Here is a 72,089-nt window from a genome sequence, read left to right as displayed (position 1 = left end):
AGTCGAGACACCATTTGCGTACTTTATAATAAGACAAAATTTTAAAAATATCAAATTTATCATATCATGATTGTTTTTACAAAGTAAAAAAAATCTTAAATATGTAACTAAGACAATGTCACAAAAACAACTCTAATTGTGACATTTTATTTAAAAAGTGTCATCCTCCAAACGTTCTTAGAAATAAAATCATTACATTTTTTCAAAGTATAGGCCCCCAAATTTTGGGGCCATGTGACATGTCACCTGCCACACTTGTGGATGGACCAACCTAGGTTCGAGCAACTGCGCCTGCATGGTATGTTGCATTGTCAATAGTAAAAAAAGATTACGAAAATATACTATCTTGTAATTACTACAGAGTAGTCATAAACAATTTAGGGGCTTCTTTGTGTATAAGAATAAGATTAAGAGCCGAGATCTATTAATTGATAGAATGACCAAAGAGATATTATCCATTTGTGTATATTCGAATTCTAATATTTACCTTAAGAATGTAATTACTTCTTCACTTGATAACAAAAGAAAATAAGGTTAAGATCTATTAATTTGATTGTTTTATGATTTGGTATCTGATCTTCTTATTTCTTTTAATTCCTCCTCTATTATAAGTTTATTTTGACCAAATTTAAATCACATGCATCTCAACCACTGTATAACACACGTATAACTTCAATTAATTTTTTACAATAAATTCCTTTTTTCATAATTCTCAATTTTATTTTATTTACTTTAATCCTTCAACTGCAACTCCTTGTAAATTCTTTATTTTAATTTATTCTTTCACTCCTAGAACTCTCATCATATTTTTTTTCCTTAAAATCCATTCTTTAAAACAATAACACAATAATTATATCATAAAACTTTAGACGACGACATTATAAATAATTACAATTAAATTTGAACATAAACTCTAACATATATATTTGATTCGATTCCACTCGATTTTCATATATTTAACTAAAATATTAAATAAAATTTGAATAACAAAATAACACTCATCAACTTGACTAACTCAAATATTTTCACTTAATTTCAAATGTGTAGAAAGTGCAAGTGGTTATACAAATAAAGGGTCCAATATTGTGAGCTTTCGACGGATTTAATCTCTCTTATAATTTAATCATAATTCGTATTCAATCTTTTTATTGCTTGAAATATTTAGTTTTAGTCCCGAACATAACACTTCCAATTAATTTTAATTAATAATTTGATGTAATTTATTTAAAAAAACACGTGGTGATGAATATGATCAATAATAAACCTAATTTTATAAGATTTTTAAAAAACAAATATTTACATATTACATAAATTTAATTACAAAATATTTTTAACCACTAAATTATAATAAAATCTAACTTAATTATCGGTTAGAATTTAAATCAATATCTAATCGGATTAAATCTATAAAAAATAATATAAATAAAGAGATTAATTCCATAAAAAACAAATGATATGTTCGACGGGATTGGTTCAAGTGGTAAGCAGTTTGATATCGCTTAAGCAATATCTCATGTTCGAGTTTTGTGTATGAAGAAAATCCTTGCTGGGAGACACCCCAACAAAACCAAGTGTGCGACCCCAGTCTATTCAAATTAGTTAGGACGAAGCCTTAGAACTAGAGGAGAGAAAAAAAAACATATGGTATGATAACCTTATATTTATTTGACCTAAATAAAATGGAAAAGTCGTCGAGGAATCTTTGGATTCAATGACAAGATTAAATTATAGTTTTAAAAAAAGTTTAAAATTTAGTATCATTTATCTAATTATTATACTAACTATCATAATTCAAAAAAAATTAAAAATCTGTGACAAAATCATAATATACTGAACTTAATATATGATTTCATAAGGATTTCACTTTGCTGACATTATTTTTAAGTGGAATGACATAAGATTTGCATTATTTTCTTTTTTACTACAGAAATAAAATGGATGGATAAATCACATTTTTAACCCTTTCATTTATTTACTTTATTCACATTAGTATCCCATTTTTTCGTCCACGTTGGTACATAAATTTATGTACTTTAGTTTTTATTCAAATTGGTACTCGTTTCTGTCTATTTTCCTCGCATAATATTTTTCAAACATATTAAAGGAGGTTCTATAACGTTTTGAAATTGTATCAAATCATTAAAAATAATATAAAAACATAAAATATAATATATTATAGAGTATATAAAAAATATGATAATTAAAATTTTTAAATTTATAAAAATTATGAAGATGTAGAAATTAAAATCGATAGAGAAAAAGGTACTGAATGAAAGTGGTTTTTAATTCAGTTGATATTCAAAGAATTTCAAGATTGAAAATTTAATTCAATGCTCACTACCTTTAAAGTAACATAAATTCATTTAAATATCCTATAAAAAAACTGGGAAAGTACAAAAAAACAAATTCAAACAAGATGTTGCAAATGGAATAAAGCTCCATGACGGATGAAATGATCTCTTCCTAATTAGGATACCCCATTACTCATCTAATGTAGTAATACCTGACTTGATCAAATGCTACATATTGTGCTTTGATGCCCCACTTGAGTTCGTCATCCACTGTTTCACCAATTCTTGTGTCAACGTCCCATTTCAATAAGCATCTCTATTTCCTTAACAACCTACAATTCCCGTAGAATGCCAGATACCCCCAAGTGGAAATCACATACATATTTGATCGTAGTGGGAAGAATGGTTGGTGGCACTTTCGTCGACCTCAATACGAGGTATTGAGATTTAATCAAATGGGGGAACAGATCTGAGATAGGAGTTTGGAACACATTCAAAGTATTCTCTATCGTGAGACTTTCTTTAGTCGGTCAGAATAACTAGTTGCTTCTTTTCTTTTGCGATTGTGAGGATTCTGGATGTGACATTTATTTACATTATCAGCTTTATCTTTTTGATCGGTTGGGCTTTTGGAATTGTCTTTTTAGTTTCTTTTGCTGATTGCATTTTCAAGTAACTCTCCATCTGTCACAAGGTCTTCGAAGTCCTTTGTTGAGTTTGCCGACATCGACTCAAAGAAAGGGGTCGGAAGAGAATTGTGAAACATGTATAATATTTCTTCTTCTAACATAGAAGGCTGAACTTGCGTTGCCACCCCTCTTCATCTTATGGCATATCCTTAAAGCTTTCAACAGCTTTCATCTGTGTTCTCTGAAGGTCTTGACGCTTTGGGGCTAAGCCTTTAATATAACGATATTGTCCTAAAAGGCATCAACTAAATCGACTTATCTCTTGATTTCTCTCTGTTCAAATGGCTACCATACTACAGTTGGCCCATCAAAACTATCATGGAAGTAATGAATCAACAAATTATCATAATTTAAGTATCATTCCATCTTTCTGCAAAATATTTTTAAATGAATTAGGGGACAACTGTGCCATCAAAATTTTCGAAGTCTAGAATCTTAAACTTGGGTGGTAGCACTAAATCAGAAACCAGACTTAGCTCATTGGCATCGATCCCATACATGTTAATGTCTTCTTTCATTTCTCTAATTTCATCTTTCAGTTGTTCCCATTTCTCCTTGAATCGTTTATTATGCTCTTTTTTGCCCTCCTCATCAAAATCTGGGACATCTTCAACAGGGTATGAATTTATAGAAGTATCAGGCAATTTTACGTGTATTCTTCTCAACTAAACAGTTGTTGCTTGTTGTGCCCTAACATGTGGTGGTGTAAAGCCAGGGTGACATAAGGGTTCTTCAGAGGAACCAACAGTGGGAGCCTTTTAACAATCAACCCGTGGTTTGAAGCCCGTGGAAAACACATGTTATTTAGTAGTATCGATAATTGGGGTCTCTTCACGACTTATACTCTTTCCCTGTATCAAGCTTGCCAGTTTTTCCATCATATCATTCTAAGCTTTCATCATTTGCTCACGCATATCCTCTTGAGCTTTCTTAAAACTCTCTTGGATCTTGAGTTGAGTCTTCTCAATTTGGGCAATTCTCTCATACATTGCCCTTTTTCAAGTATGGTGCGGATGCTTAGAAGTGTACAATATTCTGCCGTACAACCTTTTAGTATATTGAATATGAAGATATGACTATTAATGAATAAAACACAAATGCGAAAAGTAAATGCAATATTGATGCAATGTAAAATGCAATGCAATGTGTTGATTCTGGAACGATTCCTTAGAACAACTTTTTATATTAGAAACGAAGTTCAGTTATAAGACTTAAACATATCACAGATGAATTTAAGCTATCTTCTCCAATTTCTGGACATGCCCCAATAACTCTGAAATCCTACGAGTTTCTTCAGTCTCGAGCTCTAATCCTTCGCTTACAACATTAGCTTCATCTGATAAGTCAACCAAGTACTGAGCCACTCCTTGAGCATGTTGCAGGTAACTGGCGATGAGATCATCCCTTTTTTTAGCTCTCCACTGATCTTGTTCCCAACGATGGTGCCATTGTATAACTCATTTATAGGGGACTATCGATAGTTCACTTGCTCTTGTTTGAAAATCTTGAACCATGGCCTCGAGTTTATTCACATGTTTCTTCAAGTTTCAACTTTCGTACGATTTGAACTGCTTTCTCGACTTCGGTACCATCACAAGGTTGTCTCTACACTCAAGATCGCCCGATGTTGCTTTACTTAAGCTCTTCATTGCTTTCCCTAACTTCTTTTTTTAAACTCTCGCCACCTCCTATATCCATTCAGCTAAAGACTTACTCGAGCTAGTGGCCACCTGAGCTTTGACCATCCGTTGGTAAGACAATTGGAGGTCATCAAAGTTCAATATGAATTGTTTTTCTACTTTTTTGATCCGCTCAGCTCGACCCTTTTGGATATCGATTTCTAAACTTTTCTAGTATGACTCATCCTCCAATCTCTGTAATGTCTTCTTCCACTATTTCCTCTCGGTCTCAAAATCAAGTATGGCTTGTTCTAGCGGAGATGGTACCACTCTGAGATGTTCTTCCATAGACTAAATATTTTCAGGATTGACCATCGTGATATTATAATTAAATATGTTGCTTCTCTACTCATCGTACTCTTGTGACAACCTTAAGTCGAAGGTAGAGAGATTTACCCTATGAGTATGCTTTCAAGCATCGGCAACCCTTTTAAATTTATTCTTGTACTGCTCTTCTCTGAATGTGAACTTATACCCAAATAAATTTCAAGTTACCGGAATGAACTGTCTCGACTCATACTGCCTGAAAATTAGTAACATAGATTATCCCACTGAACCCCATATACTTGGTAACATGACCTAATCTCTTTCTCCACATCTATACAGTATATCTCAGGGAGACATTCCATGAAGAACACCATAAAGTATCATTGTCTTGGATGTCTTTGAAAATAACCATCCACTTCTCCTCAGTGAAACCCCCAGGCCACTCTCGAGAAAGGAAATCCTTTAAAGGCAAAAATCCTTCTAAGAAGACTCATCTGGATGCCTTCTCGACGTGTTTGAAGTGACTGAGGATCCAACCTAGCAATAGCGGTACGTACCCTATTAAACGTCCTTTTCCTTCTCGTCTGCAAGAGTTCAGGGAACAGAAGGTTTATGCCAAGATAGACGGAACGGATCCACATGCCTATCCAGTATTTTGAACATGTTTACCACTGATACATCAATGTGCCCCAGAACCTTCGGGAATATGACTAGCCCATAAATAACCATAGCAAACATGTCAATTTTCTTTTGTTTGTCGGGATGATAGTCGATCACTTCTCTCAGAGCGGTCCAGGTAATGCACTCACTGTCTCCCTTCTTTTTGATGCCTCTTCCAACCTACTCTTCACTCATTCCAATTATCAGAAGTAGTTTCTTCTTGAAGGAATGAGTATTTGGCAGCTTGGTGCACACCTTGTTTGCTTGGAATCTAAGATAATGAATCAAAGCGTGGTACTCCTATATGGTAGGTGTCATGTCGACTCGGCCAAAAGAGAAATAACTATAGGCGGGGTTCCATAACTCTGCCAGAACTCTAAACATATTTTGGTCAATCAGAACGTCTAGGAGATACGAGATGCCACCATAAAGTTGATAAAACAACTGCTAATCAGATGCTTCTCGCTTTCCCCAAATCTCTTTCAGCTCGGATAAATCATTTTGACGGACGTTGATGTGAGTGTTACCAATCAGATCTGACACATACTCAGGCTGTAAACTGTCTCCATTCGTTATCTAGGACTGCTCGGACCATCTCAAAATGTCTGCATTATCCTCTACCTCTTTTTGAATCATTCGTTCCATAATACTAGCCTTCTATACGGACATCAATCATGGATCAACACCAATGGGATGAATAGTACAATGCAAGATGAGAACAAAATAAAACAAAATGATAAGGGAAAATTGGTCAGTAGTCATAAATGAATTAATTGGGCATAATATAATTTATCGATAAAACCTACCACACATGTTGGCTACCTAATCATGCTTTAGTATATCCTACCCAAACATGATTTCTACCCACATGATTTGTTTATAGAAAATCTTCACCTCATGCCATCTAGTTCTCATTCTTATTCGAAAAATTAAACCTAACCGCATGATCTCTAGTTCACATACATTTATTCGGGAATCAAAATTACACTACAAAAATTAAAAGGCTCAAGCAAGCTTTTCCTTGTGTACTTTCCTCACGAGTGTAACCCCCTAGACCCGGCCTATGCGTTTCGACTAAGTCTAGTGGATCACAAAGACATTTTCCAAAACCGTTATCCAATCAATGTAAAACCACATTATTCATGACATGAAATTATAATAAATTATACTATTTAAAACTCAACTCTTAAATATAAAACCAATCAGTAATAAATTAATTTAAAACATATCTAAAAAAAATCAAAACCACGATAAACTGAATAGTAATAGCAAAAGTATCATCATTATAAAATCCAATACTTTAAAATAGGTCCATGTCACCAGAATAAAGTCAACTTGCAATTTTAAAATATTACAATCAAATATACTTCAAGAGATATGTTGATCCTCCAAATGCTCGAACCGAAGTATCTAACCAACAATATCTGAAAGGGGAAAAACATTTTCGAAAGGTGAGCTAGGCTCAGTGTGTCCCAACATTACCATAAAATCACAATAGGTACATTAAACAAATCATAGTCCAGTAAATCTCACAAATTCGTAAAAGAGTTTAACTTTTGAAAATCATAGTTTAAACCCTTTTCTGGTACACCATCAGTAGTTCCCAAAATTATTTTCCATATAGCTTACTTTATGCACATAGCAAAAAGAAAGCTTACTTAAGGATAAGCTATGAAGCATGTATCCTTAAGCCAAAGTCAATAAGTCCATATAGCTTACCCTAAGCACACAGCAAAGAAAAGCTGACCTAATGAAACATCTTGGGGCCCTCAAGAGTCACATTAGGCCCGTTTATTAGCTTGATCAGAGCTATATAATTGTAGTTCAATCATCCCAAAATCAATATCCATATACCAGTCATCAAAGTCCATAAATCATCAATAATAAATCGGTGTACCAACAATAATAAACCATAGATTTCAATGTACCATATTTCAAAACATATAAAACCATTATTAGTAAACAGGAACACACCTCGATAATGAGTTCAGATAGTAGATCTACTGATTGCTGGTTTCACCACGCTCTGTTACAGTTTTCGAACGGGTGAATACTGGTATACATGGTTTAACTGATCTAGAAGAGCTGGGTCGAGCTGTCGAACGATCCGGAGAGTCTCTTGTACCTTCAAACAATAATAATTAATCAACCCAAAGCTTACTTAATTGTTCAAAGCTAAAATTCTTAAGTATATAAGCATTTTTCAGGTTTGACTATCATTTTGGGGTATTTCAAGTCTGAATTTGGCCAAACGGATTGCGGAATCGGAATCAGGATGTCAAAAAACATAAAGTATGAATTTTCAAAAATTCAGATTCTTGGTCAAAGTCAACCACTTTGACCATCAATTTGGAGTCCTTCGATTTTGAATTTGACGAAACGGACTTCAGAAACGGATTCGGGACGTCGAAAACTATCAGAATAGGTATACTCGGAAAAGATTTACGGTCGTTTAAGGGTCGTTCAAAGCCATTTTAAGTTTTGGTTAAAGGAAGTCAACGGTCGGGTCGGGTCAGTCGGGTCGGGTCAGACCGGTCAAATCGGTTCGAACTGATCGAAACTGGTCAAATCGGTCAGAACCGATTGAAAACCGGTCAAACCGGTTTCCAGCCCTCCACTCTCCCTGCGGCGGCGCGTGCGGCCTCCTCCGGGGGTCTAAAAATTCCGGAAAAATTTCTAAAAATTATTTTAAGCGATTTCGAGATACTTACAAAGATCGGTTCAAATTTTTGAACGGCAGAGAGCTCGATTTCAACTCGGTCGAATCTTTGGCTGCTCCACCTCCTCACGCGCCGCCGTCGACGGCGAACAAGGTTGACACCGGCGGGCTCGAAACGACACAAGGAACACGATGGTGCAGGAGGTGTCGAAAACCGATCAACGATCGGAGTTGAATTTAAGATTTTCCTGGCGGTGGTGCTAAAAAAAGTCAATACTTTGACTCGAAATTCACGGCGTTTGGCAGCGTTTCACTAAAATTGGTTTAATGGGCTTTGTTCACGAGTCGAAGATGAACACGATGGTGGTTTCAATTTGACGATCGGATGTCGAACGGCGTCGGGATCAGACTTGCAAGAAGGGTGCGAGAGGAGGAATTTTGTTTACAAAAGTTTCTGATTTTAAAATCAGAAACGCAGTGCATGTATAAAACCACATAACCTGCCGACACTCTTTGGCTAAATTCAGGGCTTAGTCCCTAAATTTCCTTTAACTTCTAAAATGGCCTAAAATTTTGAAAACTTCCGATTAAATCCTCAAATTTTGCCAAATTACTTAATTAATAATTTTTTTTTCCAATTTTTATTCCGGGTTGTTACAACGAGACTCTTATAAACTGGGTAAGGCTCTATCTGGGTTCTAAATTTACTACATGTTGGGTTTATTTCTAAAGTAAGAGGTCCTCCAATTGTCATTGTCGGTGCCGGTGCCCCCTTGGGCTACTGAACCCTCAATCTTGACCCATCACAGGCTTTCAGACCGAGTTCAATTCGAGGAGACACACCTCATTATGTTCATACGGAGGTGAAAACCATCACAAGAACCATAAGGCGTGAGCCCTAGGAGCGATCCACTACCCCGTACGGAGGTGAAAACCACACGAGGGAGTAGCTTCTCGCTCTTACTTAAATAGGGTAGAGTGGGGTTTTAGCTCATGTTATGCAAATGCAGCTGTGCAGTGTGTGAGGAAAATCGAAAACAAAACAAACAACACCAACAGAAAACTCAAAACCTTGAACAATTATTTACTCTAAAAACATTAGCAAACAGATCAATACAACTATTTAGTGGTAAATTAAATTACAAGTAAAAAATTTATTCAAACCACACAAGGGATCAAAAATCAAATTAGAGCGAACTCATAATTTTTATTGCAAAGATAATTAATTAATCGACTAATGACCCAACTCTCTAAAAAAAGTCTTTAGACGTCGAAACGATTTTTTCGAAAAGGGGGGAAAGAGGTGGTCTCGTTTCGAAATAATTTTTGGTGATCGGTTAATGATAAAATGTGGTTCGAGGAGTCACCACCAATCCTTGATTAGGGGTGTGATTGGTCACCCAAAATGTATTTTCCATTTAATAAAATGTTAATTTTAATTAAAATGACAAACTTGATGTTTGCGTTGCCAAAATTTGAGTTCGGGAGTCGGTTACGTATGGGGAAGGATTAGCACCCCCACAACGCCCTAAATCGGTACCTAGTCGATTATTTAATTGTCTTTACAATGAAATTTACAAGTTCGAGTCTAATTTAATTTAAGATCCCCTAAAAATAACATTCTTTGAATTTTGGACGAAATATAATAATATTTAATTATTTCCTATCGAGAAGAATCAATCTCTCTCATACCTTGAAGCAATCAATTCTTACTCTGATCGAAATAAAGAAATATTAAAATTTCATTCTTAAGTTCACTATTAATTCAAAATAACAACACCCAAAATAATTTTAAGAGTGAACGATAATATCTAATTATTTCCAATCGAGAATAAATGACCTTTCGTGCAATAAAACAATCATTTATTACCCCAATTGAAATAAAGAGATATTACTATTTCGTCTTAAAATTCAATATTGATTCAAGTGAAAATGATAATATCTAATTATTTTCAATCGAGAATAAATGACCTCTCATACCTTAAAGCAGTCATTTATTGCTCCAATCGAAATAAAGAGTTATCATTATTCCATCTTAAAAATAGATATTAATTCTAGAGAAAACAACAATATCAAATTATTTCCAATCGAGAATAAATGACCTCTCATGCCTTAAAGCAGTCATTTATTACTCCGACCAAAATGAAAATATATTACTATTCTCAATATCGATTCGAATGTTTTTATTTTGAAAACCTATCGGGAAAACACATGCAAAAATAAAGCGAATTAAAAGCATATATTAAGCAAGTATAATTAATTATTTATTTTACCAATATTTAATGAGAATAAGGATGTTCAATTATTTAAATATCTCGAGACGATACCTTAGATTCGATCTAACAATATTTTCTCGACGAATTTAATTAAAAGAACATGATCTTTTTCTCAATCCCCGAATTTTAAAATGAATTCAATTTAATTTGTATCACTAAATGAGATAGACTTTCATTTTAAAATTATCGAAAGTAACTTTCTTATACGTTAAGACAATCACTTTACGACAATATTAAAATGACCGAATATTACCCTTAGTCAATTTATTTCAATTCGAGTCAAGTGATGCTTATGAGGGTATCATGCAAAATTAATTAGGACTAAAACGAACTAAAATGCAAGCAACATTCAAAAATTAAAACAAAATCAAAATAGGGCTAAAACATAAACAATCAAATCATCATGCCAAAATTAAAACAAAATAAAGTATGCAAGTGACTAAAATGAGATTTTCAATATTAAGTGCTAAAATTACTAATAATAAAAATAAATAAAACATGGACACTAAATTAAAATAAATTAAAATTGCATGGCCAAATTAAAATAAATAAAAACATATTTAGGGTTCAAAATATACACATGCATAAACTTTAGGGACTATTTCCTAAATATTCCATTTATTTTATCCTAAAATATTCATTCAAAAAAAGGGGAAATTACTAAATCAGCCTGTAAACATTTAAAAAAATAAAACAATCACTTCACATGACCAAAATGCAAAATATGCATAAACATATAGGGACTAAAAGGCAAATAACCTTAAAAATAAATATCACGCACAAAAGTGGGTAAATTACGAAAAGAAACCCTATAGGTGACTAACATGCAAAAACACGGCTAAACTAGGGGGACTAAACAACAATTAAACCAAAAATTACAAATCATAAACATAAATGGGTAAATTATGAAGTAGGTCCCTACACATTCGAAATACAAGTGACATGCATGACTTTGAACTGGGCCTTGCGGCTTCTGACAAATTTTCTCTATTTTCTGCTGTTTGACCTTAATTTGCCTTCTCATTTTCAACTATGTTTGCTTTCCTCTGATTTTTCTCCCATCTGTTTGCATTCGAGGCTGGGCTTTTTGTCTATGATATTTCCCGGGTCTTTTTCACTCCTGTTATGGTTAGCGTTGCAAAGTCTTTTGATGCTCCTACAAAGGTCAGTTCTTCCATTTGGAATACTTATCCTGGTTAGCTCTTTATTCGACATATGTACTTTAAACTTGTCATCATGGTAATCTTATTCCTTTGATACTTTCCTGCAGCTTTTGTTCCCTACAGCTGACTCTGCGCGACCATTTTCCATGCTTGGACTCGGTGACATTGTCATTCCTGGTATGTTTGAAATCCATTTTAGTTGGTAGGTCTAATGCATGCTTCTGCTATGATATGAGTTGTTATTTTGGGTTTTGGGTTTAGGGTTTTAATCACATTAATGATTGTTTCGTTTTCTCTTGTTTCAACATTCAAAATCATGAAATACTTCTTTTAGTTTGAATAGGAGGTATCGTTAAAAAAAACCTTCATAATTATAAAAAAAATGGATAAAACGGGATGAGGAGAAGAGTACCTCAAAGATCTATTAATGAAAGGGATTTAAATACCCCATATTACAATCATAACCCAAATAAACAAACAACACCCATACCAAAACATATATTACCCAATCCCCTTTTTAGCTAGTTCATCTGCTTCCCAGTTTGCACTTCTATTAATAGTCCTTAACAAAATTCCATTGATGTTAACAATCTCCTTGACTAAGGGTTCATATACCGAAGGGCACACCGACATATCCTTAATCCAATCCACAATATTCCTACAATCACATTCCAATATCAGCCGACCCTTTTCCCACCATTGGAAGTTAAACAGAGAAGAATCCCAACTCTGACAGCCATTAGTTCAGCTAAAATCGGAGGACCAGGACCAGTAGGTTCCGAAAATGAACCAAAAATATGTCCACTACAGTCTCTGACTAAACCTCCAATATCACCCTTATTCCAATCACAATTTACAGCCCCATCTACATTTATCTTTATGAAACCTAAAGGAGGGGTAGACCAAGCTGCAAGAGAAGACGAACCTGACTTCTGAGGAGACCAAGAATCTGCAAGAGAAGGATCACCTATCAAAATGTCAAGAGGAATCTTGAACTCTGAATCCTTAGCTAAGAACCATGAGGCCAAGCGAAATCTCACTATAAAAAGAATTGATTGGATGTCAACAGAATCATTATCAAACACAATAGAATTCCTTAACATCCAAATAGACCATACTATCGCACCCGGAATGGAAGGCCAAATATGGGATTCAGTACCTCACCTACAAGATTGAACAATGAAGGTTAGACTGAGCAGCCTTGATGAAGACATCGAACCATTGGGAACTCATCTGTAGGAGATCCATTAACCATAACTGAAATGGATGCTGAGGAGATGCACTTATCAATCTACGAAATCCAACGGTCTCCAAATCCCATTTCCTTCATGGTCCGAATCAGCATAGGTCATTCAATAGAATTGTAAGCCATCTTGAAGTCCACTTTTAATACTAAACCTTGTAACCCTTTCTTCCTCCAATACTCAATTCCTTCGTTCGCAATGAAAGCACAATCGAGAATTTGTCTACTCCGAATAAAGCCAAACTGCTTTGGGCTAATGACAGAATTGATACAAGATCTCAACCTCCTGGACAAGACCTTAGATAGAATTTTGTATAGCCCCCTGCCAAGCTGATTGGTCCTTAGTCCTCCACCCGTTCCGGATTTGATTTCTTTGAAATAAGGGTAACAAAGGCATGATTAACTCCATTCTCCCATCTCTTGCCCAGTAAGAAATCATTAAAAAATTTCAGTATGAGATCTTTCATATATTCGGTTAGAACTTCATGAAAAAATCTATATTCAACCCATCCGGCCCTGGAGGTTTATTACTATCGGATGACGCAATAGCTTCCCAAATCTTCTCTTCCGAAAATTGCCTCTCTAGGAAAGCAGCCTCATCGATAGACAACTTCGAAAATTGCAGATTCAAATCTTCAACTTCCAAAGTGGAGCAACCATTATAGGCCTTCTTGTAGAATTCAAATATATACTGCTACTAATCTGCCCAGGATCAATAATATTCCTCCCATCCACACACAGAGATTTAATTGAATTAATCCTTCTCCTATTCGAGGCACAAATATGAAAATATCTCGAAATTCGATCGTCATCTCTCACCCATTTTGCTCTTGAATTTTGGTGTCAAATGCTTTCTTCAATTCGATACAACTCCCAAAGTTCCTTCCTATAAGAGATCAAAGATTCTCACAGACTCGAAGATGATACTCCAGCCCGAGCAGAGGATTCCAAAGCTTGAATCTTCAATTCCAGCTCTCTAATAGAATCAGCAATCCTGGTGAATTTGCTGCCCGGCCATTTCTTTATTGCTAATTTTACCTCTCAGAACACTTAGTATACCCCTTCTTTTGTACTTTGAGATCAGCTCCTTTATATTTGAATCAGCCATGTTAACAAACTCATCATCTTCCAAAAGATAGTTGAATAAACGATAAGGTTTTTTTTGGCCCCGTCGGGGAAATATTTACGTGTGTCAGTCTTAATATACGACTAAAAAAAGACTGTTATTAATTTTTTATTATTTAAATAATAAAATTGATAAAAAAATATCAGAAATATTATTATTTCTATCGATTTTGTTATTATTAAGTGCTTTACCGAATTTAGTAAAGCGCTACCGGTTTTATTATTTTTTCTAACGTTTTTGTTATTATTGGGTATTTTTACCGAAAATGTTAAAACAATTGATGTTTTAGGTAAAAATAATAATGTTTTAGGTAATTTTTTACCGGTTTTATTATTTAAATAATAATAAAATTGGTTGCGCCGTATTTTAGCCTTATATTAAGGTGTCACACTTTAAAACTCCGATTGAGAAGGAAATAGAGGGAAGTCTCATGTGCGGTAGCCTAATATACGGCTAAGGAAATGCACTACTGGTTTTGTTATTATTTTTTTAATAAAACCGGTAAAAAATTATCGGAAACATTATTATTTCTACCGGTTTTGTTATTATTGGGCTCTTTATCGGTTTGGTAATATATCCTGTAAAAAATAATATTTTAGGTAGCGTTTTACCGGATATATTATCAAGCTCGGTAAAACATTAAATAATGTTTTGAGTGGAAATAAAAATATTTATGGTAATTTTTACCGATTTTGTTAAAAAAAATAACAAAATCGATAGCATATTTTCTTAATCGTATATTAAAACCGCCGTTCAGTACAACTTCAAAAAAAAAAAAAAAACTGTTTCACATGAAAAGCTCAATCTCTTAGCGTTGTAACAGAGATTGGAATTAAGCCTCTTTAAGGAAAGAATATTTTCATTTTTTTACACAATTCCATTTTCACGAGTACAAATATATTGCTTCAGTTTCTAGATGTATTCAGATGTTAGTTTCTATATCATAAAGGTTCTATTTTTCTTCAATAAAAAATTGGGTTTTAATTATAAAAATTAAATTATTTAATAGATGTATTCGGATTTGAGATATTATATTCACAAGTATCTGTTCATGATTGTTTGTAGTCAATTGACAATAAATACACAAACGCATATGTAGATGTGACGGTTAAAACTCATAATCTCTTTTTATTATTGAATTATTTGATGAATTTTAAATTTTAAATTACTAGATACTTGATTAGAATATCGTTCTATGATATTTTTCATAAAATATAGTTTCATATTTTAATAATTTTTATTTCCGTTGAAAAGGATCTCAATCATAAAATGAATATTTCCTGTTTATTTTAAAAAATCTTAAATTCGATGCAGATTTTAAAGAAGAAAAATAAGCAAAGAATATTGTGATGTTTTCTACCATCACTCACCGTGATTATGACTATTTGATTTTTCTGGAATCTGGGTTTTTAAATCTGAATTAAAACATTAAATTCTTTTCTAATTGAACCAAGTAACAGCACAAATCAATAGAAGGAAGTAAAGAAAGAACCCAACAAACAATCCCCTTGTCTTTTTCTTCTACCACAATTTCCCTCATGACTAACTTAATTGAAACGTAAATCTAAAGTAACAGTTTAAAGAGTTTGAAAAGAATAAAAGCTTCTGCAATTGAAAACCCAGATTTTGCTTTTGCAAAAAATGGAGGCTTCTTTTCTAAGGTCGATTCAACGTTGAAGAAAAACAAAGGAGAAACAATGGGAGGTATATGCTTTCGTTCCTCGTGTCTCAGATCAAATATTTGAGATTGGGGTTTTTAGTTCTCTAGTGGTGCTTATTTACCTTCAGATTTTGAGGATTTTGGGTTGTTCTAAAGTTTGGCATCTTTAATTGTGGGTTTGCCGTAATATGTTAAGATAGTTGCATGCATATAGATTTTTTTTTGGCATTCTCACCTTTGACCCAAATCATTGTGAAGGGCGGTAAGCCTGTAACCTACTATTAAGTCAAGCTTAAATTGTGGCGGTTTAGTGTGTTTTTTATTACTTGAGAAATATACAAAACTTGTACATGGCTATGCTTATTCAATAAGTTATTGAGCCTTGATATTCTGGCGCTCGACTCTATGGTTGCATGTTAGCGTTTGAATGTCATATAACTGTGGATCAAACTACCATTCTGTAATGGATCGTGGAATGTTTTGAACTGCTTGGATCATGTTGTCGATACTGGATTATCTGTATAAGCTGATACCTTTTGTTCCTCAAACGTAGTATGTGGATGTGAAATTGTGTGAATACCTTCGGCTGACATGTTTTAGAAATTCTTCATACTTTAACAAACCAGCTACTGATTCATCAATTTGTTCATTTGTCCACTTGAAGATTGCCAAAGGATTTTTAAAGGTTAAATTCTCTAGATTATTGGATGAGATGTGCAAGACTTTATTGGTAAACACAAAGTTCCTAAATGCAAAGGAAATATTAGGTTACCCCAATCTCAAGAAAAGTTCACTAAGTTTAGGGCTTATGAAGGCAAGCTTATGATATGATCGTGTAGTTGGTCGAATGTTGAACTTTATTTTTCTATTGTAGGTTGAAGTGTTTCATGTTAAGCAGCTGAGTTTTCAGATAAACTGTCCTTTTTTTCTTTCATGCTTATCATACTTGATACATTTGTTCTTAATTATCTGTGATCGTTTTAAATTCACGTGAACTGCAGACCGAAGAAGATAAAGTTTCTCTGTATGTAAATAAGAAACGAACTGTCAAAACACCATCCCAGGTTATGACCCTGGGGAACTTCTATAAAGGTAATAATTCTTGTCTTCTCATCATATTGAAATGTTTCTTGTTTTCTGTTTTAAAAATATTTTTTGTTCTTTTCCAGAGGACAGATTTCCTTCAGATGAAATGAAAGAGAAACTGGCTGTTCAAATAGGGTTGACACAAAAGCAGATAGCTAGTTGATTTTGTCATAGAAGGTTAAAGGACAAAAGAAGAGATGACTCGTATGCTAATGGCAACATGATCATTCTAGTGGTGGGCAACATGATCATTCTAGTGGTGTCATCCAGGATCATGTTAGTGGGCTCAGGCAAGATTCTAGTGGCAGTATTAAACTGGGTGATTACGGGTATATGATCCGAGGGAGGTAGAACGTGGAAGGATTTTTGGCCAAAGGTTTCCAGTTACTGACCTCACGTATGAGCATAGAAGTTACCAAAATCCATATGATGTCAGATGGAGGATACATCTCTGAAAGTATTTTTCACATGATCAACTTTTTTCTGGAACTAGGAATCCTTATGACATGTGCCATTCGGCTAAACTTACAAAAAATGGAGCAATCGTGCATACTAATCCGAGTTCTAAAAGCATGGGTTATAAGCCATCTGGATATTTGAAGGTTAAGGGTGTGAGCGAGAATCCTGTCATTATTGCTGTTAAGAGGCAGCTGGGGAGGCATTATCGAGAAGATGGTCCAGTACTTAGTATTCAGTTTGATCCACTTCCTCCTGGTGCATTTGAGTTCCCAAGTAGTCATCCAGTCAGTGGTAAGTTAAATAACCAGATCTGTATGATATATTTACAATTTTCGTAAAATGAAACAATTCTGGATGACAGGTTGAGTAGATTTTGTTGCTTTTATTTCCTGTTAGTTTTCATGCTAAATATATTTAGCTTCTGAATTTAGAAATAACGGTTATTGAGCATATTTTAAGCCTACAGGCATCGACTGATGCACCTTAATTTCAAAAGCAAAAGCATAAGACAAATCTTTCTAGTGCTGGAGCGAAAGAGAGGCTTAAGCCCTAAGTCATTGAAGCATAATCATATTTTTTTATCTCATTATCTGTGTGCTTGTGTATTTTTCCGCTTCTTTCCTTAACCCTTTCCATTTCCTTCATTCAATGTTTACTTTCTTGTTTCATGTAACTTTCTACTAGGTGTTTCTTCATTGCTAAGTAGCTAATTATTTTGGTTTTCATCTCTCATTCTCTTTTGTTTCCCTTTTTTAGTTTTCAGCTCTGATCTGTCTCCCTTGATTGTCTAAACTCTTATCTACCCCCTTCCATTTTTGCCTTAAATCGATTTCTCTTTGTTTTGCTGCCATGAATTTCTACTTTTGATTTCAAAAACATCTTTCTTGTTTATTGTCTGTGTTACAAGTTATTTAATTAGAAGAGTTAAAATGCAGCGGGATGATGTTTCAATGGAATTTGCATTACCTGTCTGGAAAAAAAAAGGTCTAAGCCCTGCAGTGAAGTTTATGATTCGGTCGGAAAGGCATATATGCCTTTGGTAGTATAACACGTGTTATGTTCTAGGATCTGGGATTGAGTCATGGGATGACTAACGCGCAAATCAAATTCGAAGAAAGGGTCTTTTCCCTTATTTCGATTTCTAGTGTTGCCTATGGTTGTGGAACTCAAGGATAGTTGCCTACCGTAATTTTCTGAAAATTTCAACTTTCAACCTATTTTATTCATTAATAATTTACCAGGTTTACAACTTAGGAAAGTACTCTGTTGCAACTGTTGCCTCTTACTTTGTTATACTTTGAGAAATTTCTTGTTATTGCAAAGGCATACAATTGACCAAACCATGAAGATTCGAGTTTGATGTCAGCAATGCATCAGTAAACAGTTAATTATAAATGATATGCAAATAGAATAATCATAAAAGTCCTAGGTTAGTGGCTCAGAAATGGGAATGGATATATTTGAATATGAATCCGATGAATGTTTCTGTTTGATTAGAACATGCTTCTCCGAAGCTTGAAATATTCATAAAAAGTTGCAGTAGTGGTAGGATAGCTGATTAGCATAGTTGTGCTCTACACCTTGGTCTGTTTCTGTGAGGCTATTTGTCTCCTACCTCTAGACCTGTTATTCCAGTTCTATCACCAGATGGGCTTCCCTTGTAGTCTTGAATCTTAGCTTTGATCATGTATCTTCAACCTCGAAATATTTGAACTCATAAAATATCTTCTATTTATTGTGTCAGCAGAGCTAATCAGTGTTAGAGATTCCCGACAGGATAGCCATCCATATATATCAGGAGTGATGAAGCATCCTAAGCCTAAAATTGTAAGTGGATTCTTGATGCATTTTTCAAACTTTTTATATTATTTAGCATACATAATTGACTCCCAAAGCATTTTTAATTTTTTTTTAATTATATTACCCTGTTAACAAGTGTTCAAAATAACTGAGAGTAAGTCTGTACCAGTTCGATCATTTTATGAACTAAATACGATGTTAACCTATTTTTCTTCCTAAGGTGCCATTTTGCAATCTTGTTCAGAGAGAACTAAATTTGGGGTATTGTCTTTGATAATGAAGAATTTTCTGTGAGTGTTATAGCATGGACCATGCTGCTAGTATTTACAGGGGTAAAGGCATAGAAAAAGTGCTACAGGTTATTTAGTTCTAAGCAACTTTCTCTGGCCCCAGTTCTCCTAAAATTACTACCGGAGGAAGATAAATCTGCTATGCTCGTTGAGAAATATTTCAGATCCACATTCATATGGATCTTTTAGTTGAACAGTGACGTAATGAATTATTGTTGTACTTTTGACATTAGAGCTTGAAAGCTTTGGTTGTCTAGTTTTAACTTCGTAGTGCTTCAATTTTACTTTGTACTTGGATACATGGAAGTCACACTAATTCTTTCAATTTGAAGCTATTTTGATATTACTTATAATGGAAAATCATATTTAACAAACTGGATATCATCCTTCTTTTATGAATATATTATTCACAAGTTCTTTTTTTTTTTAACATTTTTCTGATGCATCTTGTGTTGTTTATTTCCACTTTAGATTAATGAAGTACATAATATCATGTTGAGTTCTCAGGATTCATACATGAAGGGTGAAACTTCAACACTGTGCAGGGGTCTGAAAGTCGGGGCTGGAAATCTCATCATGAACCAAAACATAAGCCTTCTTTTTCTTGTTCGAACCCTTTTCCTAGGAAGGACTCTCTTATAGATATCTACAAAGTTTATGCTGACAAACCTGCTGTCAATGAATGTCAACGAAGTAGGATGAGCTCTAAGCTTGCTGTTGGAAGGATTGTGTCGGATTCTTTTTCTAATTATCCTGTCTTCTATAGTGAGAAAATTACTAATGAACAAGAAAGTCCTGGGTCACATGATGATGACTCATACCTACATAGCCCAAAAGCCTGCCTAAAACTTCAAATTTGATAAGTGCATGCAGTAAGTCATTGGGTGCTGATAGAGGGACATTTGTGAGGATGGCAAAGGTGTCATTATTGAATTTATAATTTTCACGTACTAGCTTTGTCATTTACCTGTTCCCATGCTGAATGTTTTCTCTTCAAATTCTTGTGTTGATTATGTGCAGGTGGAGAACGTTGGTGGCGAGTGGAATCTGAGAAAGGATTACCCTGTCAGAGTAAAAGTTGATGCAGCAAATGAATTGAGAGTAAGTTCAAGCTTTAGTTGGCTTGCGGTCAAATATTCATATTATGTACTAATTTTTTTTTTGCATGACACTCTCTTTCATATTTGAAGGTTGCCAAAGAAGTCGATCTTGAATTTCCTCAACAAGATTCTGTGGCAAACGCGTTCCAGTGAGCTTTTGCTTTTGTGTCTATTGTGATCTTGCATGTTTGTACACTGGCATTTATTTTTATGTGAACTCGTGTGTGTTCCTCTTTATTATCTTTTTCTGTTTGCTTGCGTCTATGTGTTGTGCATGGCCATTCTTGTTTTTGCTCATGATGAGAGGCTTACCATACGAAATTTGAGTAAGATTGATGCAATTGAAGTGTTTCATTTAGCTTCTGCGTATCTCTAGTATTAACCGTTTCGCTAAATGAACATTAGTTACATAGTAGCTCTCATCCTTACACAGAACTGATGCCTGTGCATTTGATAACTTCATTAGCAAAACCATCCCGTATGTATCATAAACATGGAATGCCAAGATTTTTTTGGCTCTCTTCTGGAACATAAATGACGGGCACGGATTCTTCCATACGTCTTGTAAATCATTCGTTTTTTGGGGTTAGTGGTGGTGTGGCATTCATTTTGTTGAAGTGTATGCCTAGCAAGGCATGATTCTGAATCGCAGTTACGTAATCTTTGCATTGCATTTTATGTCGTCTAGATCTTCCATGGATGTACCGAGTAGCTTGAGCGATGATGAAATTGCAGAAACTAGTTTATCCTCTCGGATTGACTATGCTTATGGTTGAAGGATTGTACGTTGTCCGAGAGGCTTAAGGGGTTGTAAAAGATGGCGTGACAGGAAAACTACTGCTAGGGGAGAGCAATGATGACGGAGAAAATAGGGAATTAAAATTATCAAGTTGATGCTGAACCGTTCAAATCTCTTCATCTAAATATATTTGTTGAGCATGTTATTTTTTTCTTAAACTTTTGGGTTCGAAGAGTTGTATATGCAGAGCGTGTTGTTAATAAATTCAATAAATTTTGAACATATATTATCTTATAATCACATCAAACTATTAAAAATATTAATTTATTGATATTTCAATGGAATTTTTTTGAATAGATACTATTATATTCTTAACGACTCATTTTATATAACGTGTTTTCCAAAATGTTTGTATAAAGACTTTTACATGTTCAGCATTAGTGTTTTTTTTGTCATTAAACGATCACACTCTTGATATCTGTAGTGTTCGAATCTGGGTCTTTAAGGAATAATAATAATTCATTTACTTCGAGTTTATGTTTAAATTTAATTGTAAATATTTATAATGTTACTACACTATTTGATTACTATTTAAATAATTTTCTATAATCATATATAATATATATCATACAAAGTCGGGGATGGACTTGGGCAAGGTGGGTGGCCTTCGGACTCTAAAAATTTTAAATTTATATATATATTAGATATTTTCTATTAAAAATATGTTTTTACCTCCAAAAATTTTATAAGTTTGTCTCCCTCTTAAGATTTTTATAAATTGGTCATACTAACATAAAATTTTACGTCTATCCATGCGTCCACCCTAAAGTGGATTTCTTGTCACAAGTCGGGACAATTTTTTTTTTAAAACATCAAAACAAATCGAATTTTGCTCACGAGAAACTAAGGACTTAAGTCATGAAGGTATTATTTTGTTGAAGAAAATTACAGTAATTGACCGTTTGGAAAAATATTTCAATGGAAATCCCCATTGAAAGGAACTCCAGTTGCAGGCAACCATTTGTCGCCATTAATGAAGTTGGAAACACTGAATTGATCAACTTCAGTGCTGCTTATATCCTTATGGTATCCAGGCCAGTTAACTCGATAATCAGTACTCGATCCTGGCCCATTGTTCTTATATTCTGCATAATAAAGTGTACTATCATAATCCCGATTCCATTGAATCCAACCCGAAGGTTCAATCAAACTATCCATGAAACTTCGTACGTAAACGGTTCTCGAGTACTCCTTCCACGGCCTTCCGAGGTACGTTTTCTTTGCTCCGCTGCTCGAAGCCAAGTCACCGGTGGCTTTAATGACGCAATCGTCGATCGATATGCCGGTTCTTTGGTTCGGATCGGTCCTTCCTTGTGCAGTGATGATGGTTTGTTGATTCGGCAATGGTAGTCGAGGGTATATGTTACACTTTTGGAAGACGACAGGGGCGTTGCCGAATATGAAATCGACCGTGCCGTAGATATCGCATTCTCTGTAGAATTGCCTGGCAGAGTGTGCGTATAAGGTGTCCTGGTATCCCTCGAAGCTGCATCGGTAAAATACGGACTTTTCGGCTCCGTTTCGGACGGCGACGGCTTGGCCCTTGGTAGGACCGGCAGTGTTTTGGAATGTTATGTCGACTGCGATGAATTTCTTGCCCACAACAGCTGCATCAGGGGAGTCACGTATGAGTCAAGAAAATGCAATGTTCGAAATAACATTATTTAAGGCTGAATTATGCTTTACCGAATGTTGCTGTGTTGAACGTGGTTAAACCATCCGCGGTGCTGCGATTTCCGGTAATTATTGTGCGGCCTATACCATTGCCGATCAAAATCAAGTTCTGCTTATTCTTAGGTATCGAAATGTGCTCTTCATAGATGCCGGTGACCACGTAAATCACAAAGTATTGATCGCTGTCACCGGGATTGTTCGGTGCGGCTGCGATCGCGTCGTTGATGGTTGTGAATTGGCCATCTCCTCTAGGACTTACCACCACCACTTGTGCCACTGAAATGTTCCCATTTGTTAACATTTCAATATCCTTTTTTCCTGTTGCAAATTCATGAATTACTTGCTTATCGGTTGACATCAGCAATGATAAAGGGGAGTTTCTTTCGATAATCGAATCGGATTTGGGAACCATAAGGTTTCTTCGAGTTACGGTGAAGTCACCATGATCCCAATGCCTGAAAACCGCTAGAGAAACACTGATGCTCTTCGTTCCGTTCAACCGATACAAACGATCCTTGATATTCGATGCTAACGGCACCGATTCGAGTCCTTGGAAGCAAGTCTCTACGTTAGCTAGAGCAGCACTAAGCAAAGCATCCAAATCATCAGCGTTGAAGCTGCTTAAACCGTCCGAAACTTGTGACAAGAAATCCACGTTCTGATCAGATAGAAACCGGCAATCCTCGAGCGCTCGTACCTTCTCGAGCGACGTCGAAGGGAGCCTGAGGAAATGTTCGACGGAAGCAAGCAAACTACGAGCATTCGACAAAGAATGATGGATCGAAATGTTGCCGTAGTCGAAGATGGTGTGCAGCCTGTTAGAGGTTAAAATGTAATTGCAGTGATCTGCATGTGGCGTGGTTCTGCAAATGGAGTCCTTGTCAAGGGACGAAGAAGGCAAGGCATGAGATTTAGAGAAGATGATAATGAGAAGAGATATGATGCAAAGGGCAGAAACCTTCATTGCCCTTGCCCTTGCCCTTGCCCTTGCCAATGCCATTGCCCTAAAGTTTATTAGTATTGATGGAACAAGCTTTGTCCCTTGTGTATATATACCCATCCCTAATTAACCTTGAAAGAATGATATTAAATGACTCATTGCAGTTAATTTTCCTATTGGAGTCTTGCATTGTTCATTAATTAATCCTTTAATGACTTATAACTCTTTTTTATTTTTATTTTTGTACGATAAATAACGGATTTTACTTCATTCAATTTAATTAATGATTTATAACTTATTTTCTATCCAATTTTTGAAAAATGATTTTGTTTAGAACGGTCCAACTTAAATATCAAACATTACATTAATCATCAAAGTGATTCGATTCAAACTCTCATTTGAGAGTTTATTTAGAGCATGATTAAACAAAAAAAATTTTATTCATTCATACAACATAAGCACACCATGGAATGACATATATTATTAGTAACAAAGAACAAACTAGGAATAAGACATGATTTTTTTTTAAAAAAATACCCCCTCCGTCTCGCTAAAATTGTCTCTTATTGACTTTTCAAAAGTCAAATCTTTTAAACTTTGACCACAATTATTTTAAAAATTAAATTCTGTAAAATATATATTTCAAAACTACTTAATCGAAGGTTTTTAAAATATTTTTTTCATATTTTTATAAATAATAAATGTTAAATAATGGTGAGTAGTTAAAAAAATTACAAAAAAAAAAATCAACAGTTAACAGATTTAATGAGACAAAGGGAATAACAAAATGTAGTGAAGGGCATTTTCATCTTTTTACATTCAACACACTAAATCGTACCAAATATGAAATCTAAACTTACCATAATTTTGATACAACATTCATATAAGCACTATACAAATTTTTTGTTGTATCGTGTTTAAAACTCTTCTTGAATTGTAAAACTAATACTTATAGGGATTAGTTTGTAAAAAGTTAATAAATTTTGTTACTTGATTAAAAATAATAAATTATTGATTTAATTCTGGAATTGAAGTGATTATAAGTTTATTGTCGAAAACCCACCTTAATTCGAGTTAGAATTCATTCTCAATCTCAAATGTTGTTACTTTCAATTATTTGACAATGACCGCTCGATCATTTTGTTACAGTTGCTGGTGCTTGAACCAGTGATCTCGAGAAACAATAACGATTCCTTTAACACTGAGGTAAATTGATTCGTACGTACATAAACATACTTGAAATATAAAAAATGTTCCAATTATATCATGCTTCATAACATTAAACTAACAATTGAGTATGCTTTGAGTATTAAAGTTTAGTTATTCAAATTAAGTTGTTTTTTAGGAATTCCTACAATTAGTTTAGGGATTCAATATCATTTACCTTTTATAACAAGTTTGACACAACATTCTCATGCTATATGACTTAAATGAAAAATACAATGTTAAAAGCAGCCAATTTTAACTCCCTCTACGGCTGAACCTTGCAAGCAGGGACAATAACACCGAGCATGTGGACGAACATAATGGATAAAGGAGCAACTATTATCGGCCTCGACGAAGTTACAAGTAAAGGCTCCAATGGAGGTATGATCCCCGAAGAATATATGCTCAAAACGATTCCATTAAGTAGCATGGTTTGACTGTGTAAATTTCCGTCTTTTGCTGTTAGATGGTATTCCTCTCTTCTACTTACTCTTGCATTGATACCTTTAGGAAGTTTGATGATATGGATTTTGTGCTTGTGGTGTGTGGCAAGGAAATTGTGGTATTGATTGATGGCAGGCTTTGCCTTGACGGTAGTGATATTGTCTAGGTTGATCAATAGTAGTGTGATGCCTTTCTGCAAGATACAACAAAATTTTGGTCAAAATCTTAGAAGGGTAATATTGCTTGGTTTGATAATTGAATATGAGATGACGAACTTACTGATTGTTTTGTACAGTGAGTGTATGATCGAATCTTTTCAGTCCCCGTGAAGCTTCTCGAAAGAACATTTCTTCCCATTAGCCAGTGTCAAAGAAGAGCACTGCAATGGAGAAACAACATTATCAATATCTCAAATAGATAGGCTAATGAAAGAAAAATAAACCTGTAGTAGTCTGGATTTGGTTCAAAGTTGGTGGTAGAGAATAGAGAAATTACACAGGAAATTATATCCTTTCATATCAGCAAGTACATCAATTTATAAGGGATACAACGCTCATCAACTTTCCTCTAACTGCCTAACAACCCTAGCTAACCACTTAACAGACTAACCACCTATTCAATACACGTGCATATTTCTTTAACAGAAACACATGTGCACGTTCTTTAACAATAGTCTAACATTCTCCCTACTTTTTCCTATTGTTTTTTCTTTTAACAACATACTAACATTCCTTTACTTAGACTGCAGGAACCACACACACGTTTTTGCGAAATTCCTCGAAAGCAGTCTTAAACAACGCTTTGGTGAATCCATCAGTAATCTGGTGCATATCTGGAACGTGGTTCACCTGCAACTGGCCAGCAGCAACTTTTTCTCGAACAAAATGGACATCCATGTTAATTTGCTTAGATTGAGCGTGATAAATGGGGTTTACACTCGTTTCTACTGCCCCTGTGTTATCACACCAGATCACTGGTTCCTGTCGTTGCTGAAGTCCAATATCAGTAAGTAGAGCATTTACCCAGGTCACTTTAGCTGCAGTATCTGCTACACACTTGTACTCAGCTTCCATCGTTGATCTTGACACTGTTTTCTACTTCTTAGAGCTCCAAGCAACGAGGCACTTACCTGCAAACACTCCATAACCAGAAATGGACCTTCGATCATCAATGTTTGCACCCCAGTCTACATCAACAAATGCAGTAACAGCCAAACATTTATCTACCGGTTGAAATAACATCCCATAACTAACAGTACCAACCAAGTATCTCAGTATTCGCTTGACTGCAACCATATGTGATTCACGTGGTGCATGCATGTATTGAGCAACTTTTCCAACGCTATAAGCCAGATCATGACATGTATGGCATGCATACAATAACGAGCCAACTATACTACGATATTTTGTAGCATCAGACAATAATTCCCCCTCATTTGCTAATAACTTGGTAGCCAAAATCATTGGTGTGCCACAACCAGTTGTTCCTTTCATTCCTGACTTTTCTAGAAGTTCCAGTATAAACTTCTTCTGACTTAGTACAATAGTATCACGTGATCGATGCACTTCTATTCCCAAGAAGTAGCTAAGTAACCCTAAATCTTTGAGAGAGAATTTTTCTCTAAGCAACTGCACCACCTCTTGAATTATGTTGGATGATTGCCCAATAATAACAATGTCATTAACATACACTAATATATAAATGTACTGCCATTTCCTCTGCTGTTAAACAAAGATGAATATGCTCGAGATACAATAAACCCCATTTCAACAAGGTTGTCTCTAAGCTTGGTATGCCAGTTCCTAGGCGCTTTTCGAAGACCGTAGAGAGCCTTGTGCAATTTGCAAACAAGAAGAGTTCCATCCTCAGCCATTTGCTCTAACCCTGGCAGTTGTTGCATAAAAACATCTTCATCTAAGTCCCCATTCAGAAACGCATTATTAATGTCCACATGTCTCAATTCCCATCCATTTGTTACAGTTAAAGCTAGCACAATATTGAAGGTAAAAAACTTCACAATCGGGCTAAAGGTATCTGTGAAGTCATATACAGACACCACTGAGAAGCCCTTTGTAACCAACCGTGCTTTAAACCTATGAACAGATCCATCAGGGTTTTGTTTGAGTTTGAACAACCACTTGCAGCCTACATGTACACGCCCTGCTGGAAGTTTTACTACCGACCACGTATTATTTTTTTAAGAGCATCAAGTTCGGCTTGAGCTGCTTCTCTCCAGTTGTCAAACTACAGTGCATCTTAAATTGTGACAGGTATTTCATCCTCAAAATAACTGGAGTATGACTTGGGCTTGAACACCCCACATTTGTTGCGTGTCAGCATGGGGGGACAGTTTTGCCTTACCACACCTATAACATCATTTCCAGAATCGTTGGACAAATTATCACAAGAATTAACTCATGTGCCAGCATGCTCATCTACATCAGTCGTATTTAGATATGAACTGGTAGTTGTGGTTACCTCTAAGACAGGCACAACATCTTCGGTTGTGCCTAAGATAGGTATAACTTCAGCAACAACCTCATGTGACATTTGTTGTTGTACTTGACCTGCAGTTGTGTCAACCTCCTCTTCAAGCACATTATCTTCATCATTAGTTGGAATAGCCACTTTGTGCCACCTTTTATCATCAGAAACAATTGGAATTTCTTGTGACTGAAATCCAGAAGTTCTGTGGTGCAAATCGTTTGTATCTTTACCTGCAAATAGAAACACCAACTCATTAAATATAACATGGCGTGATATATAAACTCTTCCATTATTCGCAAGGCACTGGTAACCCTTATATTGAGGGCTAGAACCATATACGTACAGGGGTGTGAAAGAAACACCAACTTATGATTTTGAAATGGCCTTAGATGTGGGAAACATTGACATCCAAACACTTTTAATGTGGAATACTCGGGTTTCTTGTTGTATAATTTCTCAAAAGATAACAAACCCTCAAGCAACTTTGTTGGTAAATGATTAATAAGATGAACAGAAGCTACCATGGCATACGACCAATACTGAATAGGCAGAGATGTCTGAGCTAGCAGAACCAGTCTGAGTTAAACTATATGCTGGTGTTTTCGCTCAACATTGTTCTGTTATGATGTATGGGGACATGATAATCGATGTACTATACCTACTTTGGCTAGTAATGTAGAAAATGGGCGATACTCACCTCCCCAATCAGTTTGGACAACTTTTATTGATGCTCCAAACTGATTTAGAACAAGCTTATGAAACAATTGGAACGCTGATAGGGCTTGAGCCTTATCTTTTAGAAAATAAACCCAAGTATACCGAGTGCATGCGTCTACGAATGAAATATAGTATCGAAAGCCATTAGATGCCACATATGGAGGTCCCCATAAATCTGAGAAGACTAGCTCAAAAGGAACTTTATACCAAGTAACAGAAGATGAAAAAGGAAGTTTGTGACTTTTGCCCATAAGACAAGCCACACATGTTTTATTGATTTCAGAATCAAGTTTTACATTGACTTCCTTAGCTACTTTATCTAAGGCATACTGAGCTGGAGGCCCTAAGCATCGATGCCAAAGTTTAGACTAGGCTTGAGACACATCTGCTGACACAAGATGCATAGTAGAACACAATTCTTCTTTATGTGCACAACCAAAAGCAAAGGTATACAACCCACCCTTTTCTTAACCTCGCAGAAAGACAACTCTAGTAGACTCGTCACGCATGAAACATTTTTCAACATGAAATTCAAAGTAGACTGCATTATCCCTAACAAGCTTGGAGGCTGAAAGCAAATTTCTTGTTATACGGGGCATATGTAATAAATCATTCAAAAGCAAAGTTCTTGAAGAATCCATGACTGAATTACCAATATTACTAATGTTAAGGGAAACTCCATTTCTCACAGTGAGTTTACCTGGGCCTCTAAATTCTGTAGGATTTGAAATATTAGAAACATCAGGGGTAACATGATGCGTTGCACCCGAATCCACTACCCAGAGGTCAGCTGATTTGGAAACCATATTGACTTGCGATGATCCTTCTGTTGTTTGAGAGCATTCTTTGCAGTACTCACAACCTAAGCTAGAGGATTCAACAACTGAATAATGAGTGTTAACCGATTGACCTTTATGAGTACGAGAGTTAGATGTAACACACATAAAGTCTTCATCAAACCGGTGCCAGCAGCGATCAACCAGGTGACCAAGTTTGCCACACAGCTGACACTGAATTCGAGTCCATCCTCGGCCACGACCATCAGGCCAGCTTACTGAGGATGATCGTGAAGACCGGGGATCACGTCGACCATTGTCGGGAAAGTCCACCTCATGCTGAGCAACATTGGCACTTATAGGTAGCGAGTCCAACGACTCATCGAAGCATGCTAGTTGACATTCATCATCCAAGAGCACATTATAAATATCCTCCAAAGAAATAGTTTCTTTTATCATTGTAATAACCGTCATAAACGGTTGATACTCTCTGGGTAACCTTTTTAAGATACTGGCTATATGGCCAACATGCGAAACCGCGCTTCCACAATAAGCAAGTGTGTCACATACTTCCTTTACTCGAGTAAGATAGACTCGTAAACTATCATTCTCTTTCTTAAACGATTGTAGCTTGCAATGTAAGTCCATGGCTACAGTCGTAGACCTACTAGAAAACATTTGTTGTACTGTACTCCATACTGCAGCAGCCGAGTCTGCTCCTACAAACTGTGGTAGAATGAGGGTTGATAGTAGAAAGAAGCCAGGATGCCAACACGCTGTCATGTGCCACGAACTCTTCAAAGGCATAATTGATAGCTATCTCACCATTATCATCGAAAATTATCTCCGGTGGTAGCTTCAAGTCCCCAGTCAATAACCGTTTTAGACGGTGGCTTCGCACAGTAAGCAAAATATGTTGTTTCCATAGCGGAAAATTCATTTCATCTAGGACAACATTCACTTTCTTGTGTGCAAAGCTCTTGGATGAATCCATGACCAACAACGAAGATTGAGCAGCAACGAAAGCTTAGAAGAAAACCCCAGAATTTCCAACGAATGATACCATGTTAAGAAGTAAAGAGAATAGAGAAATTACACAGGAAAGCATATCCCTTCATATCAGCAAGTACACCAATTTATAAAAGATATAACGTTCATCAACTTTCCTCTAACTGCCTAACAACCCTAGCTAACCACTTAACAGACTAACCGCCTATTCAAAACACGTGCATATTTCTTTAACAGCAATACACGTGCATTTTCTTTAACAACAGTCTAACAGTGGTGTTGAGTAAACCATAATTTCCACCAATCAGTGATGTCTGCAATACGTTTTCGTATCGTACTTGGATGCCATGCCGAGTTGATCTAAATACCTACATTTCATATCGATCAAAAATCTATTGGACCGATCCAAAACGCCTTAACATCAGGATAACAAAGTATCACCAGAAACTGAACACAAATACATTTGTGACGAAATGATGGCCGCTGTTTTAAGCTCCTCCAGCCTTACCCACCCAGGCAACTGTTGAAGTTGGAGAACTCTTGATCATGTTATGGACGCCGATGAATGTTTCGAACCAGCCTTCGAGAATGGATGGATCGAGAATCTTTTTCAATAAGATGTTCATCAACTCCCTACAGTTAGAAAACGATTGTCAAAAGATCCTTGAAGATCTAATCAAATACGGGATTGTACAAGGTGAATCATACCTGGTCCAAGGTTGTATATGTGGTGAGTGACAATATCTACAGATTTGATCGTTTTATTCATGTATTCTTCAAACCAATACTAGTCGTAGAGCCCTCCGGGTGCAATAATCAACGGCTTCAAATCGACATTCTTGTATGCCTTCTCTACTACGCTTTGAACTGCAGCAATGTCAACTGCATACTGGTCTGCAGATACCCGAGTTCTGACCCCGCTCCCGCTCAATTCATTTCCTAACAAGCAAAGCATAAAAAATTCAATCTTACTAGCGATAATGTATCGAGAATTTAAGTCAATATCGAACAAGTAGTTACCTAACTCCCAACCATGAATGTTATAGTTGTTTTCGACAGTGTAACGAATAAAAAATTTTGCACTGGTGCAGCTCCAAGAACCAATGGCTTTACCATTAGAATGTATGGTTCGACCAACAAGGGCACTTAATCCGAAAACAACCTTAGCCCTGAATTATTAAACAAATTAAACATTCGTATTGGTGAATGTTCATTATAAGTGTGAATATTATACCTGGAAGAAGGAATGAAGTTGATCCCATCATTCATAGGTAAACATCCATGTGTAAATCCAAACATCTAAGATGTGTTCTTGACAAACGAAGTGCAGGGTTGTTGATTCTCATTTGTGTCGTATATGACGTTAGTCAATGACCATTAAGCCTTTATTAAATAATGATTCACTTGGTATTATTATTTACGGACGAACGCAGAAATTTATACCACGGGTGTAAATTTAAAAAGCTAAATTAAAAATTTTAGCTGTGCAGAGCTATAAAATTTTAAAGGTACAAAATTACATAATCAATAGAAAGTACAAAAAAAAAACTCACTTCTTTTCCTGAAGAGCAATGGAGCAGATCACCATTCTTTTCCTGATCTGACCTACCCTGAAGAGAAGCATAGCAAATCTCAATTCTTTTCTCGATCTGACCTACCCTTAAGAGCAGCGGAGCAGATCCTCATTCTTTTCCCGATCTAACCTACCTTGAAAAGCAGCGGAGCATATCTCATTTCTCTTTTCGATCTAACCTACCGTGAAGAGAAACGGAGCAAATCTCATTTCTTTTCCTCATCTGACCTACCCTGAATAGCAGTAGAGCAGATCACCCTTCTTTTCCTAATCTGACCTACCCTGTAGAGCAGTGAAAAATCTCGATGACTTGAGATACGTATTTCAAAAATAAAACCTTAGATCTACTCTATTCTCAAGGGATTTTGATGAAACTGCCCTTGTTTTTGTGCTAAGGAGAGAGAAAGAATCGAAAATAACCATTTATCTTCGTCTTCGGGATGAAAGCGATGGCCGACGCCACCTCTCATGACGGTCGACGTTGGAAAATGAAGAACATATTATGAACTCCAAGAACATTTCAGAGAATTTTCTAAGAGGGTTTGATCTTTCTTTTAAAAAATAAAAAGAGTGAGCTTTGTTTTTCTTAAAATGAATTTTAGATCTTCATAGAAGTGGCCTGTGTTTTTTAATGGTCAAGGGTAAACCTTCGCCGCAACCCCTCATTATTTTATTTATTAATATACACTTTTTTAAATTCAGTTTATGTATGTAAATATGTTTGTTTGTACATATAGGCCTAGTTTTAATTTTTAACTAGTATATATATGTTATTCTTATGTGCATTACTTGAGCCTCATTAAAATAATTTGATCGAGGGTAATCCTCGTTTATTTTAAGATTGTGATGAGGTGATTGTCTTAAGGTATAAAAATGTCACTTCCGATAATCTTAAAATAAAAGGGTATCCTATTAAGTGTAATCCTAAAATTGATTTCATATAAAATTTGGGAATAAGAAAAAGACTATGTTTTTTAATTAAATTCACCTAAAAAACTGTTAAATTGGATCTACGGCCTGATTTCGATGTCTTTAAATAATTGAACATAGATAATCTTAAAATAAAGGGTATCCTATTAAGTGTAATCCTAAATTGATTTCAATAAAATTTGGGAATAAGAAAAAGACTATGTTTTTTAATTAAATTCACCTAAAAAACTGTTAAATTGGATCTACGGCCTGATTTCGATGTCTTTAAATAATTGAACATACTTATTCTCAATAAAGGTTAGTAAAATAATTAATTAATTGTATTTGTTTGATGTATATAATTTAGTTTCATCTTACTTTGTATGTGTTTAAAAGGGGTCTCAAATTAAGTTATATTCGAACGTATGAGTTTTATTGCAAAGATGACTAATTAATTAATTAGATACCGATTTAGGGTATTGTGGGGGATTTAAATCTTATCTCATGCGTAATCGACTCCTGAACTTGTATTTTTTGGTAACGCATATCAAAATGTTTTAATATAATTAAGATTTAATTTTATTAAAATAACAAATGTATTGTGGGTGTCTAATCACACTCTAATCAAATATAGGTGGCGACTCTGTGAACTAATTTTTATTTTAACCTTCAGTCCCAAATTATCCCAGGTGATTTTTTTTATAAAATTCCGATTTTTAATCGACACAAAATTTTAAAAAGAATGTCTCTACAATGTATATATGAATCAAAATGATCAAATATTAGAAGTTAAATTTATCATTATGCCTTTTTTAAATCATGAAAATGAACTCAAATATTTACGCATACATATCGTCTAGAGCTCGGATGAAGCGGGGGGTGTTAGGGTAGGAAGTGGGAAATAGGCCCCCGAACTCTATTATTTTGTAGTTGAAGGCGAGTGAGACACGAGTGAAGCTCAAACACCTATTGTCAACAAAGCAAACCAAAGCTATTTACCCAGCATTTCATGGAAGAAGGTATGGTGAAGTAAGTTTTTTTTTTATATAAAAAAAGGCATAAAATCTTAAAAGCTAAACAACAAAATTCTTTGTACGTCTCTTCTTTAGTTAGTGTACGATTATTGGAGAGAGAGAGAGAGAAAGCAAAGCAAAAGAGCATTGTTCTGAAAATTGGATCGGATCGGTCGGTTCAACCGGTTCAATCGGGAATCGTTGTCTAATCCGGTTCAAATTAAATTGGTTGAACCGTTATTAATGAACCGACCAGAATTGTTGAACCGTTCGAACCGGACCGGCTGAAAACCGGAAAAAACCGCCAATTTTATTTTTTATTTAAAAAAAAAATTAAACCAAACGACGTCGTTTGTTAAACGAGCCAAGTCGAACTCAAGTATTGCTGAGCTCGACTCAAACTTTAAAAGTAAGCTCAACTCGACTCAAACTTTAAAAGTAAGCTCAACTCGACTCAAACTCACGAACTAAAAATTATCAAGTTCAACTCGAACTCGAAATATAATATTGAAACTTGAACTCGAAAAGGCTTGAACTCAAAAAAAATTTAGAAGCTCGATTGAAGTCTAAAATTCGAGCTTGATTGAAGTGAAAGAATAATTCACTCTATGCTCACCAAAAGACTCCATGATTTTGAATGTCAAATTACCTCTATTATTTATAGAAGTTAGTTGGGATGCTCTTCTATGTTTCTTAGCCATGTGGGATTGTTTTGTTCTCATATTTTTACTCTTTAGACTTTTGTGATGTTCTTCTATGTTTCTTAGCCATGTGAGATTGTTTTTTTTTTAAATTAAACCAAAAAATATCATTTTGTTATGATTTTTTAGTCCCAAATTTATTTTTAATTATAGTTATATAATTATATTTATTATTTAATATGTTTTACCTTAAATATTATGTGTAGTTAATTTGAATCATTTTGTTTCACTTGATTTTATGGTTTTTACTCATATATGTTATGAGATTTGAATATGACTTGTGATATACAAAATTATTTTTTATTAAATATTTTTTGTATTTTTATTTAATTTTTAAATAATTATGACGTCGTCTGGTTCTTCCGATCAATCGGACCGGTCCGACGGGTTGAACCAGTGAACCGATAGCATGATCGGTTCGCTAACCGGTCCGATTCTGAAAACCATGCAAAAGAGAAACAAAATAAAACAAAGAAGCAACATGAAGACGATGAAGGGAAAGAGGGATCGGATTGGAAGACAAGCTCCGCAACAAAATAAACTCGGATTGTTATTATATTTTGAGATTTCGAATTTGAACACCGTATATACGAGGTTACGAGTATATATTATCGAAGTCTTTAAATAAATATTACTTATTATTCACCTTAAACTTATCGAAAATATATTCATCTTATTATATTACGATTTGAGATATAACACCCAAATAGATATATTTTCCTTTGATTGCACTTCTCTCCATCTTTTCCTTTTGAGTTCTTCCCCTCGTTTCCCTTTGATTATATATATGTTTTATGTTTTTAAAGATTGAGCTTTTAACAATTGAAGGAAAACGTCTTTATCTGCATAAATTTGTTATTCATTGTGGCTACCACAAGAAGGCCTCTACCGTCAGACTCGGGGGTCTTTGTAGATGCGGTGACATCATCGTCCACAGCACTCCGAGCTGGCCCCGATGACCTGTCCCTTTGCTTCAATACAAACGCCGCCTCGGTGGTGGCTGCTGCTCCTGAATCCGCCACCACTCAATGCCACCCTCTGGTCAGATCAGCAACGGCCTTCCCTCAGAAATGGGGATGGTTGTCTTCGCGATTTCGTTTTTGTCGCTCCTGCGTCTTTTAACCATCAGCATTACCATCACCATCTCCACCATTTTCAAGATCCCATAATCGGAAATGATCAGATCAACGGTCACGATGCTGCCACGGCACTTGGTGTCGGCGTCGGTACTGTTTTCCCACTTCTTACAACATCCCCATGGTAACTCCACAAAAATGGAAGATTCTGATCTGCTGAAAAACAGTGGTCGTAACTCACTCTGATTTGGTACAAAACCGTGGCGGGGGAGGCGGCGGCGGTCCAGGCTGAAGCTCAGCACGACGTGTCAGATTGTGGGAACCACGCCAAGAAAATATTACATACAGGAGATGTAGAACATGCTGTAAAAGTCGAGGCTTTGACTGCCTTACGCACGTTAAAGCACTTGGGTACCTGCTGCTAGAGAAGAGAAACAGCTCATGGCAACCGCGGCCGCTACTGGCGGTGGTGGCTCATCGGCGTCGACATCTGCGGGTAAAATACCGAGACTTGTCATTTCACAGACGACGAACACTCATACTTCAAACACTACTTCAAGAAGCTTTGACACTAACTCAAGTCACCAAGGTTTGCTTCTTTGTTTCTCTTTCATTAGGTTTTTCCCAAATAGTGGTAAAAGATTCGTCTGAAATTATTATTGTACGAATGTGATACTCATAGTACCTCAATAACAATCATTATTGATGTAATCATATAACAATGTAATTGAAAATACGACAGCAACCTATTTAGATATCTGATTATTTCTAGAGAGTGAAATTTGTAGGATTTTAGCTGAAAAATATTGTTTGTATGCAGATGCAGGGTCACTGCCGGGGCAAATACAGGCGCCCGCGGTGTTCAAGTGTGTAAGAGTGGCGGCAGTGGAGGATGGTGAAGATGAGTATGCATATCAAGCGGTCGTTAGGATTGGTGGACTTGTGTGGCGGATGCACTAAGCCCCGTCAAGTGCATCCTCATTATTTTGGAAAAATGTTTAAATTTAACTTAATGTATTAAGGAAAAAAGAAAAAAAATACAATTTTTGAAAAAAAACTATTTTTAAAAAAATTAAAATTTTAGACCCCATTCTTAAATTATGAATCCGCCACTGATTCAAAGGGTTCCTTTATCATCAAGGATGAGAGGGTTGACCAAATCTGAATTGCATATGATATCGATGATGGTGGTGATGACGGCGGCCACTGCAGAAACACTGTGAAGCGGTAATAAAATAAATTGAGATCATCTTTCCTAATAAAAAAAAGTTGATTGATCAACTTGGGGAGCCATTATGGTCTAAATGGATTTTTTTACTTCATACTAATTATTCATATGGTTTTGGTAAATTGGTCTTTTGAACGCACTCCATATCCTATTATTACATATGTGTTTTTTCTTTTGGCTTCAATTGTATCCTTTTTATTTTTATTTTCCTTATTATATTTTCATTACAAATTATTGTATCTCTTTCGAGCTTTCGATAATGTATATTTTTCTTTTTGTACTTTAGATTTTTGAGCTATGACAATTTTTTGGAAGATACGATCTTTCGACATAAATTCTAGATTTACTTGATTTATCATAGTTAAATAGCAACACCTATTGCGTCATTTTTAAGATAAACGCCGCTAAATAGCAACACCTATTGCGGCGTTTTTTCAACAAACGCCGCTATATATCGTCACCTATTGCGGCGTTTTCGTTAACAAACGCCGTGAACTTTAGCGACGCTATTTTCAGCGGCGCTTTTTTGCGGCGTTTGTCAAACGCCGCATGTTTTTAGCGCGCTTAAAAACGCTGCTATATGTAAAAATAACGCCGTAAAAAGCCAGTTTTGCTGTAGTGAATCTACTATCAATTGGTTATATCCACTTAACTTGCTAACTTATTGATAGGGATGGACCGAGGGGGGGGTGGGGATAGTCTCTCCTGAAAATTTAAAATTGCTATATTTTAATTTTTTCTATGTATTTTCTTGAAAATCTGTTTCGCCCCCTAGAATTTTAGTTCGTCCCCTTAAGTTTCGCCTCTCAATATAAAATTATGCGTCCGTTCCTACTTACAGATAGTCATAACGATTCTAACTCTGACACCAACACTAAAAGACAATATAAAATCTCTCGATCGAGATTAAGAGAAAGATCAAGACTCTCTCCTTCGCTCACCCTCTTCTTCTACCTCCTCATGGACAGAAAGCCTAGATACTAGTCTACTTCAATTTTTCATCAATTACAACTCTCCATCCAGATCATCTCGTCCTGCAGTTCCATGCATTCGTGAATGTTTGACGCAATTGCTTCAGTTATCCCTGTACGAGAAATGTTCCCTCCCGAAATTCACACCCTAAAACGAATCTAACCTTTTCCGATTTTTTTTTAATGGTTTAATATGCGGAATCGTGCATGCATTGGTAATTAGAAACATGCAATGTACTGAACGTTAGCTCAATATTATATCCCCACATGTCGGCTTTGTTGTTTCACTTATGTGTTGAAAACCAGGACAAATGGTGTTGGATATATCTGTTCTTGGTTTCTAGCGGTACCTTTTTGCCTAGGGTTCTGCAAGATGAAGCAAACTATTGCTTTGGCTTGTGTGTAATTGTTGACTAATGTGGGATTAAAATAAGATGAAAGCCCCCGTTTTTAATTGTTTTTAGGGTCATACTTTCGGCACTTTTGGGCATGCTGTCCCCCTTTTTCTTGGTTCTTATTTGATGCTAATCTAGAATGCTGTGTGCCGTGTCCAAAACCTCGTGTGTTCAAAAACAGACTCTCGTTGTTTCAACGTTGGATCTGTTATGCAAGGACAACAGGTGGCAGCATCGTTTTTTAGATTTTGTACCCATGTAATCAAATAAAACTGGTGTACATGAGAATGTTCTCTTCATGAAAAATCCATGAATGAATTTCTTTTCTCTCAATTCCTCTTCCTTCTTCATTTTTCTCTTCTAAAACCCCCCAAATTCATCTATGATCTTAATAAATTGGTATCAAGAGCCTCAAATCCTAGCAAACAAAATCAAGTATGACGAAGAAAAATCAGTCAATGACAGACCCCACTGATCTTTCTACAATACAAAAACAAATTGAAGACCTCGTTCATTTGGTGAAACATGTGACAGAGGAAACAATAACACCTAGTTCCGGGTTAGTAGTTTCGGGTTTACCCGAGAGACAAGTGGACCCCGTGAATTTTATAATTTAAGTCGTTGGGTCATGTTAAGTTTAATTTGGCCGGTTCAGAGCCCAATTACCAAAAAAGGAATTTTTAATAATGGGATATTAAAGAAGGACCAAAGGTGTAATTATCCCTTTTTTAAATTTTGAAGCCTTTATGTATTCTTTTAATTTCTTTTTCTCCTATTTTTTCCATTTTTCTTCTTCTTCCTCTCTTCTCCAAGGATCTAGCCAAATGTAAGAGTGTAAGCCTTTTTCATGTTTCATTTTCATTCGAAATCCCTCTAGAAACGTCTTTTTAACGTTTCAAGCCAGAGGTTTTGTTAGCTAAAGAGAAAAGTTTGAGAAATCAACCAAATCATCAAGAATAGAAGTTTGGTTAAATATGAGGCTTCATTTCGGGTTTCTAAAACCAAGATGGTGTATTTTTTACTCTTTTTGAGTATTAAGTTTTCATAAATTTAAAGATTTGACTAATATTTGAGTATTTAAACATTTTAGGGTTTATATTTTATATCAAGATCACACATTTTAGAGGTTAAAAAGATGTTTTTATGCTACTTTAAGACCCTAGTTAACTCCCTAAAACTTTAACACACGATTAGAAACCAACCGATGGCTTTTAGAAGGGTTTTGGGTGATTTCTCGAGTCTAAAATAACCATTTTAGGGTTTAAGTATCGATACTAAAAATGAACAGTATCGATGCTAGATAAATTAAGGCAAATTTTAGGGATTTCAAGCTGAGAGTATCGATACCGCCAAAGTGAGTATTGATATTACCCCTACAGTATCAATACTCAGGGTAACAGTATCAATACTAAGCCCTATTTTCGAAAACATAATGCATTTTTTATACCGATACTCATAGGAGTATTGATACTTGACCTTAGGTATCGATACTATAAGTAGAGTATCGATACTACTCACTTTGAATGGTCAGTTTAGATTCGGTTAAGGCCTGTAAGAGCTAAGGACGATCCGAAATAGTAAGAATAAGTTAGTGATGGACTTGAACACCTAAACATACCTAGAAACACTCGTGGAAGAGATTTACAATAAAGGTAACCATTCTAAGCAATATACATTGATGTATCTTCAGTCGAGCACATATGCGGATAGTGGGGAACTAGGATCGTTACAAGGGATGTATCGACCATTAAAATAACGAGCAAATCAGATTCATAAATAACAGAGAGCGTAGGCTTTGAGAATGTCAGTGAACCTAAGAGTGTAAGTCATCCTTTCAATTTGAGGGGTATTGAAAGGAAGTTCAATGAGGGCGATCAGAGTGTCGCTACCCAGTGTTGAACCAGAGTTAAGGATCGGGCTAACGGATAGTATAGTCAGAGAACAACAATCTCAAAATTAGTCAAAAAACCCTGAGATCACGAAGAGACGTCGCTAGAGGCAAAGAATAAGTAAATTACATGTTAGTAACGTGCGATCAGAGCGGAGCAATGTAGGAACTAACATCAGTATCTTATCATAAAGCCTTCGTGTAATGTTCTAGATAGAGAACGAGTAAGATAGCATCTAAAGGAAGGACGACCTCACCTTAGTGAGTCTAGATATGCTAGGGTATACCCCGGTTACCTTAGTTTCCTCAGTAGGGCATTGTAAGTGCACGAGGCACTTCAAGAGCTAGTGATGGCACGAGGTCCAAACACTCACGAGGAGTCAGTTAGTGATGTCAGTTTCGTGTGTGGCCTCTGGGCCTTAGGTATGCATGTATAGTTGCATCAGTCCAGTTGAGGTGGTGACGATCGTCTAGTGCATGTATAGTCACATCAGTCTCATCAAGAACACCTAAAACAAGTGTGCGAGGCACTTTTTCAACTGACTATGTGCCAAGGCCTTCACACTCGCGAGGGGGGTTTACAGGTGTGATGTCCTTACCTGGATACACTACAGTAAGTGTGTGAGGAACTTAGACGACTAATTTGGGCGTGAGGCCTAACACTCGCGAGGGGTGGGTTAACCGAACGTGATAGATGCATTCGCTAGTGTCTAATGGCTTTGTGAGACTAGATACTAGTCAGCATTCATATAGATAGTACACAGTCGAGTTAGAGTTTCATTTAGATAATGCAAAGCAATTGCAGTCTTAGTAGAGGCCAGATAGAGGTATTCATGGTGAGGCCCTTGTCCGGGGACTAAAGGAAGCATGAGACCCCCTATTTTAGTGGCAAACCAGTTAAACGTGAAGTAGGTAGCACTTGATCAAGATCATGCATGTGCTTATTGCTTAGTACTAAATCTTTAGCCCACTTATGTTTATGGAACTCTTAATGCTACTCTAGATTTGCGATTATATTGTTGGGTTTTGTAAGCTCAGCCTTCGGATGTTTTCCGTTGATATGTTGGTAGCTTGAGTAGCTTGTGGAGCACTGTCACATCAAGACTTCCAGCATCTCCTTCAGAGTATTGTACTATAGCTTTAGTGGGCATGTGTATTCATAAAATCTTACTTATATATTTGAGTTATAAACACCAAGATGTATTATTTTGATTTTAAATTATGTGTCATGGAGCTCCGTTTTGTAAAATGTTTTAATAATTATTTATTATGTTATATGACATCATGGAGTATGTTTTAAAAGATAATGAATAGATTTTCAAATTTAGGGATTGTCTTGGTAGCCCAATGTGGCACTTTAGGCTCAATCGAGTTTAGGGTGTTACAGAAACATATCATCCAAAATGGTGGGAAGCTCAATACAATCATATTACAAGCTTGGAAGAACGAATGCCAATAAACCAAGGATATTTGGAATAAATTTTGAAGATATTGGCATGAAGGAAAGATGATAATGAGCAATCAAGTTCTGAAAACGAGCAGGTAAATCCTCTTAACCCTTCTAAGAGTGATGCAGAGAAACCAATGTTAGCACTATGATTGATGACTAGAATCAATATTCGTATAACCCAAATGAACTTGGAATCTTTAAATTAAAGCCTACTGATTTTAATACCAGTTCTCAAACTGTTCAAATTGGAAAACATCTGGGAGATTCTAGTGGTAATAAACAAAAAATGGTCGATGAAGAACATAAAAAATAAAGGATAAGGAGAAAATGGTACTCTAATGTCTCGACCAAAAGTGTAATTACCCATGTTTGATGGCACTAACCCAAGGGGTTCGCTTTAAAAGTGTAACAAATAATTCCACTTGATGGGTGTTTCTGAAGAACAAAGGTTTGAGGTGACAACCATATATTTAGTGGGTAGGGTAGTAACGTGGTTTGATGGATATATCCTTCAGAAATTTCGCACAGAATGACACGAGTTTGAGGTAGACCTATGCCATATATTCAATGATAAATCTTTTACTAATATTATAGAAGAATTCAATAAACTAATGCAAAAGGGCGCTATCGAAAAGTACCAAGACAAGTTTGATGAGTTAAAACCTTTGTGTTGCTGCAAAATCTTCAATGGAAAAGAATTCTTTGTGTCAATTTTCATCATGGTTTGAAAGAAGAGTTGAAACATAAGGTGAATACACTGAATCTGAGAACTTTATATAAAGCATATAGGTAAGTAAAGCTATATGAGTTGTCTGTGGAATATGAGAACAAAAAACAAAGGTTGAATTTTTGAAACCCCCACCCCAACCCCCATAAACTACATAAGAAATAATCCAAATTCCTTTCAATAAAAGCCATCCATTACTACACCACCTAAAACAACCTCATGGAGTACATAAAATATAATAGTTTATGCTTCAAATGTGAGGACAAGTTCACCCTGGGTCATCAATGCAAGTTGAATCAATGGAGTAGGACACTACAAAACATGAGGGAAATATTGAAGAACTTTTGGAAATTTCAATCAATGCTATTACTGGTTGTACGAGACATCACACATTGTGTATATGGGACCATAAAGGAAAACAATTGAGTATTCTGATAGATATAGGGAGTACTCATAGTTTCTTAACTCCTAAAAGAGCCAGTGCTAGAGTTGAGCTGATTCAAACCTACCTATTAGCAATTACAGTGGCCAACGGTGAGAAACTATTTAGTTCAGCAAAATGTCACCAAGTTACATGGATAATGCAAGGACAAGCATTCACCTATGATTTTCGATTGTTACAATTGGGCGTTGATTGGATGAAGCTCTACAGTCCTATCCTAATGGATTTCAACAAAATGACATTAAGCTTTATGAGAAATGAAAAGTAAATTGTTATTGAGGCAACAAACAAATCTTTCCAACTCAAGCAACTAGATGGTCTTGCTCTTTATAAGATAAAACTATCAGATCCAGACTTAACATGTCACTTTTTTATGTTAAGTGCAGAAGTTGCTGAGTCAGAAATACCTAGACCTATCCAGCCCTACTAAAGGAATTTGCTATCGTTTTTGACGAACCAAAAGGGTTACCACTTGTTCGATATCACGATCACGCCATTTCACTCAAACTGAATGCTACAATGATGAATTTACACCCTTATAGATTTACTCACCATAAAAAATCTGAGGTAGAAAAGAAAATTAGTTCCATGTTGGCTGCTTCAATTATTCAACCTAGTAAAAACCTCTCCATGTCTACTCATTAAAAAGAAATATAGAACTTGACATTTTTGCGTGGATTATCGAAGACTCAATCAATTAACAATCAAGAACAAATTTCAAATTCCAGTAGTCGAAGACTTGTTGGATGAACTTAGTGGGGTAGTTTACTATTCGAAATTGGACTTACAATCAGGGTATTGGCAAATTCAAATCAAAATGGAGGATATTTACAAGACAATGTTTCTAACATACCAAGGACATTTCAAATTTAAGGTAATGTCCTTTGGCCTTACCAATGTCCCTACTACTTTTCAAGCTCTTATGAATGACTTATTTGCACCTTACCTTTGAAAGTTTGTATTAGTCTTTTTTATGACATTCTAGTGTATAGCAACACTATGGAGAACCATGTGAGCCATTTGAGACAAGTTTTAAAGACTTTACGAGACAATGAGCTATTTGTAGAGAAATCAAATACTTTTTTGGTCAAAAGAATGTGGAGTACTTAGGACATGTAATTTCAGGACATTGGATGGCAACGGATCCAACCAAAGTTCAAGCAATGCAAGACTGGCCAAGGCCTAAAATCTTAAATCCCTTCGAGATTTCTTAGGCTTGACAGGGTATTACTGAAGGTTTATTAAGGACTATGGTGCAATTAGTAGACTTTTGACACAAATGTTGAAAAAAGACAACTTTTAAATGGACAAAGGAATGTATACAAGCTTTTGAATCATTGAAGCAAGCAATGTGCTTAGCCCCGATTTTGGCATTACCTGATATGTCAAATTCCTTTTATTTGGAAACGAATGCTAGTTTGAAGGGGGTAAGAGTGGTTTTATCACAAAAAGGACGTCACATTGTTTATTTAAGTAACACATTGAGCCCGATACATGCACATCTTTCGATTTATGAGCAATAATACTTAGAAATATTATTAACAACCTCTAAATGGAATCATTACTTAAAGGGAGTCCCGTTTGTGATAAAAAGGACCATAAACCATTGAAGTATCTTCTCGAACAAAAGCTTACTATGACAGTGCATAAAAGGGGATTAAACCAATTATTGGGCTTGGATTACACAATCAAATATCGAAAGGGAAAATCTAATGTTGTAGAAGATGCCCTTTCTAGGAAATTCGAAGAGCAAAATGAAGGACACTTGATGGGAATAACAATTATTGTTCCTACTTGGGTCAATGAAGTTGAAGGAAACTACAAAGATGATCTCATAGCTTAAGAATAGATTCTTATTCTTGCTGTTAAGACCAGCAAGGATGAGAAATGATCCTAATCCAAGGGCATTCTTCAAAATGAGAATAAGGTCCATATTGGGGGAAACGGGAGTCATCGCTTACACCTTATACAAGGTTTACATGACTCCCCTCAGGGAGGTCATTCGGGTTCGCACTCAACGTATCAAATAATCAAAAATCTCTTCTATTGGTCACGCCTTAAGAGTATGGTTATTGCTTATATTAGAAACTGTGATGTATGCCAGCGAAGGTGGATCATGTCAAAACAAGGCCTTTTACAACCTATTCCTATTCCTAGCCAGGCATGGGAAGTCATTACCATGGATTTTGTCAAGGGTTTACCTAGTCTTTGTAGAAAAACTTATTTTGGTGGTGGTGGACAAATTCACCAAATATGGTCATTTTTTATCGTTGTCTCATCCTTACATAGTAACCGAAGTGGCTAAGTTGTATCTTGATCAAGTCTACAAGCTGCATGGGAATCCTAAATTGGCAATTTCTGACTGAGATAAGACGTTTACAAGTAATTTTTGGAAGGAAATGATGAGATTGTTAGGAACCACTACAGTTTATTGCACTACATATCATTCTAAAATGGATAGACAAATGGAATACGTAAACCTGTGCTTAGAACAATATTTACGTGGGTCATATTTTCTAAAACCTAAGCAATGGGCTCATTGGTTACCTCACGCGAGTGGTGGTACAACACCAGTTATTATTCAGTCTTGAAGCTCACCCAATTTCAGGCTATATATGGTTATAAACCCCCTACAATGGGTTGGCAGTCAGAATCTTATGTGCACAGTGTTAGTGAAATACGACAAGGATGTGAAGAACTCAGACAGATTATTAAAGAACAATTAGAGAAAGCGCAACATAGAATGAAGCAAAAGCTAACAAACACATATTAAAACATGAATTTATAGTAGGAGATGAAGTTTACCTGAAGCTTCAACCATACAGTTAGTCATCCTTGGCACTTCAAAAACACTTGAAGTTAGTAGCAAAGTACTATGGCCCCTACATGGTACTTGAACGAATTGGGAAAGTTGCTTATCTATTAATCTTACTAGCAGACTCAAAGTTCCACCCTGTTTTCCATGTTAGCTTGTTAAAGAAAAAAATTGAGGAGATTATTGTTCCGTCTTCAACTCCTTCTACAATGGAAGCAGATGGTCACTTCAAGATTGCACCGTTAATGATTATGGGGAAATGAATTGTGAACAGACAAAATAGATCGATGACTCAACTGCTCGTGCAATGGACAAACATGGACACTTCGCATAATACTTGAGAGGATTTTATTGTCCTCAAATCTCAGTTCCCTGCATTCGATCCTTGGGGACAAGGATAATTTCGAGGGGAGAGTATTGTCACGACTGGAGAGGAGGAGACGAGGTTGGAAGGAGAAGAGGAAGGGAGACTCGAAGAGAAAAGAGGGGAAATGGTGAAACAAGGCTTAGGGATTTCAACCGAGAAATTGAGGATTTGGTTTCATCCAAAAGAACACATGCATGAAATTAAAGAAGGCTTACCTGAAGTGATATTAAATGAGCCCACCTGACTCAAGCCTAACAATAAAGAATGGTGATGTTGGATATGTTATGCAAGGACAACAGCTGGCAGCATCTTTTTTAGATTTTGTACCCATTTAATCAAATAAAACCGGTATACCTGAGAATGTTCTCTTCATGAAAATTCTATGAATGAACTCATTTTCTCTCAATTCCCCTTTTTTTGTTCGTTTTTCTCTTCTAAAACCTCCATATTCATCTCTAATCTTAACACTATCTCTATAAATAGATACTATGGATTATCTTTGGATTAGAACTAGATATTAACTTGTTTTCTAGAAATACTTTTGTATTATTCCTTTTTTACATTACTGAATTCTCTTCTTCTGTACATAGATGTTTATTTTAATATTAATATCGTTATGGAGAACATAATTGAATAACTAACATGACTTTCCCTCACCACTGCAACATGGAAGGTAGATGCCATAAATAAAAACTGGAATGCATGCTTTTGCAGGTCATGTTTGAGAATGAAGAAGATTTTAAAAGTTCCTTTGTCAACTTTGGTATTCATCAAGACAAAAATGGTTGCTTGAGGGTATGCTTAATTTGATGTTATTTCGACTTTTCATCTTTCTTAAATATATTTGTGCAACATGTTCATATTTAACACGTACGTATCCGGATTCAAGAGAAGGAAATATGTTTCTCGAGTGGTTTTGGTGGAGAGTGATACTTCTAGGGTCTGGGGAAGTTCAAGCGGAGGATATACGTTTTTTGGTTCCGGTCAAGATAATCCTAAACCCAACTCAACCTATTGTCATCCCTAGTTGCTTATGTACAAATCTAGGTCGCTCAACCCCACTACAATTATTCCCTATTCTTTCCAAGAAATTGACAACACCCAACTGTTGTACATTGGTAAAAGGAATTAAAGCGGCTTTATCTGCTCGACATGTAGAAAACAATTCCTTGAGCATAAACTTCAACACTACTTTCATCATTTCTATATATACCAAGTAGAGACTTAAAAGGACTCAACAAAGGACACACATATATATATATATATATATATATATATGACAGGATCCACTTACACTATGTAAAACTAAAAAATTTATATTTTTTAGGATCGTTTGATAAATGGAAATCAAAGACCTCGATTAATAGTAAAAAATGAGAAGATATTCACTAGGAAAACAACAATGAATTAATCTCAACCTTTGATTTTCTCTCATCCAAATAAAATTAAAAGTTTCACACAGTATAAAGTGAGAACAGAGGGTGAAGAATCTTAGTTAATTAATCAGGGAAGAGGGAGAAATGAGGATCTTTTGTATCCTTTATTCCTCCACTAACACCACTCGCTTTAGGCGAGCATAAATCGGATGCTTCTTCGCAAAGTGCAAGATGAAAGTTCTTGTTAAAACATACATCAAATCACTGCTAGAGAATCAAGTATTTAGGCACAGCTCAAAAGACACCCACAAAGGGCCAGTATTACTATCAACAAAATTTTCTAATAACAGGGACCAAAGAGGTAAACACAATCATGTTTATAACCTTACTCATTAGTTTGTGTAAGAAAAGAAGCATACTTTCCGGAATATAGATTGATGCTTCTCTTAGGAGTCTCGATATCAGGAAACATTGACACCAGTAAGCTCCAATTCTGCCATTGTGGCATTAATTGCATCTATAACATCCATCTTTCCCATGCTTAGAGCCTCGTCGATTGGAGTTCGTTCATGGCTGTTCATATCCAACTCCGTAAATAATCGGTTGAAAAAGAATGGCAAACAAGGAATTAGTAAACTCGATATTGACATAACAACTAACTCACCTGTTTAGAAGGCTTACATTTGCACCTGATTGAACTAATTTCTTTACTACCTGTCACCGGCAATTAATATAAGAACCCCAAACTTGAGTAAGATTGGCTAAAGTGAAAGACTAGCAATAAGTTACCTCAACATGAACGTTGAGACAAGCCCAATGAAGAGGGGTATTGTTCTCCACATTAGAAGCATTAACATCCTGCTCATGTAAAATCTTCAAAATGGTAAACAAGATGTTCTGGGAAAAGGTAAAAATAAATGCCAAAGATATCCTAAAGGAGGATTTTAAGGTATGATAATCCTCTCTCACCATTATCGAGAAATTTAGATGCAAAAATACTCAATAACCTAAGCTCAAATGAATACAGAGAAAGAACCTTTTTCCATCCAAGCCAACAAGAAATTCCAGTAGAGAATGACCTTCCAGATCCTCTTCTATAGCAAGGTAGACCGTTATTGCCACCCAAAAATAAAAGGCATGACACAGACTACGACCTACACTTACGTTTCCCATTGGAGGGGGGGAAATCTACTGTACATAAGCATTGACCATCTAAGAGTTCCATCATGTATCTACAAGGTACCAAAATCATGGATGGATAATAACTGAATCTATGGTAGAATTCTACCAGCAGAAAATATGATTTCACTAACCGTGCTTGCATGAAACATAAAAATAAATTAATCCTTGAATATTCATCTACTACCCACATGAGTTCACGCATATTCCAACTACCTGAATCGGATAACAATCTTCAATCCAGTTAACCAAATGGTTAGACATCTACTTAGTTACAATGCTCTTAGCAAGAGCAATCCTTCTTTGGATAAATGCTATGGACCCCTCAACATTAATAACTAGAAAGGTCAATGTTTCTTAAACTAATCCATAACACCTTGCTCCAAAACCCCATCCCCAATAAAGTGCGGAATTATTATTATTTGTAAGTGTAAAATCCATAGATTTTAAAAATCGAGGGTTAAAGACCATCTATTCCCAACCCCCAAGATCCCATTTTCTATTTATGATTCTATTCATTTTACCACTTTTATTAGTGGTTCAAAGCTCCTTATGTTTCTCATGCCTTCTATTCTTTCCCATTTTACAAGCACATCGTAGCAGAATTTTGTTCTCTTATCACAAGACTTGTGAAATATTTATGATACACGTACAAATCTCTTGAGAAAGGAATACCTATTTGAAGAGCTTAGCACAAAATTTGATATGATCAGTAAAAGCTTAAAGCTGGTGCGGAAATGAGAGCAAAATAAAATCTCTAGATCAACAAGATCTAGGATTCGTTGGCTATATGCATTATTTCCTCATATCAATTTTTTTGCTAAGCTCTTCAATTCCCTGCCCGCTTCATATTTAGACCCTCAACCCAAAAAGGAAAAGTAATATTCAGTTGTTATGGTGTAAGTGTAGGTCCAGAGTTTAAAAAGAGATCAAAGCTGATAACTTCTTTTCATTTACACAATGCACCAAACCCAACCACACGTGGTGGAAGTTAAATGACCTATTTATTCCTAGTTTATGTACACCTTGGATGTTGCCTCTGTTACAAACATCAAGATAGTTTATTATTTTTCTAAATTAATCGAATAATATATGCCCTCTGTTTTCCCCTTTCTTTAAATTAAAATTAAACCTCAAAAACATAGTACAAACCTCTTTTTTCAAGTATTCAGTCATAATTCCAGTTATTCAGAAAACTTGGTAAACAAAGTGGTATTGGTGCGTATTAAAAATTTAAAACAACCAGAAATAAATATTCATGGGACAGTTTTCTCACCACTCCTCTACTGATGAGATATTCCACGATATCAAGATGTCCATTAGCCGCAGCCATGTGAAGTGCTGCAATAGAAAATCACAATAGTTTTTAATGAAATACAAACAAATAAATTTTCTTCCCAAAAGATGGTAAACAGAAAAAAACCAGCAAGCACAAATGAAAACCAAAATGCCAAAAGAAATTCCTATAAATTAGCACAATTGTTGACTGCTAGGGGGAGAAAAACAGAATTCCAATAGCATCACTTCACTAAACATTGACAAAATGGATGGGATTTAAAAGTCGACTGAAAATCTAACAAAACATGAACTGACTTTAGCTTTCTCGAGTGGGGTTATAAAAAAAATAAAGTGTCCCTTCAGAAAAACATCATAACAACCCAAAAACTAATGTTAATGTCATCTTAATCTGGTACTGATGTTATGATTGGAATCTTGAGCTGGCTATATAGGGGTGATATAATTATGCAATATATGCATGTACGTTTGTGTGTTTGTGTAGAGACAGACAGAGAGTTTCTCAAAAGGTATTCAGAAATTTTTAATCCAAAAATAGGGTGTTCTTTTTCCATGTAAGCACTCAATCACATCAGCTCTTGACTTCTTCTTAACCCTTCGTGCTTTCTTTCCTCAACTTTTTTCATTCTTTTCTCTATTTGTTCATTGCCCAACCAAAATTAATCCCTAAAGAAACCATTAAAGGAGCGGAATATTCAATTGATCTTTAAAAAAAATCCATGACTCCTACCTTTGCTCTCCTTTTTTTATATAAGCGATGGACGGCAGAACCCTTAAAAGCTAGACAAACAATTTAACAATTCATCTGCATGCAATAATAAAGACAATTCTTCAAGCTCATAAGAAACTATCTTGCGTCCTCGTGACTGTTTAAGACCTTCTCCAGCAAGCCAATCAGTCACATATTCTTGTCAGAATGGATGCCACAATTACCAGGTCTAACGGTTATCAAGAACTTATGGCTCTCATCACTGGTGCTAAAGGATGATGTTGTGTGATCCTTTGCTTTATCATTGTGATGCAGCTTAAAGAGCCAAATTCTATTTCAATTTTCAAGCTGGTTGGTCAATGGAACAGTTGCCAAGAGAGAAAAGAAGCCCTGCCATTTGGTTTCATTTTTCTACTTTGGTAACTCCAGCAGCTTTTGCCTGATTTTTCCTTTAAACCTAGTTAGTTGTGTTTCAACATTAACATCTAGAAAGCATAGTTCAAGCAATAGGTTATAGGTCAGTAAGGCCCTTACACCACTACCCACTACCCAGAATCAAAAGACAGCACGATAAAGGCCATTCAAGATCTCAAATACATCCTACAACATTCTTTTCACCTCCTGTAAAGCAGTTCCTAGCTAAATTGTTCTGATATCCTCAACAAGACCCAACATGCAAATATTTCAAACTACTAAAAAATGTCGAGGGATGAGACAACATGGCCTAATAAAACTACCAAATAGACCTCTTTTCACCTATCATGATAAACATAGAAAACTGCATTCAGGACAATTAATTCTAACATGCAACTAATAAAATGTGAGTAAGAGATTTTCCAAAAATAAATTTAAGAAAGCTTCGAAGCCATCAAATTAATAGGAAACCTGTTCGGCCTTGCGAATCCTTAGAATCAAGAGATACACCAGTAGATTCTAAACTTATGAGATCGTCTTTTTCACCATAGCGGGCAGCCTGTCAATCATAGAATATATAAGAACTTAAATTGAGTTTGAATTGAATTGCTAATTGAATGTAAATACTGAAGAGTTATAAGTTGGAGCATAAAACTAGTAATAAGTAGCATCAACATGATTTTCATTTTCTTTCCTCTTCCTTTTTGATCTTACCAGACAATAAACATAAAATATATATAAATACAATAAGAAAAGATTGATGAGTTTTAAAACCTCAAGCAGTTCCTCAACGGTCTCCGTTGCTGCAGGGATCTGCTCTGCTCCGTTTATAGAGATAACCATTTGTTCTAGCCCAAATATACTGAAAGGAGATGTTGAATTTGATTCTTTCAGTTCTAATTCAGTGATAATTACGCTATGAAGCACAAAAAAGAAAGAACAAATAAAGTGTTTTAAGAAAATGTATAGTTGTAGCCTTATAGGAGTAAAAGTAACAGAACAAGAACCGAGAGAGAAGGAGAAGGATGATGGAACCTTGATCGATTGCTGTGCGGTGTGTGGGGAGGCGTGGAGAGAGACCTGACGATTTCTCTTTGAAAATATTTTTTTCTTGGTCTGGGGTTGTAAACCATTATCGAGTATCGTTGAGTTTGACTGATTCGAAAATTTTGAAATTGAGTTTAATTCAAACACTCATGAATATAAAATTTTTAAGTTTGACTCAAACGTGAAATAATGAATTGAAGCTCGTAAAAGTTCGAAAATGCTTGAAATAAAAAAAAAATCTTAAATTTAATTTGATTAAAGTCTCAAACTCGAATTTAAACTTTAAATAATGAAAATCTTATATTGCATTTAAAAAAAAATCAACACATAAATCTTAATATCATTAACAATTTATTTTTTAAAAATATAAAATATTAATATATTATATTTTTTAACTGCTCACGAGCTTTTCGAGTCGATTATCAAGTAATTCGTTTCGGCTCGTTAAGAACTCGAGTAGAGCTCGAATTTGAGTCGAGTTCATTCGAGTCCAGTATTTATCGAGTTCTGACCGAATCGATCTCGAGTAGATCGTAATTTACCTTGTCCCATTTACAACCCTAGGTGTAAATTTGTAAGGTAGGGTAGTGCAATAAGTCCATAAAATTAAAAAATCGATTTAAATTCAGTTTTGTGATTTAATATAATTAGTTTTTTATATATTTTTATAGCTTAATTTGAATTTGTTTTAGATATATAATTTTACGATTCGATTCGATTTTGTTTATAAAATTCATTTGTTCCAAATTAAAGGTGGTCTTACTAATTAAAGAAAGTATAATTCTCTATTGAAATTTTAAGTTCGAGCAGTCGTATTTTTAAGATGTATACGTCGTCAATGATTAAGTAAGATTATAAACAAATATTAACTTATAAAGTATAATCACCTCAATGATTCATGAGGCTAAATTGTTTGTGATTGTGTGTGGTATGCTTTTATTTATGAATTTCTCTGTTGTAACTTGGAATGTGAGAGGACTGGGTAAGGCCAAGAAGGTCCGAGTAGTAAGCAAGATATTGCATAGGAATAAAGCAAGGGTTGCGTTCATTCTGGAGTCAAAAGTGACAATGGCGAATCAGGGTGTTCTAGCAAGTTTGAAAGGCAGGATTTTTCATTAGACGGTTGTTGCACCTTCGATTGGTGCTTCGGGAGGATTGATAACATTGTGGGACGCAAACTTTTTGCAATTTGATCGAAGTAGAGTGTTTGACAGGGTGATAGTGGTCGTCGGTAGAATCATACATGCCAATTTAACAGTGGGATTACTAAATGTCTATGGACCAGTTGTGCATAGTGAGAGATGGTTTCTTTTCACAACTATCCAAAATAGTAGAGAATCTGGGGGTACCAGTTATTTTGGGAGGAGACTTCAACGTCGTTCTAGCAAAGGATGAAAGGATGGGAAGTGCACATAAGTCGAGCGTAATGAGGTTATTTACTGAATTTGTACAATAAAATAGATTAATCTATCTACCATGTTCAGGTGGAGCATATACATGAATCAAAAGGGGAGTGCAATAGCGGAGAGTAGGCTAGATAGATTCTTATTATCAACTGAGTTGCTATCCAGTTATCCTAGATTGGCTCAATCCATCTTGTCGAGGAGCGTTTCAAACCATAAACCGTTTTTGATTCATGAGGTATCTGAAAGCAGGGATCCGAGACTTTCAAATGGTTTTCGCATTGGGCTGACGATGTTGAATACGTTGAGCAGGTTAAAGATGCTAGTAGGAGAGGTAAAAACAAAGGTGTGCAGACGTTCCTAAGATAAGTGAAAGCAATTTCGAAGAGGTGGGCTTTTGAGGCTAAAGCGAAAGATGATGTGCCAATTCAAGAAATTGAAAGCAAAATTGAGGAGCTTGAAAAGTTGTTATTGAGAAATGGACCCAATAACAGTATTCGAGAAGAAATTTATTCCTTAAGTCGCAACTTGTGGTCGAGACTAAGAATAGATTAAAGAAATTGGCTCAAAAAATCCCGATTGAAATAGTTCCAAGAATGTGATAGGAATATGAAGTGCTTCCATCTTTAAGCAGCCATGAGAGGTAGAACTAATTCCATATCTTGTATACGGGTAGGTGATGAGCTGATTTTGGATAGGGGAATATTTCTATAGTGGTCGAAGAGCATTTCAAAAAGAGTTACAATGAAGTCAATGTATACCGATCAAAAGATTTGACGTTCAAGTCAAGAAATAAGGCCAGCATCTAGAAGGGATTTAGAACCACCATTCTCGGAGGAGGAGGTTAAAGCGACGATCTTCTCAGCGGATGGGTCCAAGGCTCTTGGCCCCGATGGTTTCAATTTAGACTTCTATAAGAAGTTTTAGGGTGAGATTAAAGGAGAGGTCATGGACTTCTTTAACTCTTTCTATAACGGGAAGTAGGTCGACCCGACTATCAATCAGTCCTTTATAATGCTCCTTCATAAAAAGAAGTCTCCGGAGCATCTTGATGACTATAGACCGATATCCTTGGTCGGTAGTCTTTACAAAATCGTTGCTCATGTGCTAGCTAAGAGATTATCGAGTTGCCTAAACGAGGTGGTAGACGAGACATAATTTGCGTTCATTTTAGGGAAGAAAATTTCTGATCGTTTACTTATTGCCAATGAAGTGATTGATGATCTGAATAGAAGAAAAAGAGAAACAATCATCTTTAAAGTAGATTTTAGAAAAACTTATGATTCAGTAGACTGGTACTTCCTAGATCTGACTCTTAAAAAGATGGGTTTTGGCAAAAAATGGCACCGATGGATATCCATATGTGTCTCGACGACATCTATCTCAGTGTTGGTCAATGAAGTTCCAACGAAGAATTTTTCCATGAAGAAGGGTCTTCGCTAAGGTTGCCCCTGTCTCCCTTTTTTCTCAATTTAGCAGGCGAAGCATTGAGCGATTTGATTACTAAGCTATTGATATGGATTTGATCCAAGGAGTCTTAGTGGGTTTGAATGCTTTGAGTATGTCACACATTCAGTTTGTTGATGACTTAATTTTGTTCTTGAATAATGATCTCGAGTTTATCAGAAATGCAAGGAGGGTTCTAAGATTATTTGAGTTAGCGGCTGGTCTCAGCTTCAGAGCCAAAAATATGGGCGAGAAATAAGTGCACACGATAAGTTTCCTTCTACTTACCTTGGTTTACCTTTAGGCCATTCAAGGGAGTCTTTGTCTTTATATAATCCCATTGTGGATAAGGTTAGCACTAGATTAAAGGGGTGGAGAGGAAAGCTCCTATCGTTCAAGGTTAGGCTGACTTTGGTGAGATTGATCCTGCCAACATATTTTATATCCCTCTTCAAAATGCCCGAAACGATTGTTAGAACTTTAAATAAGAAAATCTCAAACTTCCTTTGGGGCTAAGTCGAACAGAATGATTTATTGGGTAAAGTGGGATAACATTTGCAAGCCAAAAGACTATGGAGGTTTGGGCTTCTATGACGTACGAGTTCAGAACCGGTCACTATTCAATAAGTGGTTGTGGCTTATGGGTATGAGCCAAATGCATTATGAAGAAAAGTGATAGATGCAAAGTATGGATTAGATCAGAAACTACTAATTACATCCCCTCTTCAACCGATTGATTCTTCTAAAATTTGGAAGAATATCACAACTCTGTTTTTAATGGCGGAGGATCTCTACACAAAAAATACTTGTTTGGTTGTTGGGGATATGACCAATATCGACTTTTGAAATGATCCTTGGGTAGACGTGGGTTCGTTAAAACATAATTTCTCGAGAATTTTTGGTATTGCTATTAGGAAGTTGGGTAAAGTGTCGAATTTTGGTTATATTGAGAATGGTTGTTGGGTATGGAATGTTGAGTTGAGAATAGTATGATTTCGGTGGGAAGTTACTGTTTGGAAGGATTTCATCAACACCCTAAACAGGGCTGTTCAAAACCTTTCAATGAGAGATTATTTAAGGTAGCGTGGTGAACCTAACGACGTTTTACGACAAACAGTTATTGTGGCGCCACAATAAGCGATTGGAATGCTAAAGATAAGGTGTGGAATATAATATGGTATAACCTAGTACCTGAGTAAGTGCAGGCATTAGTGTGGAATGTTGCAAACCAAAAGATCCCCACGTTCATAGAGTTAACGAGAAGAGGGATGTCGAACCTTATTTTACACCGTTGTAGTATTTGTGGTATGGAGGAAGAGACGGTTGTTCATCTTCTTTTTCACTGTAGCTCTGTATGGAGAATTTGGAATAGGTGGTGTGCGTTGTGGAACCCAAATTTTGTGTGTCCGACTAGTATAAAGTTGTTTGTTCTCTCATGGGTTGACTAATCGGTTAATGCGGAGCATAAGCAAGTGTGGGCTATGGCAATGTTTGGGTTTATCTAGACGATCTAGCTATGTAAAAACAAATATGTTTTAAATAGAAGAGTTGGAATGAAAAAAGAGTGTTTGATGCAGCAGTGGCGTAGATAGAATTCTGGTGCAAATGCAAGTGGCCTTTCTCGATTCTGATTTTACAAATCTTCCAAACGCGATAATTCAAACGCGTGGCGGGTAAAGGGTTGTAGGGGTGGTGCTGCTCATTTAGGTTTGTTCGGCTTGGTTGTTGTGTTCATATGTTGAGTGTGGGACATAAGGAATAGTGGTCGCACTGTGTTTTTTTTCGAGTGGGTGGACTAGTTGTTAGAAAGTTATAGTGTGTTGGGTGTTGCGTTGGAGGAGTTCTTACTGTTTCAGGGCATGTGAAAGGTGAGGAACGTCCTTGAGTTTGCTGCTAAATGTCGATTGGGTAGGATGTTTTATTCTTCTGCTAGTAAACGATTTTTGTCTTTCGGTGGGAGCATCCATCTGCAAATTTGAGTCTTTAATAGAGGAAGGTTGTTGTTGTGAATTGTGTTGGTTTGATGAATGGTGCCCCATTTGGTTGGTATAATATTTTGAAGCCAAAGATCGAAGAGTGAAGTTACTGCCTTGTTCACTTTGGCAATGGGGTGTTGCTGGTTTGCTTAAGTTTGTGTGGAGAGTGCTAATAAAAAACTGAGATGCTCGAGTCGGTTGTGCCTGAATGGTGTAAGGCTTGTTTTGTAATTTTGGTTCTATGAGAGGCATGCTCTGTTGTCTTGTGTGACGGATTTTGTGTGCGTGTTTCGTTGGCATTTGCTAATTTGATTTGTTTGTGTTGTTGTAATATCGAGTATCTCTCCTTGGTACTTTCATGGGGCACTCTTTTTCCTCCATTTAAGCTTAAGGAGCTTTTATAACGAGACCCATGAATTGTACCTTGTATTGTGTGGTCTTCTTTCATTACAATACAAAATAACAATTTCAAAAAAAAAAAGTATAATCACCTCAAACTATTAAAAAAATAATAATTCAAATCAAATTCACTTTAAATTTGTTTTAAGATGAAGTAAAATAAATAAACTTCTAAATCTAATAATATTATTTTTGTGAACTTATTCTTGTGTGTTTGCATTATGTTAAGCTTAAACTTTGGTTTTTAAAATGTTAAATCTAAAAAATGGTGAACGGTTAAAAATCATAAAATTGAATAGAATAACTTTTTTTTTTAATTTTTATGGTATTTGGTATTGATTTCGGTTTTAATTTTAAAAATTGTATAATATGATTTGATTAATCTTTTATTAAAAAAATAAATTGAACCGAATGAAATACATCCCTAATATATGGGCCAGGTTTGAAAGTATGTTTGAATTTTGAGTTTACTTCTTTTTGCAAAATAATATAATTTTAGGTTAAATTTAATTTAATACTTCGCAATATAATATATTTTTATTAATAATTAAAAATATAATTAATAATATATATTATTTTAAATAAAATATTATCTAATATTATACTATTTTTAGTCAATAAAAAATATTAAGAACATTTTTTGTACAAATTTTAAGGTCAATTTAATAATATCATTTTAGATTTTTAAAATTAATATAATAATTTAAAGATTATTGTCAAACTAAATCTATATCAAATGTTAATATTGAAAATTAATATTAATTTAATAATTACTTTTTCAATTCTCAAAATGCTTTTAGGGTAAACAACCTAATTTTGGCATTTTTTTACCACTAATAATATATTTTTTTAATATTATTTTATTTAATATTCATTAAAAATAAAGAAAAAAATAATAACATGATTTTATATAATAATAATAATTTTAATTCTCAAAATTTATACATTTTATCAATTTATTCTAATTCAAAATAGTTTAATAAATTTAATCTTCACAAACTCTATAATATATCACTAATCTAATATACACTATAAAATACATAAATTTAAACATGATAACAAAATATGTAATAAAATAGTTATCTCAATGGTAAAATAATTATTGTTGTTCTTTGAGATCCCGAGTTCAAGCACTAGTAATGTCAAGGGTGAGAGCTTTCATTGTCACGTGGTTGAGAGGTTATTTTTGAACATATATTATCTTGTACTTACGCGGATTAATTAAAAAAACAAACTTTACTTATGCTCTAAGGCTAACAATAATACCCTAAACTACTAAGGTCAATTATTGAGACTCTATGCTAAATTACTCTTTCTCTGCAATAAGGTCGACCTTAGTTGCCATTTAGTTCAATATGAAAGTTATTGTAACTATACTCTTTTAAGGGTATTCTAGACATTGGATGAGTTAATACGTCTTATTAATCTCAATTTATTAATTACAATCAAGTCTCAATTCAAATAAGGTCCAAAGTTGAATCTTCAATGATATTATCACTACTCTCACTTAGGTATCGATACTCAATCCTCGAGTAATGATATCATTTCTCTATATAAATGCTAAAATAAGCTTCGAAATGAATATAATTATCATGGGTTTCAATACCAACTCAATCTAGTCGCGAATCGGATCAACAGTGTCACATTACCTAATTTAAACTATGTCTAATTACAATTTGAACGACAATATATATTCATAATCATTCAATCACAAATAGGGGTTATTTGCTAGACTAGAGTAATGATATCAATGTTGTGTTAATAGTATCAACACTCTTGGATAATATTGATATTAAATTGGTATCTTGTGTATTTTAATTTAATATTATCGATGCCAAGATTTGGTTATTGATACTATTAAAGCAATATCGGTACTCATTCTCAGTATCGATACTAAAATAATATAGAGAAAATAACCTCAGTGACCGAAAATGCCTTGTAATATACGATTTTGACCAATTTTTTTTGGATTTGCCAAAATGACCAAGTAAATCGCAATGCGATCTCCGGTATCGCAAATCAGTTTCCAGATTCGCAACGCGATAGTCGAAGTTCGCGTTGCGATTCATTCCAATTCGTTGCGATATGCCAAATATTGCATTTGTTTCTTGATAATTTTCTCTAAAAAGATAAAATTCGCGCGGACGTGTCGAAGACACGTATTAGAAACAAGTGTTGGTAATGCTCAATCCCACATAGTATTGGAAACACTATTGGGAATGGTATTTAAGGCTTGACTTTCTCACTTCCTTGTTGAGTGATAAGAACAAGGGGGACTCTCGCGCGCCGCCGCCGCCGCCGCCGCCGCCGTCCAGTCTCGGGTCATGATTGTGGTCGTGGTCGTAGTCATACGTGTCTTCGACACATCCGCGCGAATTCTATCTGTTTAGAGAAAATTCTTAAGAAACAAATGCAATATTTGGACTATCGCGACGAATTTGGAATGAATCGCAACGCGAACTTCGCCTGTCGCAACGAATTGGAATGAATCGCAACGCGAACTTCGCCTGTCGCAACGAATTGGAATGAATCGCAACGCGAACTTCGCCTGTCGCAACGAATTGGAATGAATCGCAACGCGAACTTCGCCTGTCGCAACGATTTGGAATGAATCGCAACGCGAACTTCGACTATCGCGTTGCGAATCTGGAAACTGATTTGCGATACCGGAGATCGCGTTGCGAATTATCGATCATTGCGATTTACTTGGTCATTTTGACAAATCCAAAAAAAATTGATCAAAATCGTATATTACAAGGCATTTTCAGTATCTGAGGTTATTTTCTCAATAATATATTGTGATATAAAACTAAATTATGATATTGATACTTTCATTGATAGTACTGATACATCGTATTGATTTAGCATCGGTAACACATGTATAGTATCAATATTCGATACGAAATATATTAAATAATCAAACCATTCGTATCATTCACTAAACAACGTATATCATCCAATTAAATTAATCCACGTCAAAACATGTTTTAAACATATTATGATCACATTTGATTTATTAAAAATGTTTTAAACATTTAGTCAATTAATAAGGTTCACTTTAACAAATTAAAACTACAGAGGACTAAAGTAAAAATGGTAATTCTATAAGGAAAAGAAGAAGATAAAAACAATGGTAGTAACAGAAGAAATATGGGTACACCAGCTTTTAATAAAAGTGGAATTCAAGCCTTAAACTTGATAGAAGAAAAGGCTACAGCAGAATGAGAGGGAGAAAGAAGCAGGAGGCAAGAAGAGGGGAGGAGAAACGGGTCGGTACGGCTGAAGAAGATGTTCTCCCACGAGCTCGAGTTGCAACGCCGCCACCCCCTGATCTCACTTTTCTCGTGTGAATTCCCAACTTGTGAGGCGGTTGCTTCTCATCGGCCACCGTCAGCTCCGCCGCCTGCTGCTGCTGCTGCCCCCTTAGAAGCACCCTCTTGAATGAAACCATGGCAGCCCCGCCTCCATCAGCGGCGACTGATGAATTCCGAAGAGATTGGGAGGAGAAGAATAAGAGGAGGAAGTAGAGAGTTGATATGAATCTAATCAGCTTCCAAATGCTTGCAAGTTGCCTATGGGACTTTTGGACGAAACAAATGATATTCCTGCCACCTGATATAACAAAAATAATATAGGGTAAACTACAAGTTCAGTATCTAAATTATTACTTTTATTCTGTTTTAGTATCAAAATTTTATTTTTCTCAAAATTTTACCTAACATCTAGCTTAAGTTTCACTCTAGTATCAAGTCGTTAAAAATTTAACGGGTGATATTGACGTGCCACCATAAGATAATGTCATGAAATCATTGAAAAAATATCACATCAACAATTCTACTAATTTTTAAACTTCGAAGTATTAAACTGAAACATAAACTAATCATTAGATATAATTTTGAAAAATAAAATTTAGATACCAAAATTAAACAAAAATAATAATTTAATTACTAGATATGTAGTTTATTCATAATAATGTGGATTAACATTATTCAAAGTTAATGACCAAGTCTTAATTAAATTAATATATGTTTTGGTTGGCGTATTGGAGATAAATTCCATTAAATGACACGGTTCATTATCCGTCTTGAATTAGTTTCCTTTATTATTTAGGGTAAATTACGCATTTAATATTCAAATCATCCGTTTTGATATATTTTAGTATTTAAACTTTTAATTTTTAGAATCATACTTAAAGTTTAGTTTTTATTTTATTTTATCACTATGTCGTTAAAAATTTTAGTTTTTGTTTCATTTTAGCACCTCGTTCAAATTTAACGTTAAGTTTTAAAAAGATTGAAAGTTTAGGCACTAAAATTGATCAAAACTGATAGTTTAGTTATCAAACATATTAATTTTTTAACAGTGTTTCTAAAATAAAATAAAAATTAAATATTATGTATGATTTTAAAAAAATAAAAATTTAAATATTAAATAAATCAAAACAGATAATTTAAATACTAAATACATAATTTACTCTATATTTACAAAGTAGAAAACAATTTAAATAGAAAACGTGTGTCGGTGGCAATTATGAGATATTTTCAAAGGGATGAATGGTGGTGGAGCAGGTGGGAGTGGCATGTGATGTATGGCTAAAGTAACTTAAAAATATATATATATAAATTATTATATATTTTAAATTTCTTTTATGTGTTTTATATTAAAAATTTATTTTAAATTTTATAAATTTCTCTCCTTCTATAATATTAAAATTTCATATTTTTAACATAAAATTTTACGTATATTTTAATTATTAATGTATTAACATATTAAATATAATAAGTCTTAACACATTTATATTGCATTCGATTGATTTTTTAATTTTATCATATTTAGAATTTAAATTAATTTTTTAAGTAATTTTCACTCAGTCATATAATTTAATTTAAATAAAAATAAAGAATATATATTATTCATTTTGAATATATATTATTTACTATTCCAGTTTTTATTCATCTCTATATGACCGAGTATAAATAACATATAAACATAAATATTATTAATAATTTGATTTAAAAATTAAAATTTTAATATAATATTTTTTCGGATTGCCAATGAACATTTCGAGTCAAGTATTAAATAACTCGCTTTGTCTTGTTAAAAACTTAAATTGAATTTGAACCCGTTAAATCTATTCAATTCAAATATTAACTAAACTTTAACCGAGTCACTCAGCACAGGCCATTACTGGAAAATTACAAGCCCCTGCAAGCCTCGACGTCACTCGCCTGTGCATCGAGTAGGGCTTGACCCGAAGGATGTGAGCTAATGACCTTCATTGCTGCATCAAAACAAACTTCTGGTACAGATCATCTTCCATCTTAAGGACTTCCCTCACCGCCTTCGTATCTAACCCCCCAGCCAGAACAAGCTTACCGATTATTTCTCCGAAATTATTCGGTGCTTTCGGTAAATCGATGCCGATATCATCCAACAAGGCACCGTAGAGCAGGCATCCCGTCCCTATGTCGCTAGCTGTAACAACTTTCTTGATAAACAAGTATTCCAGAAGTTTGGTAACAGGCTCAACGCATGGCGGCCTTTTATCCAAAGCAATGGAGGATGATATGATGGAGATTTTAGTTCCTCCACACACTGCAATGCGTCATCCAGCAGCCTAACACTGAAATATTCCTCCAACAGTGACCCTGTTTTTATCCGAAGATAATCTGGATTTGTACTTGCAGCAGGAGCTACTGGTTTCACTCCAACTTGAGATATAGCAACCGGAGGCACGGGTTTCACGGAAAGAGAAGGTCGTGTGACAGGCTCGGCACTCAAATTTAGGCCACCACCACCGCCTCGAGGCAACAGCCTTGAATTCAACGAAGTTGATTTATTGATCAACGAAGTTCATTTACACACCCTCGAGCCTGTATGCCTGGTTCATTACCCCTAGGCATTGTCTGGTTCTTGGGAACCTCCCAATTATTGTTGTCCATTCCGGACATACCAGGCATTCTCCGAGCCCCGGCAATTCCACGGATCAAACCCCCACTACCAGGACCAGGACACACTGGACCCCCACTACCAGGACCAGGACTCACTGGACCAACAGAAATACGACAATTTCTAATGCTTGCAGTAGCCCCAGGGCGCAGCCCGAGATTCTTTTCAGCCTCGAAATGAATTTCAGTAATTGTTTTGGCTTTCACCTGCCAGAAAAAACATGTCGATGTCGAAAAAATATCAAAATGGACATGGCAGCAGCATCTAACCAATCTACCACAGAAAAAGTAATGGCACCCTCACGCCTGGGAACCCAATTGTTTGCACGAAGATCACGAACATTGCGAACCATAAATCGCAGTCTTGGCACAAGCTGAGGATTCGTCACCAAATCCTTTAATCTCCCGGAGTATATATCATTCATGCAACGTCATTTCGGGTTCTCATCAAGCAGCTTACCATAGTAACGAAGAATTGACAAATGGATTCAACATTCTCATCTGCAGGGCAAGCTTTAGCATCATGGCCCAAAAGTTCCTGTTTAGCAGAATAGGCAAAAAATAATTTATAACATAAATTACTCAAAATTCAAGTTCCATTGATAAGAAAAGTATCAACAAACCTGCACAATGTGATGAACTATCCTCTCGGGAACCATTTTCTGCTTTAGAAGTTCACCGATTAAACGAATGTTACCTAGAGTACGGAGCTTGAGCATCCTTTCCTTATCCCTACGCTCCACTTCTTGCTCGGGGGCAATCATCAACCTCAATTCTTTTCCACCAGGTTCATCAGACGGGAATGAAGGAAGCTTATCGTTAAGATTTGAACACAAAAGAGCATACATGGGACAAAATGTAGGTTCCAAAACAGCCTTATCAAATATTAGAGAAATAACCCCCTGCAAAGACAACATAGATACCATCAGTGACCATATCTTACAAATGCAGTAACTAGAAAAGAACGCAACATGGATGAAAAGGTAGTGAAGCGTCTACCTGTGTGTTATAATCGAAAACATGCATAAACATTACTTTATAATAATGTCAATGACGATAAAAGAAAATGTGAAAAACAGCAACCTTCAAGATATCAGCTGATGTGATGCCAGAATCTATAAGTTGGACCTTCAGGAGATCATACTTCTCTGGTGTCAGTTTGTTCAGTATCCTGCACAACGACTAATTTCATAAATTCACCACAACGAAATGGACAAATGTTATGATTTAGGATGAGAATATAGAAGAAATTTAGGGATTTCAGAAATAGAGAGACTTAGATATAGAAAATGTGCTTTCATTCATAAGATAATCCTTTAAAGGATCGGTACAAATTATATATATACAGTACCAGCTGTCAAAACAACATCTCTAACAAAATAACCGCCCAAAGCTGACTCACCATTCCCACTTCTCTCCTAATACTGTTCTAACAGACTCAAGCCCAACAGTAATTAAAATTGGGTTATCATAATAAACCCACTAACACCCCCCCCCCCCGCATATACCTTCAGCCGCATCCCTAATCTTCACTTCGATTCCCAATTCTTCAGATAGACATCAATCCCTAGCCCCCTGTGCAATCCCTAAATTCATTCGATTCTTCCCCCAATTTCTGTTGTTGCCTCCCAATCTTCTCTTCGAAATTTCCCCCAAATCACCACGATCAAACCCTAACTTCCCTGCCATCATAACAATAAACTCATCTTATCATGCAAGCATGACAAAATAAAAACATCTTAAGCAAGTATCCTGTGTTTCTGGATTGCCTCTAGAAATCAGGGACAGACAATATAACGGAAGGAACTCGTTCCAAATATTTTTACCCTTTTACAGTCTTCAAAACTCGCTCCTTCTCAGAAAGATTCCCCCTTCTAGCTGACCATGGCACCTCGGCTTTGACCAAAGCTGGAGCTGGTCCTCCCTGGTTCAACAAAGGAAACTATTAATGTCAGCCAAATGATAGACATAGCTTGCTGCAGGGATAAACTTGGCTCTTAGATGCATAAATACAAAGCTAATATGAGCCCTATAAATGACAGTCTCTTGAATTATCATTATTCTAAAATAAAAGAATCATCAATATCGGTGCCAGAGCCAAGCAATCGGTATGCTTCATAATAATGCACATAAAACAATGAACTGAAGATGATGAGTTCACAAACAACATTAAAGAAAATCTTATGTTGGCAAATACAGTTAAGTGTCTTTCTATGTCAATTACCCCTTGGTTAGAAGAGATTTGTGCCCTTGAGAACTGTGAGTTGAGCTGATCATAACTATTTAATTGATTAGCATCTGGCTGTCTGGAGTTATATCGGTTTGCCAATTCTCTACCCCAAAGAGATTCCCGAGACCTCTTCTCTACAGCAGGAGGAAACTCTGCTGAACAGTTATGCCAATCACGATTATCAGGTTCAGCGTAACGGTTCTGACTCTGATTTAGCGGCTAGCAAAAGTTTAGACAGTAGGGCAACAAATAACAAAGAATGATTGTTTTTAAGAATGTTTAAAGCTTACGTTGCTTTCTCCATGGCCCGGTTCAGATATTCACCAAAGAGTTCCACTTCAACATCTCATTTGATTTTAAGAATCTCATCAGCAACTTCTAGGGCCTAAAAGTGAAGGCAAACGATACAATCAGATATTATATCAAGTAATAACCAAAACGCCATAGGTTTCATCTAAATATAAGTGAAGCAGAGTATGAAAAGACACGGAATATCCAATGCATGATAACACGTCTAATTGAACAGAACGAAAAGAATGTTGAAGAGTATCTTTTAACGCAAATAAAAGCATACTCGTTCTTTTCAGGCTTAATTTTGGAAGTAAAACGCAACAATAGTTTGCTTATGCACAATGGCAAGGATGAAGGATCTTACGAAGCACAAATATGAACAATTATCTCCCTAAGCTGCAGAAGCCGGTTCCTGGTGTATTGCGCGCATTCACGACCACCATATTCACCAGCCTACAAAAGTTAAGCAATTGATAGCTTCATATATACGACCTGGCAATATTTTTAAAATGCAGCATCTTAAACATTGATATAAACTGTATAAAGAATATACCAGAAAACAGAAGATACAAACTCTAAGTTGAGCTTAAGAACTTAAGAAGCGGTTAACAAAACAAAAGATTATTTATCCAACAAAAAATAAAGATAAGATCCACAAAATCTTAAGTAATATCCAAATTAAAGGAAGTTACATGGTTCAAATCTATAAATCTTCTGCACTTCACAATCCCCAATATACTTATCTATTGGTGGAGGTGCACAAACACTTCATGCACTTGACAAAGTTCAACTTGTTCATTGACTACTTTGGTGCACCAGAAATCAAATCATATATAAAAAAGATTGAATCCTCGAACGCCCCCATAACGTAAGGTGCTCGAAAATGGTTGAAGTAGTGAATTTACCAAAGGCTATAGTCATAGCAATCCTCCTATTCACTACTTCAACCATTTTCGAGCACCTTACGTTATGATTTTCTTATACATCACCATGTTCAAAGATCAATGAAAAACCTCCATTTGTTTAAAAATCCATAAGATGTTTGCAGGTCCTTTATGGGCAATCAAAAACTCACAGAATACCCACCTAAAGACTGCATGGTTTTCTGTTTGTCCATATTTACAGCAAGTACGCATACTAAATGTGTCCCACCAAGAATTAGGACAAAGTTAACCATATTCTTCCTCTTCCGAAAAAAGGCCAAAAAGCAACTAACTAAGGTTTGCTGTGAGTTTCAAAACTCCCTGATCAAGTTTCAAAACTTTCAATTAAAGAAGGTTTGGCAGTTTCGATACTTATACAAGTTTGAAACTTTAGGGATGAGTTTCGAAACTCTTCCCTCTAATTTCGAAACTCTCTATTGTTATAGTGGAAATTTACTCTTTTAGTCCCTAGATTGATGGTATGTTGATGATTGGTCCCTATGCATGATTAATAAGAAATAAAATGAACTTTAAGGTATTATATGATAATAATGGCATGTTTAATGGTTAAATTAGATATGAAGTAAAAAGAATAAGTGTAGAATCATTTGTAAGTTAAACCCTCGACTTTCAAATAATTTCAAATTAGTCCCTAATCATTGTTTAAGGTTTTTAATGTATTAATAAGACTGTAGAAGTATAAGAAAATCATGGTGATGTATGTTGAAACTTGGAAGTATGAATTTAGTTTATAAAATTTCATTTATAAGTAACTTTACGATCAAGTACCCTATGGGTTTATGATTGATATCATGCGATATGATTCTTATGAAAGAATAATTTACATGTTCTAAGTTTATTATGAATTAAATCTATCTTTAAGTGACATGTCATGATTATTCAGTATTAAGTTTATTAAAGTTGTTAAAAAGTGGCTATTTACTTATAGATTCTTAAACTTTTGAAAAGTTTCAATTTGATACTTAAACAAGATAACACCATGTGAATTAATGAAGTCTGATTGTGATAGTCATCATACGAACTATAAATTTACTGTTTGACAAGGCTTGTTAAATGAAGGATTCTCATAGTTATAATATTTTCAGATAAGTCCCTAAACTTTTAAAAAATTTAATAAAGTCCCTAAGTATGGAATCAACTGTGATTTGATTAGTGAGTAATATTGAGGACTTGGTTCTATTTGATGATTCCAAGCAATATTATGTATGTTCAATGATTGTTTCATTATGGTTTAAGTTTCGTTAATACTCCCGATCCGATTTCCATCTAGACCAAGTTGAGGATATTACATTTTCTCAATCTTCCATGTAGGTTTATATATTGACCCTTAATGCTAGTGTCAGACCTAGGGTAACGATGACTATCCATAGGCTAACAAACCAATAAATACGGCCTCCTAACAATAGATTTGACCCTGGTAGATCTTGTGGGTCTGTCAAAGGTCTTGTCAAAGACCTTTGACTGGCCAGAAGACTGTTGATCTCTAAAGCCTCTACTTAGAGAAGGAGTTCCTCCAGAGGCCTCATTTTTCTAGAGGTTTTGATTGGCAGAATTGAGGTTTGCAAAGAAAATCCGATGGAGTGTTGTTTATCTACTGGTGGAGGTGCACAAACAGTTCATGCACTCGACAAAGTCAACTTGTTCATAGACTTATTATTTGTAGCATAAGAGGACCCACAAGTAGCAATATAACCATAACTTACTCTCTTCTATCTAAGAGAAGTGGACTTAAAAAACTTCATTAGTGGGCTTAATTCATTACTTCATGCCCATTTATTGCTTAACTACTTAAAGTTAGCAATTTTATTTGAAATTAAAACAAGCAACTAAATCCTTTTGAAAATACTTCAACTCCAATCCCAATAATCAATATAGCAAAATTATCATCCAAATATAACCATTGAAACAAAGCTAAGAAGAATGACCTAGTCCAATGTTCAAAGATCAATGAAACACCTACATTTGTTTCAAAATACATAAGATGTTTACAGGTCCTTTATGGGCAATCAAAAACTCACAGAATACCCACCTAAAGACTGAATATTTTTTGTTTGTCCATATTTACAGCAAGTACACATACTAAGTGTCCCACCAAGAATTAGGACAAAGTTAACCATATTCTTCCTCTTTCAAAAAAGTCCGAAAAGTAACAAACACCAGCGGTTTTTTATTGGTCACGAACAAGATAAATTGGGCAGATGCAAAGTTTACTACGAAGAGCGCAAGGTACTAATTTAGAGCTTTCCAGACGGAAAACAAAAGTAGTGTTTATCTCAAAAGTTATGAAGTCAACAACTGTAATGATAAAATCAAATGTACTTTCCAAGATTCAAGCTTCAAAAGAGCATTACAAATAGGACTGTAAACAAGACAGACATGTCGCTGAATATTCGAGTACAACTCGGTTAAAGCTATGTTAATATTTGAATTGAATGAATTAAACTCGAGTTCGAACTAGACTAAAGTTCTTAACGAGCTGAAGTAACCTACTTGATATCCAGCCCAAAAAGTTGACCAGAAAATGGAAGAAAATAATATATTAAATTTTTAATTTTTAAAATTAATTTGTTAATAATATTAATATTTATATGTTTTTTAAATATAATTTAAGATTTTCTGTATTAAAGTTCAGATTTGAGCTTTAATTTGAGTTTCAATCGGATTAAGCTTGAGAATGTTTCGAATTCAAGTTTTTTCAAGCCGTCAAGCTTTAATTTCTTATTTCGAGTTCACAAACTCAGCAACGCACAATCTAGACTTGACTTGTTTATAACCCTAATTACCAAGCAGCGACTACGCTAACAATTTAAAAAGAAAACACATCTGAACCGGAAGCAAAACAGCCCAAAGGCGAGTATAACCGAAATAAAATCAAAATCAGAAAAGCGAGAGTAAAGAACAAAACTGAGACATAGGTTTTTGAAGAGAAAGAGATAAAAAAAAAAGATTGAACCTTTACAGAAAAGGGAGCACCGCCCAGAGGAAGCTCGGAAGAAAAGGAACCAAAGGCTAAAGAAGAAGAAGAAACAGGACCAGCAATGAGACTGTTCCCTCGACCACCTCCGGGTCTTAAGCTCAACACCGTCTGATTACTATGCTTCATTTTCTCCCGTATTATTCAATCTCCGATGAATGAAATCAGGCTTTACTCTTGGAGAAAGAAGAGATGAAAGTGAGTTATCCTCTCAGTGTGGGAGAGGCAGCAAGCAGTGAAGTGAATAGAGATACCCTATATATTACAAAAACCCTTGAAGCTTTATCTCTTTCTGGATAAAGATTCATTTACTCCTTTACATTGTTTATTTTTCTCATATTAGTTATTGAATTTCGTTTTTGTTCCATATTAGTCATTAAATTTAGCTACTTTTCTCATATTAACCCCTGAATTTTAATTAATACTTCAAAAATCCTTAATCTGATTTTATTTCCACATTAACTTATTTTTTAAAATATCTCATGAAATCATTTTAACTTTAAAAATTTATCCAAAAATTAGTAAATTCGAACTGACTACTCACATTATATTATTAATCCAGATTTTTGTTGTTACAACTATTTTGTGATAAAAAATCTAATATCTTTTAAGATAAAGTACACAAAAGGTCATTCGACAATAGAGTGTTGCTTTGTTGAGTCATTCAACTATTGAAAGTTATACAATGGTCTCTCGACTATAGGGTATTACTTTTTTGAGTTCTCCGACTATTAAAAGTTACAAAATGGTCACCCGACTATTCATATATTCTAAATTCGTCATCTTCTATTAAAAAATTGGCAGCATCTGAGTTGGACGCTAACCTGCTGACTAGATATAATAAAATATGATCATAGAATCTCAAATGACTATACAACTCCAACAATTTTAGGATAAAATTGTATCATATATCAGTCAGCAGGTTAACGTTCAACACATACCATAATCAATTTTTAACGAAAAATGATGAGTTTAAAACATGTGAATAGTCAGATGACCATTTTGTAACTTTTAATAGTCGAATGATTCAACAAAGTAATCCTATAATCAGAGGACTATTTTTGTAACTTTCAATGATCGGGAGACTCAACAAAATAGCACCATATAATCGATGGGTCATTTACCCTATTTTTATTCCAATCACAACAAGAACATATTAATTTTAAAGTAAATAAACATTAAAGTTCATAATTGTTAAATAAAGTTTAGAGTAGATAAATTTCTATATAGTATATATATGAATAAACTCAATGATTATATATCTTTTATTCCAACTTTTAGATGCTTCTTAAGCATCATACTAGCGATATTTTTGTTTGTTTGTGTATGCATATTGAATGTTTAAGTGTCAAGCATGCCCTATTGCTAAACTAGTCTGTGATTACTATAATCTTATTCTAATTTCTTTATCCTATAAGTTGTAATCTCTGAGGTAATTTTATATTTTTAAAATTGTAAATTTCTCATTGCATATTGATAAGTGCATGAATTCTTCGAACAATGGCCACGTCGTTGGGCTGGGGAATAGATTTAAGGATGCGAACAGCTTCATTGCTGTCGGTTTCAACTTCAACATGTCTAGCACCACTCTCCCAAGCTAACACGAGACCGTCCATGATTGCCCACAGCTTGGCGTGAAGGGCAGAGCATCGACCAATATTACGTATAAATCCCATCTTCCATCTACCGTCGCTATCCCTGACAACACCAACACCGGCAGCAGCCACGGTTCCATGATTGACAGCACATCTGTGTTAATCTTCAACACACTGTGAGTGTGTGTGTGCCACCATTGAGAACGCCTTTGTAAAGACCTACAAGGATTAAGAGAATAGCGAGTACATAAAACCTTCGCCCATGTGATCGAGGAATGTATGATTTCCAGCAAGGTAAACTTTATTTAGATGATTAAAAAAAAGATCCATTCTATAATGATTTATGAAAGGTTTCGTTGGTGTTAATTTGGATCGATTTCGTGAGGTAAAAGCGGTAAAGGTAAGTGGTTGTCCGTTCTTTTGTAATGAGCATTGGTAATGTTAATTCAAGGTTAGAATGATAAGTATTTAGTGAGATTGATAGTGAGTTAATGATTTGAATTGACATTGGATTTATTTTACAAACATTTTATTATATTGATTAAGCATGATATTACATGAGCATGATGATACCTTGTGATGCATATACAATTTGGAAATTACGTTTACAAAATTATTATTAATTTAGTATGGACGAGCAGAGACAGTTTGTTGTCCAAGAATTAGTGGAGACAGTTCACTATTCTATTTGGGTTGATCATGACAACCACCTTAGATTAAAAACTATGTTTTGGAAATGAATAAGTATATGTATATGCTATGCATCACTTGGCGACTATTAATGGTGAACTTGACTTAATTGGAAATT

The 72,089-nt window shown here is 35.2% G+C and overlaps 4 protein-coding genes, 2 non-coding genes and 2 pseudogenes across 7 annotated transcripts; 2 read left to right on the top strand and 6 right to left on the bottom strand.

The window, feature by feature from the left end:
- Positions 1-16,703: 16,703 nt before the first annotated feature.
- Positions 16,704-20,602, top strand: LOC120129855. 2 transcript variants are annotated; one of them, XR_005516791.1, is made up of 6 exons: positions 16,704-16,805; positions 16,883-17,549; positions 19,006-19,085; positions 19,856-20,267; positions 20,369-20,449; positions 20,539-20,602. XR_005516791.1 is itself a non-coding variant. In XM_039147261.1 (5 exons), exons 1-3 carry the CDS (start codon positions 17,306-17,308, stop codon positions 19,988-19,990), a joined length of 495 nt encoding a protein of 164 aa, XP_039003192.1. In that variant the 5' UTR covers positions 17,249-17,305; the 3' UTR covers positions 19,991-20,267; positions 20,369-20,449; positions 20,539-20,602. The 2 variants fall into 2 exon arrangements, 1 of the variants encoding a protein (XP_039003192.1); XM_039147261.1 differs by lacking the exon at positions 16,704-16,805 and having other exon boundaries at positions 17,249-17,549; positions 19,820-20,267.
- A 1,560-nt stretch (positions 20,603-22,162) lies between these two features.
- Positions 22,163-23,921, bottom strand: LOC120128624 (pectinesterase-like). The gene is made up of 2 exons (XM_039146281.1): positions 22,934-23,921; positions 22,163-22,854 (listed from the first exon to the last, which is right to left on the bottom strand). The coding sequence occupies exons 1-2, from the start codon at positions 23,919-23,921 to the stop codon at positions 22,163-22,165; spliced, it is 1,680 nt and encodes a 559-aa protein (XP_039002212.1).
- Positions 23,922-30,587: 6,666 nt separating this feature from the next.
- Positions 30,588-32,625, bottom strand: LOC120129044 (heparanase-like protein 3). The gene is made up of 4 exons (XM_039146654.1): positions 32,053-32,625; positions 31,520-31,668; positions 31,208-31,438; positions 30,588-31,132 (listed from the first exon to the last, which is right to left on the bottom strand). Exons 1-3 carry the CDS (start codon positions 32,121-32,123, stop codon positions 31,287-31,289), a joined length of 372 nt encoding a protein of 123 aa, XP_039002585.1. The 5' UTR covers positions 32,124-32,625; the 3' UTR covers positions 30,588-31,132; positions 31,208-31,286.
- A 3,025-nt stretch (positions 32,626-35,650) lies between these two features.
- Positions 35,651-36,917, top strand: LOC120128613 (annotated as a pseudogene).
- A 10,649-nt stretch (positions 36,918-47,566) lies between these two features.
- LOC120129846 (ankyrin repeat-containing protein P16F5.05c-like) lies at positions 47,567-52,021 on the bottom strand. The gene is made up of 7 exons (XM_039147254.1): positions 52,007-52,021; positions 51,803-51,937; positions 51,500-51,587; positions 49,886-49,950; positions 48,220-48,288; positions 48,095-48,144; positions 47,567-48,003 (listed from the first exon to the last, which is right to left on the bottom strand). Exons 2-7 carry the CDS (start codon positions 51,869-51,871, stop codon positions 47,892-47,894), a joined length of 453 nt encoding a protein of 150 aa, XP_039003185.1. The 5' UTR covers positions 51,872-51,937; positions 52,007-52,021; the 3' UTR covers positions 47,567-47,891.
- A 10,338-nt stretch (positions 52,022-62,359) lies between these two features.
- LOC120129037 lies at positions 62,360-69,903 on the bottom strand (annotated as a pseudogene).
- LOC120130308 lies at positions 66,805-66,911 on the bottom strand. Its single transcript, XR_005516820.1, has one exon. It is a non-coding gene; the product is annotated as a small nucleolar RNA snoR103 (small nucleolar RNA).
- On the bottom strand, positions 68,692-68,797 carry LOC120130311. The gene has a single exon (XR_005516821.1). It is a non-coding gene; the product is annotated as a small nucleolar RNA snoR103 (small nucleolar RNA).
- Positions 69,904-72,089: the final 2,186 nt, after the last annotated feature.

Source organism: Hibiscus syriacus, unplaced genomic scaffold (genome assembly GCF_006381635.1).
Source record: "Hibiscus syriacus cultivar Baekdansim isolate YM2019G1 unplaced genomic scaffold, ASM638163v2 tig00001644_pilon, whole genome shotgun sequence".
Lineage (NCBI taxonomy): Eukaryota > Viridiplantae > Streptophyta > Magnoliopsida > Malvales > Malvaceae > Hibiscus > Hibiscus syriacus.
Note: the sequence above shows the minus strand (reverse complement) of the source record. Positions and strands in the feature narration are given on the sequence as shown.

Coding starts and splice junctions, on each gene's coding strand:
- LOC120129044 (XM_039146654.1), bottom strand. CDS start 32,123: ATGCTTCTCTTCAGGGTAGGTCAGATCAGGAAAAGAATGGTGATCTGC. Junction 31,669..32,052: donor ATTGCTCTTCAGGAAAAGAA/GTGAGTTTTTTT, acceptor TTAATAATTCAG/GGCTAAGGTTGTTTTCGGAT. Junction 31,439..31,519: donor CATTCATGGTTGGGAGTTAG/GTAACTACTTGT, acceptor TTTGCTTGTTAG/GAAATGAATTGAGCGGGAGC.
- LOC120129855 (XM_039147261.1), top strand. CDS start 17,306: ATGTGCCATTCGGCTAAACTTACAAAAAATGGAGCAATCGTGCATACT. Junction 17,550..19,005: donor AAGTAGTCATCCAGTCAGTG/GTAAGTTAAATA, acceptor TTGTGTCAGCAG/AGCTAATCAGTGTTAGAGAT. Junction 19,086..19,819: donor AGCATCCTAAGCCTAAAATT/GTAAGTGGATTC, acceptor TTTCCACTTTAG/ATTAATGAAGTACATAATAT.
- LOC120128624 (XM_039146281.1), bottom strand. CDS start 23,921: ATGGCATTGGCAAGGGCAAGGGCAAGGGCAAGGGCAATGAAGGTTTCT. Junction 22,855..22,933: donor GTTCAACACAGCAACATTCG/GTAAAGCATAAT, acceptor CCCCTGATGCAG/CTGTTGTGGGCAAGAAATTC.
- LOC120129846 (XM_039147254.1), bottom strand. CDS start 51,871: ATGGTTATCTCTATAAACGGAGCAGAGCAGATCCCTGCAGCAACGGAG. Junction 51,588..51,802: donor CCGTTGAGGAACTGCTTGAG/GTTTTAAAACTC, acceptor TATGATTGACAG/GCTGCCCGCTATGGTGAAAA. Junction 49,951..51,499: donor GGATTCGCAAGGCCGAACAG/GTTTCCTATTAA, acceptor TTTCTATTGCAG/CACTTCACATGGCTGCGGCT.